The sequence below is a fragment of the Hibiscus syriacus genome, unplaced genomic scaffold (assembly GCF_006381635.1).
Source record: "Hibiscus syriacus cultivar Baekdansim isolate YM2019G1 unplaced genomic scaffold, ASM638163v2 tig00111463_pilon, whole genome shotgun sequence".
In the NCBI taxonomy this organism is placed as follows: Eukaryota; Viridiplantae; Streptophyta; class Magnoliopsida; order Malvales; family Malvaceae; genus Hibiscus; species Hibiscus syriacus.
The window spans coordinates 73794-145882 of NW_024063098.1; positions in this window are offsets into that span (position 1 = coordinate 73794).

A 72089-nucleotide genomic window follows, 5' to 3' on the forward strand; every position below is an offset into this window, starting at 1 on the left:
TTATTTGGGTGCCAAAATGAAGAGGAAAGAGTTTTTGGCAAAATAGGAAACATCCCTTGGTGTTTTGGCACCTATTTTATGTCACATGGAGTGCACATGCTTGAATGATGCACATGGAAGCCTACTTCAACTCACATGGGTCTTCTTGCAAGGTTTTGGTGTGGTTGTAATGATAAGATGATGTCTTGAAGTCCATGGAATAAAGATTGGTAGCAATTAGGGGTGACTTAGCTTCCAACGTGCATCTAGGTGTCATGGTCTTCAATGGGCAGCAACTTGTCATGAAAGATCACATTTGTGGAAGGCAACACTTCATCATTTGAGCTACTTTCCATGTGTTTGAGCTGAAGATGTGCTGGCCATAGATGAATTACATGAAGATGAGTCATAGGAAAACTCTTTGTGAAAAGGCACCTCTTGGAATGGCAACTATTCGCGAAAAGGTACGAATCCACAAAAATTGACATATACCATATTTGAAGTACTCTGTGTGGTGGTGGTGATGGTGCAACTCTCCAACTAAAATGAAACCTCTAGCTAGCTCAAAACTCCAGCTCAAGTCAGCTATGAGCTCGGAGGTCAGTTGGCAACTTTGTCCCAAAATGTTCTTGAGCTGTCCCAGAGTTGTCCTAGTAAAGTTTCCATAGTTCTTAGACTCCAATGCTAGCTTTAAGTCAGCTCCCATCATGTTGCCGAAGACACACCTACAAAAGAAAGCATAATATAAGCTAAGTATATGAATTATTATAAAGTAATAAAATGTGCATATTATAAAGATGTGGACTATAGGTTATAATAACAATCATGCATCATATGATAATGAATGAATTATTATTTACAGCTATAGATTATATGCATGAATATCAATCAATGATGCAAACCATAGGACATAATGAATGAATACACATGTTATGATAATCCAAGCATAGTCTAATATGAAATTGTATGCTTATAATATATATGCATAAACATGTAAATATAAGATAAAGTAAGGTAAACTCCCTTAGAACCAGATTTAAATAACATCCATGGTGTGATCAAGTCATGGAGAAAATTGGAGCTAGACAGGATCACATCATCCTCCCCTTCTTTTAGGCGATTGTCCTCAAATCGAAGTAGTTTCTCATTGAATACCTTCTTGATGTAGGAAGGATTGAATCATTATATTCTCCTTGAGAAGATTCTCCCATGAAATATTCAATTTCATTGTTTAATCTCATTTTTGTTGAATTGGTTCAATATTTCTCTTGTAAAGACATGCGTCTCTTGGAGTCCTCCTTGATGTCCTTTGGAAACATCATATCCTTCATCGATGAAGAATGTCTTTTGATCAATCTTTTTACTTGACACAACACATCCTTTGGAGAAGGTATATAACTCTTCTTCTTCTCTCTTTGAATCATCATGATGGTTGGTGAAGAGTCTTAACCCTTGAAACCCTTCAAGTAGGTAGATCACTTCAACTCCTTGGTACTATTTTGAAACATCATGTTCTTTTGTAAAGACACTAGTTTCTTGAACGTCTCCTTGGTGTTGTTTGTAACCAACATGTCCTTTGGTGCATGGATGTGCCTTCTAAACTTTGCTCATCCCTTCAACTTCTCTTTGGTGATGGTAGGAAACATCATGTGCTTTTGCCTTTGTATCTTTCCAATTGATCACCTTTGATTCAATGGAAACAACCATTAAAGAGCTAGGCATGGTAGGAACAAATTTTAAATCATCTTCTTTGTTTCCTCTCATATTCCGGTGCAACTCTTTCTCAACTTATGTCTTCTTTCATTTGCTATATCTGCAATCAGATTAGTAGAAAATAAAAAAATTCCAAAAGAGTAGAGAAAACAAACCCATTAATGGTTATGAATGGAAGTGAACGCTTGTTGATGATGGACAATTGTATTAGTTCATCCTTTGAAGTATTTTCATTATCCTGCATCAAAGAAAAATCAAGAATAGTATAAAAAGAATCGTTAGATAAAATCAGTTTTATCCTTCTTGTCTCCAAATTCATTCTTTTCAACTCTCTAATTTTCAATTCCAACGTCTTCTTCATCCACTCTTTGATTTTCATCATTTTTCAACATTTTGTTCAATTTCAAATTGCTTTCCTTCACTTGAACTTTCTTCCAAACGTTCTTCTTCAAGTTGCTTCTTCATTGCTTCAATACGCTCCGTCAAGGTGTTTTGATCTTCATTTACTCGGCTAGAGGATAGTGGTGTCAAGATAAATTTTCTTTTATCGTGGATGAATGAATAGCGATTTGTGAATCCATCATAGAAATCCATTTGTCAATTGCCATGGTCGTTCAAACAGCAAATGACTCGTACTCATAGGCACCACGTCGCATAGAATCTCGTCTTTGTACTTTCCAATTGAGAATGGAACCAGTACTTGTTCAGTGACCATCAACTCTTCCTCGTCATTAAACCATTGCAATTCATATGGGCTGGAATGTTTAATCGTTGAAAGCCCCAATTTTTTCACCATGTATGTGCTTGTAATGTTTGTACAACTTCCTTCGTCAATAGCTACAAGACACACATTACCATCTACATGGCAACGAGTGTGAAATGCATTCATTCTTTGCTGTTCATACTCCAATGAAAAGATGAAAAATTGTCAGTGAAATAAAGAATAAAAATGTGAAAAAGGACCTTACCAAGAACACTCTCACAAAACCTCACAGTAACACTCTAAAGAAATTAAAATGTCACTCAACACTCGTTTTGCACTCAAGTTACAACACTTACTATCTTCCTTTACAAGAAACAACAAGGATACCTCCTTCTAGTTTGTTGTTGGGCAGATTGTTTTGTGCTTTTCTTTGAGTGTACTTTGCAACTTTCTTCACTTTCTTTTTCTTTGAATTTTTTCTTATTCTTTTTCTTTCTTTCTTTTGCACTCCAAATTTGTTGTATGAGTCTTTCTTTTCTTTTTTTCCTTCTTGCTTGTTATTTTTATTACAGCACTTGATTGTCAATCCAACAAAGCTCTGATTACCGCTTGATGTAAGGCTAACCAGGCTTCTTCAATAATGGAGAAGTTGGCAACCTTGTTGTTTCCCGATCTAGGAGAGACACCAAACGCTACACTTTGAATTGAAAGTAATCTGCACAATTGAAAAGAAGAAATGATTAAATGAAAATAAGGATTGAAAGAAATGGAAATTGATAAGGAATGAAATGTAAAGAATTGATATCAAAGATGGCTGCGGAAGTGTTGAATAAATATCCTTCAAGTGTTGATGAATTCGGTCTCCAATAGTGAAATTGATGTATGCCTTGTTGATGAATGAAGGATGATTTAATAGTGAATAGATGGTAAGGGAATGGTGATGATATAGGCGTGAAATGGTGATAGAAGATGGTGATGATATAGGAATGCAATGGTGATGGAAGAAGGTGATGATATAGGCGTGAAAATGGTGATGGAAGATGGTGATGAACATATAGTATCTTATAAAACTAAGAAGGAACAAATGCTATAAAGGAGCAAAAACCCGTTTCTTATAAGTTTTACAAGGGATGGTAGTAAGGACTTGACCCTCTATCTATAAAGAGATATGAACCAGAAGTATCAAGGGGAAGGAATGATGCCATAAACTTAATAATTAAGCTTGTTTAATCGATATAGTTCTAAAAGAACTTGAAGAGAGAATAATCTCATAAGGATTTATATTATCAAAGGGTTGTCTTTACAATGGAAATATAATAGCCTATTTATAGTTTTCAAAGGGATTAGACCGAATAGACATATGATGGTTTGGCCAAGGTTGAAACCCCTTTAAAAACACATGATTTTTTTTAATGAAAATACATAATTTTAATGAAGATAAATGCTCTTGGCCGAATGGTTATGTGTTGGTTCGGCCCTAAGGATGTTTCGCATGCATTTGGAAGTTATTGGGCGCCAAAATGAAGAGAATGAGTCTTTGGCCGAATAGGAAGTATCCATTGGTGTTTTGGCGCCTATTTGATGTCACATGGAGTGCACATGCTTGAATGATGCATATGGCAACCTACTTGAATGCACATGGGTCTTCTTGCAAGGCTTTGGTGAGGTTGCAACAATAAGATGATGTCTTGAAGTCCATGGAATAAAGATAGGTAGCAACTAAGCGTGACTTAGCTTCCAATGTGCATCTAGGTGTCATGATCTTTAATGGGCAGCAACTTGTCATGAAAGGTCACATTTGTGGAAGGTAACCTGATACGATCCAAACTAGCTCCAACATTCTCCATGACTTGAACACACCATGGATGTTCTTCAAAGCTGTTTCTAAGGGAGTTCTTCATTACCCTATCTTATATTATCATTTATACATTCTATTCTATCATAAGCATTCATTCACATGTTAGTGTAAATTATCATATTATTATTTTCATCCTATGTTTAGTTAATCATGTCTTTCATATCATTCAAATATGTTATGATTACATATCATTTCTTAGGATATTATTATTACATGTTTCCATTTATCATTTATGAATACCATGTTATATGATATTCATGCATACAACATATTCACATCTTTATAATTGATGCACAATTTATTTCAAGTATGTTAAGTAGTTATATTAGTCTTGCATTCATTTAAGCATGATTCAATTCATTCGTGAAATGGCAGAATGCTTAATCATTCATTTGTTAGCTCACGTACATTCATTTAGCTCCTAGGTCTTATACATTAGCTACATATGTTATATCATTATGTACTTAGCTCATGACATGCATTCATAGCTCATATCACTCAAACACCTCACGGCAGCATGCATTTTACCTTAAATGAGCTCACACATTGCTTTTTATTTGTTTGGTGATTCCTATAGGTGAAACATAAAACAAGGCATATTATGGTAGCTTGGCTAGCTAAAAGGACAAGCACAACAGCTCACACTAGCTCATGAATATTATGGCAGCTCATTTCATCACATAAGGAGCTTAAACTTAGCTGGAGGAGCTAGCATGTAGCTGAACTTAGCTGGAGGAGAGCATTGGACCAAATTACTGAAAAGTGGACTAGAGGTAGCTGGGAGTAGCTGAGGAGTTGAGAAGACCAAAGCTAACTAGCTTGAGTTCATCAAACTATAACTCACCTAGTTAGCTACCAAGACACTCACCTAGCTTACCTTGAAACTAGTTCATCTCTAGGCTGCCCAATGGATGCCATGTCACCTAGATGCATGTTGGAAGCTAATTCACGCCTAGTTGTTGCCTATCTTCATTCCATGGACTTTAAGACATCATCCTATGTTTGCAACCTCACCAAAGCATTGCAAGAAGACCCATGTGCATTCAAGTAGGTTGGCATGTACATCATTCAAGCATGTGCACTCCATGTGACATCAAATTGGCGCCAAAACATCAAGGGATGCTTCCTATTCGGCCAAAGACTCTTTCCTCTTCATTTTGGCGCCCAAATAACTTCCAAATGCATTCAAATCATCCTTAGGGCCGAACCAACACATAACCATTCGGCCAAGAGCATGTATTTTCATTAAAGTCTTGTTTTTTTCATTAAAAATCATGTCATTTTAGGAAGGTACAAGGGTTGGCCGAACCAACATGTACCTATTCGGCCAAGTCCCTTCAAAAACTATAAATAGGCTGATACCGTTCAACCTAGCCTCACTTGGATGGATGGTGAAGTCAAAGGTTGCACCTTTGATTGTTTCGATCTAGGAAAGCAACAAGGATCCTGCACAAACAAGAAAGCTAAAAAAATAGTTAAATGGAAGTAATGAAATGGAAAGATAAATATGACAGCGGAAAATATATATAAGTTGGTGATATGTTTAAAGGAAATGATGAAGTATGGTAATGGAAGTAGAATGAAGGTGATGGAGATGAATATGAAAAGTAGTATCTCAAAGAAGACTCAAAGAAGAACCAATGTTAAAGAACAAAGACCCAGACTTTATATTGCTTCTTTAAGGGATGGTAAACAAGGACTTTGACCCACACTATCTATAAAGAGATAGGAACCAGAAGTATCAGGGTGACATAGATAGGGGTGACGCCACAAGCATAAGCTTGATAAGTCGATAAAGTTCACTTAAGAACTAAAGAGAGAAACTCTCACAAATATTTGATTAAACAAAGAGAATTCGTTCCTTACAAATGAAATGGAAAGCTATTTATAGGCCTAAGAGATGTCTAGGATGCACATACAAGATTTAATGATTGAACATTCATGGATGAGTGTTCATACTTTAAGTAGATACAAAGCATGGCTTAGGTGAATGAATTTTGATGAATGGATGTTCATCTTTTAATGGAATACATCCTTGGCCGAATTCATCCCACCTTGTGTGAACTTGTTGATTTGTCTTCTATGGATGAATGTTCATGAATGTATCTTGGCTGAAATTCTTCCCCTTGTGTGAACATGACTATTTGGCTTCTTGTATGAATATGCATGAATGGATGAATTTAAAAGCCTTTGAATGAATCATTGAACCTCCTCAGAAATGTTCTGATTCATTTTAATATTCTTTTCCATGTCTTCATTAATTCCTCCCATGCATAAGTCCTTTGAAGGAGATGAATGGTTGCAAATCCCGTATTAATTTCCAGCATGCACTGTCTTCAGTAATCTGGACATATCTCAAGCTCCCGATATCGGATTGATGTGATTCAAAATGAATTGGAAAGATACGAGATAGGGGATTAAATGTTAAGAAGACTTCATCACCCAAATAGGCTTGGAACATGTTCAAAATGTAGATCAATCTGACAGACGTGAACTGTCCAACCAACTCTTCAATTGCCTTTAGTCTTCTTAGCATCCAATGAACCTAGACAAAGTATGAAAACAAATAATTAGATAGGAATTGAGCTATGATAATTATAAATGCATTATTCCACCTATGTTAATAATGCAAATGAGCTAACTATGAATGCATATGCATTGAATAAGTTATATAAAGATGTGAATTAATAAGTCATGCATGAATATCATATATTATACATATAAATGACAGCATATAATATTCAAGTAAAAATTAAGAATAAGATAAACATATTCACGTGACATGTAATGCATAAATGAGTAAAAAAATAATAAAATAAGGTAAGACTCCCTTAGAATCAACAACATAGAATGTCCATGAAGTGATCATGTGTTGAAGAAGTTTGGTCCTTGGCATGATCGCATCATTCCCCCCTTCTTTAGAGCGATTTGTCCTCAAATCGAAGGCTTTTGTCATTGATTGATCCATTGGTGTAAGAAAGGATGAATGAAGATCATTATGCCTATTAGGGTATGCATGATTTTCTTTGAATCCTTCAAGTAGGTAAGGCATGCCAACTTTAGTCTTTGTACCCTTCCACATTATGAATCTTGAATAGTTGGATAATGCTCGTTCTTTTCCTTGAATTGATGATCACAAGCAAGAACACTTCCATGTAAATGATTCAATGTGATGCAAAATAAAAATAAGTTAGAACATGAAACATCATTAACAATGTGAATGAACGTACAAGATTCACTAAGGTTCATGAATGGAATTTGGTTCGTTGAAACTTCCCTTTCATAAGGTTCATTGAATATTGAATATGAAGTGAATGTACTTCAAATGTCAAAGAGCACATGCTTTGGAATACCAAATGTTTCAACCTTTGGAACTTCAATGGACAAATGTGATTCACCAATTTGCAATGATATGGCCTTTGGAATAACCTGCAAATCAAATGAAAGAATAGGAAGAAAAGATTGATTAGTAGAAAGTAAAACTTCCTTCTCCTCACATTCTTTTCTCTCATGCTCATGTTTGTTTTGAATTCTCTCTTCAATCTCACTCTCATGTTTTACAACACACTCATCTTTACTCTCAATGCTCTTACTCTCATTTTTGATTACTCCAATGGCCTTCTCACGAAAATCACACTCTCATTTTCAACTCCAAATGTCTTGGTTTTCTCACGATGTTCATCAATGTTTTTCTTCAGTTGAGTTTGGTCTTCATTCACTCGGCTACGCGATAATGGAGTCAAGATGAATTTTCTTTCATTGTGGTAGAATGAATACCGATTTGTCAATCCATCATGGACAGCTCGTTTGTCAAATTGCCAAGGTCGACCGAAAAGAAGATGGCTTGAATTTATGGAAGCAACATAACACAAGACTTCATCTTCATATCTCCCAATTGAAAAGGGCACAAGTACTTGCTCTATAACTTCTAACTCTTCATCTTCATTAAATCCTTGAAAAACATATGGACTGGGATGTTTGAACGTTGTAAGTCCCAACTTCTCTACCATATATGTGCTAGCAAGGTTTGCACAACTTCCACTATCAATGGCTACAAGACATACTTTGCCATCTTTACCGTTTATATGGCAACGAGTATGAAATGCATTCTCTCTTTGCTAAATGTTCTCCATTTCTTGGGAAGAGGAAAGATCAAATAACATTGTTAGTAAAAATTTGAAATGTGAAAATTAGGACCTTACCAAATTTCACACAACAAAACCTCACGGTCACTCCAAAAAAAATTGCGATGTCACTCCACTCAAGCACTCGTGTTTCACTCGGGAATATGTCTTTGGCTTTTGTAATTCCCTTCTGATCTCACACACTCGATTAGCCTTTTTCCACTCGTTCCTCTCTTGTAAAGTTCTTAAAGAACTAACTCGAGACCTTTCAAGTGCTATGGACACTGGCTGAAAAATTTGTTAGTGTAGAGGAAAAAAATAGAAAGGTAGAAAGATTAAATAATGAAGGGTGGTCTTATAAAAGGAAAAAAAATAAAGAAAGGTTCACTTACTATGCAAAGATACTCACCACCTTCCTAGAAGAACAATCAAAGGTCTTGAAGACTTCCTTAGGATCGGTTGAAATAATGATGTTGCTTGTCACCTTTGGCACTTCTTTGTATTTTGATTTCTTTGTTTCTTTTTTTTAGTTTTTCTTCACTTGGAATCCCTTGTTGATGTTGGGATTAACTTACTGATTTTTTTTGGCACTTCTCTTTTTGATTTTCTTTTTATTGAATGGTAGGATGTTGTTTTTGCTTGTTCTTGTTGCAATCCACCTTAGCTCTGATACCATATGATACAGTTCAACCTAGCCTCACTTGGATGGATGGTGAAGTCAAAGGTTGCACCTTTGATTGTTTCGATCTAGGAAAGCAACAAGGATCCTGCACAAACAAGAAAGCTAAAAAAATAGTTAAATGGAAGTAATGAAATGGAAAGATAAATATGGCAGCGGAAAATATATATAGTTGGTGATATGTTTAAAGGAAATGATGAAGTATGGTAATGGAAGTAGAATGAAGGTGATGGAGATGAATATGAAAAGTAGTATCTCAAAGAGACTCAAAGAAGAACCAATGTTAAAGAACAAAGACTCAGACTTTATATTGCTTCTTTAAGGGATGGTAAACAAGGACTTTGACCCACTATCTATAAAGAGATAGGAACTAGAAGTATCAGGGTGACATAGATAGGGGTGACGCCACAAGCAATAGCTTGATAAGTCGATAAAGTTCACTTAAGAACTAAAGAGAGAAACTCTCACAAATATTTGATTAAACAAAGAGAATTGGTTCCTTACAAATGAAATGTAAAGCTATTTATAGGCCTAAGAGATGTCTAGGATGCACATACAAGATTTAATGATTGAACATTCATGGATGAGTGTTCATACTTTAAGTAGATACAAAGCATGGCTTAGGTGAATGAATTTTGATGAATGTATGTTCATCTTTTAATGGAATACATCCTTTGACCGAATTCATCCCACCTTGTGTGAACTTGTTGATTTGTCTTCTATGGATCAATGTCCATGAATGTATCTTGGCTGAAATTCTTCCCCTTGTGTGAACATGACTATTTGGCTTCTTGTATGAATATGCATGAATGGATGAATTTAAAAGCCTTTGAATGAATCATGAACCTCCTCAGAAATGTTCTAATTCATTTTAATATTCTTTCTCGTCCATGCATGTCTTCATTAATTCCTCCCATGCATAAGTCCTTTGAAGGAGATGAATGGTTGCAAATCCCGTATTAATTTCCAGCATGCACTGTCTTCAGTAATCTGGACATATCTCAAGCTCCCGATATCGGATTGATGTGATTCAAAATGAATTGGAAAGCTACGAGATAGGGGATTAAATGTTAAGAAGACTTCATCACCCAAATATGCTTGGAACATGTTCAAAAATGTAGATCAATCTGACAGACGTGAACTGTCCAACCAACTCTTCAATTGCCTTTAGTCTTCTTAGCATCCAATGAACCTAGACAAAGTATGAAAACAAATAATTAGATAGGAATTGAGCTATGATAATTATAAATGCATTATTCCACCTATGTTAATAATGCAAATGAGCTAACTATGAATGCATATGCATTGAATAAGTTATATAAAGATGTGAATTAATAAGTCATGCATGAATATATATTATACATATAAATGACAGCATATAATATTCAAGTAAAAATTAAGAATAAGATAAACATATTCACGTGACATGTAATGCATAAATGAGTAAAAAAATAATAAAATAAGGTAAGACTCACCACCTTCCTAGAAGAACAATCAAAGGTCTTGAAGACTTCCTTAGGATCGGTTGAAATAATGATGTTGCTTGTCACCTTGGCACTTCTTTGTATTTTGATTTCTTGTTTCCTTTTATTAGTTTTTCTTCACTTGGAATCCCTTGTTGATGTTGGGATTAACTTACTGATTTTTTTTGGCACTTCTCTTTTTGATTTTCTTTTTATTGAATGGTAGGATGTTGTTTTTGCTTGTTCTTGTTGCAATCCACCTTAGCTCTGATTACCATATGATACCGTTCAACCTAGCCTCACTTGGATGGATGGTGAAGTCAAAGGTTGCACCTTTGATTGTTTCGATCTAGGAAAGCAACAAGGATCCTGCACAAACAAGAAAGCTAAAAAAATAGTTAAATGGAAGTAATGAAATGGAAAGATAAATATGGCAGCGGAAAATATATATAAGTTGGTGATATGTTAAAGGAAATGATGAAGTATGGTAATGGAAGTAGAATGAAGGTGATGGAGATGAATATGAAAAGTAGTATCTCAAAGAAGACTCAAAGAAGAACCAATGTTAAAGAACAAAGACCCAGACTTTATATTGCTTCTTTAAGGGATGGTAAACAAGGACTTTGACCCACTATCTATAAAGAGATAGGAACCAGAAGTATCAGGGTGACATAGATAGGGGTAACGCCACAAGCATAAGCTTGATAAGTCGATAAAGTTCACTTAAGAACTAAAGAGAGAAACTCTCACAAATATTTGATTAAACAAAGAGAATTCGTTCCTTACAAATGAAATGGAAAGCTATTTATAGGCCTAAGAGATGTCTAGGATGCACATACAAGATTTAATGATTGAACATTCATGGATGAGTGTTCATACTTTAAGTAGATACAAAGCATGGCTTAGATGAATGAATTTTGATGAATGGATGTTCATCTTTTAATGGAATACATCCTTTGGCCGAATTCATCCCACCTTGTGTGAACTTGTTGATTTGTCTTCTATGGATGAATGCTCATGAATGTATCTTGGCTGAAATTCTTCCCCTTGTGTGAACATGACTATTTGGCTTCTTGTATGAATATGCATGAATGGATGAATTTAAAAGCCTTTGAATGAATCATTGAACCTCCTCAGAAATGTTCTAATTCATTTTAATATTCTTTTTCTTATCCATGCATAAAGTCCTTTGAAGGAGATGAATGGTTGCAAATCCCGTATTAATTTCCAGCATGCACTGTCTTCAGTAATCTGGACATATCTCAAGCTCCCGATATCGGATTGATGTGATTCAAAATGCATTGGAAAGATACGAGATAGGGGATTAAATGTTAAGAAGACTTCATCACCCAAATATGCTTGGAACATGTTCAAAAATGTAGATCAATCTGACAGACGTGAACTGTCCAACCAACTCTTCAATTGCCTTTAGTCTTCTTAGCATCCAATGAACCTAGACAAAGTATGAAAACAAATAATTAGATAGGAATTTGAGCTATGATAATTATAAATGCATTATTCCACCTATGTTAATAATGCAAATGAGCTAACTATGAATGCATATGCATTGAATAAGTTATATAAAGATGTGAATTAATAAGTCATGCATGAATATCATATATTATACATATAAATGACAGCATATAATATTCAAGCAAAAATTAAGAATAAGATAAACATATTCACGTGACATGTAATGCATAAATGAGTAAATAAATAATAAAATAAGGTAAGACTCCCTTAGAATCAACAAGGTAGAATGTCCATGAAGTGAATGAGACCTTTTTATTCAATTAAAGTGAGATTATTCTCTTCTTAAGTCCTGGTGACTTTTTATCGACTTATTAAGTATTTTATACTTGTGGCGTCAACCCCTTCCTTTCATCTTGATACTTCTGGTTCCTAGTTCATATAACTAGTGGGTCAAAGTACTTAACACCATCCCTTGAAGAAACAATATAAAGATTGGGTCTCTGCTCTATATAGCATTGGTTCTTCTTTGAGATTTCTTCAAGATACTATCCTCACAACCATCCTTTTATTTCATCACCATAACCATAGCCTTATCAACTATCTTCCGCTTCCATTACTCATTATTTAAATAGCCTACCAATTCACCCATACGTCTACCACCCTTAACCATTCTATTTTGAGCCATTCACTTTGCAGGTTGTTTTGCTTCCTTCCTAGATCCACAATCATTTGAAAAGGTACAAGTACCGTACATCAAGCGGTAATCAGAGCTTTGGTGGAAGAAGCAATGTGCAACAACAACAAAAAGAAAAATACAAAAAGAAGTGCAAAAGTGAAGTGCAAAGTCAAAGAAAAAGAAAAAAAATCAGCAAAGAAAATTGAAGGACTCAAAAGTCAAAGCATTCAAAAAGAAGAAAAAGCAAAGAAAAGAAAGAAAAGTTGGAAGCACTCATCAACAATTCTCATCACCAAGCATTTTCAAGTAAGCCTTTAAAATTGATTGTGGTGATAGAAGGTTGTGAAGTGACTTGTGTAACTCTTTCATTCTCTTCTTTCTAATTTCTAAGCCACCTTTTCAATTATATTTGTTTTCCATTCCTACTAACCATTTGCAGCCGACGCCAAACAAGTGAAATTACTCGATATAGTCTTGAGTAAAAGTTCATTAGAATTTGAGACAAGAGAATTGAGGGAAAAAGGCTGGAGCGTGTGTGAGATCAGAAGAGGACAAGTAAAAGCCATTAAAGTCCTAGAGTGCAAACACGAGCGGATTGAGTGACATCAAGTTTTCTTGGAGTGACTCGTGAGGCTTTGTGAGAGAATATTCTGGTAAGGTCCTACACACATTTCAATTTTTTTCCTTATTTGCTAACATGTCTCTTCCATCAAACATTTTTGTAGTCAAAAGGACTTTGAACATTCAAAGTCAAGATGATGAACAAAGAGAAAACATCTTCCATACCAAATGTCACGTGGGAGATAAAATTTGTGTGGTGATCATTGATGGAGGAAGTTGTACCAATGTAGCAAGTACTCACATGGTGGAAAAGTTGGGTCTCAAGACTTCCAAACATCCTCATCCTTACAAACTCCAATGGCTCAACGATGTGGGAGAAGCCAAGGTAACCAAGCAAGTGATTGTACCTTTCTCAATTGGAAGATACAATGATAAAGTCCTTTGTGACGTGGTGCCCATGAGTGCAAGTCACCTTATACTAGGACGTCCTTGGCAATATGATAAGAAAGCCACCCATGATGGATTTTCTAACAAGTACTCTTTCCAACATCAAGGAAAGAAAATCATATTGGCGCCTATGCTTCCAAATCAAGTACACGAATGTTAGGTTACCCTCAAATCACGTATAGAGGAATGGGAGAAAGCTAAAGCCATGAAGAAAGTGGAAAGAGAATTTTTGCATGAGAAAAGAGAGGAGAGAGTTGAAAATGAACAAAATGAAATGATTGAATATGGGAGAAAAGAGGAAAAGGAAAATGAGGGTGAAGAACATATTTTATCTAATCCTACTCCTATTCTTTCTTTTGACATGCAGGACAATCTAATAGACATGTCACTTCAAGTTGAAGATTCAAGAAACATGTCTTTTGAAGAATCAATAGACGTGACTTTTGGTGATCCACAAGATATGTCCTTTGACATTTCAAAGGATGTACCTCTTGAAATTCAAAATAATGAGCCAATTGAAGTACCAAGAGTTGAGATCATTCAGACTCCAAGTACACTGCACATATTGAAGGGAATTCAGCAACCAATGGAGTTTTTCATCATTAAGCAACCAATGCCCATTAAACATCCACCCTGGTTTGCTATTTCCATTCATCTTGTTAATAATTTTCATTTACTAACTTGATCTATTTTGCAGTAACTTGTTTCATCCTTATGGTGAAGAAATCATACCAACCCTCAAGGTAATCATTTGGAGAGGTACAATGGTGAAAGGACACGATGATTTAAATCAACCCCAAAAAGTCATTCAAAGAACACTTATCTTCACCAAGCGACGTGATGACTCCAACCAAGAGACAAACCTTTTCACCAACAATTATGGTGAATTAAAAGGAGTAAATAAAGATATAGAGGTCCTTTCCAAGCATTGTGATGATTCAAAGAATAAAGAAAAGAGATCAAGTTGGTTCGTGAAGGGCTATGTCTCTCCCGTTCAAATGACATGTGATGATTCCCAAACATTGTGTCCGCCCATCAAAGGATGTGAAGTTACCAGATTTGAAGCCAAGAGGTTGAACATATCGTGCGAATCATCTATTGGAGGAAAACATAAGGATTCAATCCTTCCTACATCAAGAAGGTCTTCAATGAGAAACTACTTCGATTTGAGGACAAATCGCCGAAAAGAAGAGGAGGATGATACGATCCAAACTAGCTCCAACATTCTCCATGACTTGAACACACCATGGATTTCTTCAAAGCTGTTTCTAAGGGAGTTCTCATTACCCTATCTTATATTATATCATTATACATTCTATTCTATCATAAGCATTCATTCACATGTTAGTGTAAATTATCATATTATTATTTTCATCCTATGTTTAGTTAATCATGTATTTCATATCATTCAAATATATGTTATGATTACATATCATTTCTTAGGATATTATTATTACATGTTTCCATTTATCATTTATGAATACCATGTTATATGATATTCATGCATACAACATATTCACATCTTTATAATTGATGCACAATTTTATTTCAAGTATGTTAAGTATGTTATTAGTCTTGCATTCATTTAAGCATGATTCAATTCATTCGTGAAATGGCAGAATGCTTAATCATTCATTTGTTAGCTCATGTACATTCATTTTAGCTCCTAGGTCTTATACATTAGCTTACATATGTTATATCATTATGTACTTAGCTCATGACATGCATTCATAGCTCATATCACTCAAACACCTCACGGCAGCATGCATTTACCTTAAATGAGCTCACACATTGCTTATTTTATTTGTTTGGTGATTCCTATAGGTGAAACATAAAACAAGGCATATTATGGTAGCTTGGCTAGCTAAAAGGACAAGCACAACAGCTCACACTAGCTCATGAATATTATGGCAGCTCATTTCATCACATAAGGAGCTTAAACTTAGCTGGAGGAGCTAGCATGTAGCTGAACTTAGCTGGAGGAGAGCATTGGACCAACTTACTGAAAAGTTGACTAGAGGTAGCTGGGAGTAGCTGAGGAGTTGAGAAGACCAAAGCTAAATAGCTTGAGTTCATCAAACTATAACTCACCTAGTTAGCTACCAAGACACTCACCTAGCTTACCTTGAAACTAGTTCATCTCTAGGCTGCCCAATAGATGCCATGTCACCTAGATGCATGTTGGAAGCTAATTCACGCCTAGTTGTTGCCTATCTTCATTCCATGGACTTTAAGACATCATCCTATGTTTGCAACCTCACCAAAGCATTGCAAGAAGACCCATGTGCATTCAAGTAGGTTGGCATGTACATCATTCAAGCATGTGCACTCCATGTGACATCAAATTGGCGCCAAAACATCAAGGGATGCTTCCTATTCGGCCAAAGACTCTTTCCTCTTCATTTTGGCGCCCAAATAACTTCCAAATGCATTCAAATCATCCTTAGGGCCGAACCAACACATAACCATTCGGCCAAGAGCATGTATTTTCATTAAAGTCTTGTTTTTTCATTAAAAATCATGTCATTTTAGGAAGGTACAAGGGTTGGCCGAACCAACATGTACCTATTCGGCCAAGTCCCTTCAAAAACTATAAATAGGCTTTCCTATTTCATTTGTAATGAGACCTTTTTATTCAATTAAAGTGAGATTATACTTTTCTTAAGTCCTGGTGACTTTTTATCGACTTATCAAGTATTTTATACTTGTGGCGTCAACCCCTTCCTTTCATCTTGATACTTCTGGTTCCTAGTTCATATAACTAGTGGGTCAAAGTACTTAACACCATCCCTTGAAGAAACAATATAAAGATTGGGTCTCTGCTCTATATAGCATTGGTTCTTCTTTGAGATTTCTTCAAGATACTATCCTCACAACCATCCTTTTATTTCATCACCATAACCATAGCCTTATCAACTATCTTCCGCTTCCATTTCTCATTATTTAAATAGCCTACCAATTCACCCATACGTCTACCACCCTTAACCATTCTATTTTGAGCCATTCACTTTGCAGGTTATTTTGCTTCCTTCCTAGATCCACAATCATTTGAAAAGGTACAAGTACCGTACATCATAACCTTTCATCATTTGAGCTACTTTCCATGTGTTTGAGTTGAAGATGAGTTGGCCATAGATGAATTACATGAAGATGAGTCATATGACAGCTCCTTGTGAATAGGCACCTCTTAGAATGTGATAGGGAAGCGGTGGCGGATTGATGAACGTTGCTCTTATTGAAGAATCAAACCTAGAAAGCTCTAGACTCGATTAAGAACAAAGGGAACGAATAGGGGAAGGTGGCGGTAGCAAGTAGGGTTCTTTTATGTGCTGGAATCAAGACAACACGATAAGAATAAAATAAACAAAAGATAAATAAATGAAAGATGAAATAAGATAATAAAGAAATCAAAAGATCTCCCTTATGAAGGTGAACGGTAAAGATGATTGATGGCGTGGATGGATATGTGGATAATAGATGGATAAGTGTCCTATCGAGCCCTCCTAGTCGCAATGAAAAGGCAAACACGATAAATGGCTCTAACCAACCCTCCTAGTCACGATGAAAAGGCAAATTGGAGTGTGAAGATTAATCTCCCTCACAAGAACTTGAAAGAACTCAAGGAGAAGAAGCTTCGAAGGCACAAGGCAATCAGCACTTGCAAAAACGAACTCTCGTTGTATTATTAATCAAAGAAATCTGCTTTACAAAGTTGAATGAAGCCTCCTTTATATAGGGGCTGAATTCTAAATGTCCTAAATAACTAAAGAATAAAATATTAATAAACTAAACATGTTTTAACCCTAATTCCTAATAAAATAATAATAACTAAAAATATTGTTTTAACCCAACCTTAATTCCTAATAAAATAATAAATCTGATCTAAAAGATAATTAATCATCCTATATTAAATTATATTACAAATAATCAATATAAATATTGAAAATTCGTAATATTTACAAAATAACGTATTAATCCCGTATAGGATTTCCTGCATGCACCGTCTTCAGTAAAATGACCATATCTTGAGTTCCCGATATCGGATTGACGCGATTCAAGAACCGTTAGAAATATAAGAGACAGACGGTTGTATCTCCAGAAGACATGCCGACCAAATAATATCAGGATCCCATTCAAAAAGTCGTCTCAAGTGCGCTGCTGTTCTGATCTTCTTTTCCAAAGCTTGGACGAGTGGATCATTTGGAAGAGTTATTACTTCTTCCTTTGATGTGAACCTTGTGATGCATGTATCATCCTCCCTTTCTTCAAAAAGATTCGACCTCGAATCTGAAACATTAAAGGGAGCAACATTAGAATAGTTTAATAATTCATTCACATTATGCTTACCGAATAGATATGCTTTGAATCTTCGAGACTTTGTTCTTCTAATAGGTTCGAGTAGAAACATTAGTCCAAAGAAGCATGTATTATGGACTCTGGTGCATGTATCATTCCCCCACTCCTCAAAGGATTCGTCCTCGAATCTGAAAATCCAAAAGAAAGAGAATTAGATGTGTTGAAATAAAAACTTGTGAAACATTTACCAGGATCAATGTGATGTGTCTTTATGCATTTTAGTCGAGGTTTCTTCTTTGTAGGAACTGATTTCTTGTAGTCTTGAAATCCTCTTTTGCATACAAGTCTTGTAATCTGATGTTTTGGTTGAATTTCAACATGGCGCCGGTCACTGTTGGCTTTCTGTATGATTATTTCAGATAATTTCTCCATGGTTTATTCGTGTGTGGCGAGAATGAGTGTTTAAAAACCATGTCAACTGGTTTGTTAACGTAATCCCTTAAGTCTCCTAAGTGTGGTTCATGAATTAATGATTCCCATGAGGAGATTTGTGGACTGTATAACCTGTTTAGTTGGCAAGGAAACTCATATACAAGATAAAGCTCATTAAAAGCACTTTTAAATGTATGGGTAGAAATATCAGAAATATCCGAGTTATCGTGATATACATCTTTGATATGTTCAATTCTCGGAATAGAAGTATGAGTTTGATAGGTAAGAGTATACCTTCGTGGTAGTGTATCGTCTACTGTGTTTTGCTTACCTCGGTATGTTACGCACTTAAAGGAGTTGTGTTTAGTATGGATGACAACTTCACGAGCCTTACCTTTGGACTCTCGTAAATCGTGACTCTTCATTGGTATGGCATAGTGATTAGGGCTTTCAGGTGGTAACCCGTCAGGAGGGTCACCTAGCACTATTCGACAACTCTTGGTGATGGAAGATGGTGTGGTCCAGTCTCGTGTTGCTTTTACTTTCTCATCATTTACATGGATTCCCTGTGCACGAACTATAAAGCATGTGGAGTTGTTCAAGTCATGTTTCGTCATTAAGATGACGTTACGACTAAGGCTTTCATGGATGTAGCCTTTTTGTAACAAATCTAACTCTTTGGTTTCTTCGAGATTGTATGTTTGACGAGGTATGATGGAACCTTGAATTAGATTGGTTTGGTGTTTTTTTCCTTTTTCCAGTGGTAATCCGTCAGGTGGATCACCTAACACTTCTCGAAAATCCTGTAACAAAGATGAAAACACACTAGGCAAATCCTTGTTAATGTTAGAAATCGAAACAATTGATTCTCTAAAGCGAACAAGGATGAAAGGTTGTTTGTAAAGAAGGTTCTCTCTCAATTCTTTTGTGCTCACACGTAGATTTTGAGTCACTCTTTTCTTCTCACAATTAGGTTCACTCACCTCCCATGGGTCATTATACTTTTGGCTTTTGTAACTAGTGACCTCTTTTTCTTTTGCCTCTTTCTCAACTTTTTCTTTTTTGATTTCCCTACCTCCTCACAAATTTGATCTTTAGGGGCTAGAAGTGTGTCATTCTTTGCTGGTCGTTCTTTCTCATTGTCAGGTTTGTCATCTCTTGGCTTTTTCAGAGAAGATGGAGTAGAAGATGAGGAAGGATTTGAAGGATTACCTTGGTAAGAGGATGAAGTACCTTGGTAATGTTCACTGATTCGAGATCTCCTTTGGATTTGTGCTTCGATTGTCATTGCTTTCTTTAGTGTATCTTCAAGGTTTTCGTACCCTTGTAGATCAAGAAGATCAGTGATGTTTGAGTTTAAGCCGACGAATCTTGATACGGTGACTTCTTCTTTTTCGGTTATGTTAGCCCTATTGAGTAAGGACTGCATCTCCTTGTAGTAATCTTCAACTGAACTTCTACCTTGTCGAAGTCGGTGTAGTCGTTGTTTAACTTCTCGTGTATAATGTGTCGGTAGGAATCGGTTCCTCATGGTTTGTTTGAGGTCGGTCCAAGAAGTGATTGTTGGAATTTGGTAGTTCTGGATCTTTTTCCTTGTTTGCATCCACCAAGTTCGAGCATATCCTTCAAATTGTATGGTGATCAGGTGAACTTGTTTAGCTTGGGGGCAGTCATGGTATGCGAACATGAGATCAATTTTTCCTTCCCATTCGATGTACCTGTCTGGATCGTTGTCTCCTTTGAAAGACGGGATCATGAACTTTGGTTTTGTAAAGAGTTTGGGTGCTTGGAAACGTGGTTGTTCTTTCTCGGGTACCAAAAGTTCAACATTGTTTGGTATTGGATTATGGTTTGGTAGATTCAGTTGTGGTTCTTGTCGTTCTCTCACGATTTCATCAAATCTTTCAACTTGAGTCGTGAGTCGGGCAAGTGTGGCTAAGATAGCCGTAAGTGTCTTGTTGTTAGTGTCGCCCATTCTGAAATCATAACACTCAAAAGAAATTTTAAAGTAAAATAAAAATAAAATAAATTCAACAAAGCAAGAAACCTCACAAGTCACTCCAAGAAAATAACACAACGAGAGGCAAGTAAGCCGATCTTGTACTCTTTAAAACTCACTTTACCAAGTAGTCTTTCACAGTTCGTATCGGAATTTGATTACTAGCAAAGGCGATAAGAAAAACCTAAAAGCTCTAAGAGGCCAAACAAGGTTAGACTCCAAGCGAACGAGAATGCAAAGAAGGAAGAAGTATGCAAACTCTTTAGTCCTACTAACACAATGAAGATAATGTGTTAGATAATGTAAAAGAACAATAACAAGGAAAAACAAAAGAACTTAAAGCACTAAGAGTCAAAGAAAAAAAAGAACCAACCCAGAAACCTGGAAAACGCTGGATCAATTTGAGCAACGTTTTTGAGAGGGTTACCGGTGTCAAAAATTCTGGAAAAATTCTTGAATGTCTTTTGATGCGTCAAGAAACCACCTGTAAAATTTCAGAACCAAATACCTTCAGTAGTATCCAGTAGACTCTGTTGAACGGTGAGTCCTCAAACAATCTGTTTTCTTGATCGCTTTGTTCGAAGGTGTTGTTGATCTCCAAAAATTCTGATTTTTGTTTGAATGATCTTCAATATATGAATTTTCAATCTGGAAATTTTCACCACGAAATTCCTCCTGTAAAATTTTCAAGAAATTCGACAAGATTCTAAACCGAATCTGCCGAAGAACTTGAATGATGTATTTGAAGGCTCCAATGAACTCCAATTGGGTGAAATTTGGACTGGGGATTAATCTTAGAATTAATGATATATGGATAAAATCAGCCCTAAATACCTTCGTTTGCAATTTTTTGAAATTTTGGCTTTTTTTGGCTCTTTTTTTTGTTTTTTTTTTGCCGTTTTTTTTTGCCTTTTTTGTTTTTTTTTGTTTTTTTTTTGAAAAAAAATAGCAAACTAACAAGAAGGATTTAAATCTAAATTAAAATTAAATAAAAAGAACCTGAAACGCTGAATCTTTGTGAACTAGCTCCGTTGGGGTACCTTGACGATTTTGTGTGCAAGAACAAGCAAGATTGCTTGTTTCTTTCCAAGAATCGGCCCAAATCTGATACCAATTGATAGGGAAGCGGTGGCGGATTGATGAACGTTGCTCTTATTGAAGAATCAAACCTAGAAAGCTCTAGACTCGATTAAGAACAAAGGGAACGAATAGGGGAAGGTGGCGGTAGCAAGTAGGGTTCTTTTATGTGCTGGAATCAAGACAACACGATAAGAATAAAATAACAAAAGATAAATAAATGAAGATGAAAAGATAATAAAGAAATCAAAGATCTCCCTTATGAAGGTGAACGGTAAAGATTGATGGCGTGGATGGATATGTGGATAATAGATGGATAAGTGTCCTATCGAGCCCTCCTAGTCGCAATGAAAGGCAAACACGATAAATGGCTCTAACCAACCCTCCTAGTCGCGATGAAAAGGCAAATTGGAGTGAAGATTAATCTCCCTCACAAGAACTTGAAAGAACTCAAGGAGAAGAAGCTTCGAAGGCACAAGGCAATCAGCACTTGCAAAAACGAACTCTCGTTGTATTATAATCAAAGAAATCTGCTTTACAAAGTTGAATGAAGCCTCCTTTATATAGGGCTGAATTCTAAAGGTCCTAAATAACTAAAGAATAATATTAAACTAAACATGTTTTAACCCTAATTCCTAATAATAATAATACTAAAAATATTGTTTTAACCCAACCTTAATCCTAATAAAATAATAATCTGATCCTAAAAGATAATTAATCTCCTATTTAAATTATATACAAATAATCAATATAAATATTGAAAATTCGTAATATTTACAAAATAACGTATTAATCCCGTATAGGATTCCTGCATGCACCGTCTTCAGTAAAATGACCATATCTTGAGTTCCCGATCGGATTGATGCGATTCAAGAACCGTTAGAAATATAAGAGACAGACGGTTGTATCTCCAGAAGACATGCCGACCAAATATATCAGGATCCCATTCAAAAAGTCGTCTCAAGTGCGCTGCTGTTCTGATCTCTTTTCCAAGCTTGGACGAGTGGATCATTTGGAAGAGTTATTACTTCTTCCTTTGATGTGAACCTTGTGCATGTATCATCCTCCCTTTCTTCAAAAAGATTCGACCTCGAATCTGAAACATTAAAGGAGCAACATTAGAATAGTTTAATAATTCATTCACATTATGCTTACCGAATAGTATGCTTGAATCTTCGAGACTTTGTTCTTCTAATAGGTTTGAGTAGAAACATTAGTCCAAAGAAGCATGTATTATGGACTCTGGTGCATGTATCGGAATGGCAACTATTCGTGAAAAAGTACGAATCCAAAAAATTGACATAGACCATATTTGAAGTACTCTGTGTGGTGTGATGATGGTGCAACTCTCCAGCTGAAATGAAACCTCTAGCTAGCTCAAAAGTCCAGCTCAAATCACTATGAGCTCGGAGGTCAGCTGGCAACTTTGTCCCAAAATGTTCTTGAGCTGTCCCGGAGTTGTCCTAGTCAAGTTTCCATGGCTCTTGGACTCCAATGCTAGCTTTAGGTCAGCTAGCTTTAAGTCAGCTCCCATCATGTGGCCGAAGATGCACCTACTAAAGAAAGCATATAACCTAAGTATATGAATTATATAAGTAATAAGAATGTACATATTATAAAGATGTGAACTATAGGTTATAATAACAACTCATGCATCATGATAAGAATGAATATTATTATTACAACTATAGATTATGCATGAATATCAATCAATGATGCAAACCATAGGACCTAATGAATGAATGCACATGTTATGAAATTCAAGCATAGTCTAAGAAATTGTATGCTTATAATAATATATAATGCATAAATAGTAAATATAAGATAAAGTAAGGTTGACTCCCTTAGAACCAGATTTGAATAACATCCATGGTGTGATCAAGTCATGTAGAAAATTGGAGCTAGACAGGATCACATCAACTCATCTTAGTTCTTAGGGTTTTCACGTGATATTTGATGGCATTTAATAAATGCAAACATAGTTAACAAAGCATGGAAGCAAGTAATTTTATTATAAGGTTCAATATCATTGAATTACTTGTTTATTCTTGCACTTGTAGAACATCAAGAACATGCCCCATGATGGACGGTTTAGTGGAGCACTTAGAAGCCCATCCATCTCACAAAACATGGCAACAAGGGTATTATAATATGGCACACGTTTTGCAGCTTGTTGAGCCTTAAGGGAACAAGAACAACTCACCAAACCATTCGGCAATTCAAGACAGAACATGGGCAACTTGTTGGAGAGAATCTGATGTGATCATATCTAGCTACAATTTTCTTCATGACTTGATCACATCATGGATGTTATTCAAATTTGGTTCTAAGGGAGTTCTACCTTACTTTATCTTATATTTACTTATTTATGCACTATATATTATAATGAGCATACATTTGAAGATTAGACTATACTTGAATTATCATAATATGTGCATTCATTCATTATATGGTTTGCATCATTGTTTGATATTCAAGCTTATAATCTATAGTTATAATAATAATATTCATTCATTATCATATGACGCATGAGTTATTATTATAACCTATAGTCCACATGATACAATCCAAACAAGCTCCAACTTTCTCCATGACTTGAACACACCATGGATGTTCTTCAAAGCTGTTTCTAAGGAAGTTCTTCATTACCCTATCTTATACTATATCATTTATACATTCTATTCTATCATAAGCATGCATTCACATGTTTATAAATTATCATATTATTATCCTATGCTTATTTGATCATGTTTTTAATATTATTCAAATATATGTTATGATTACATATCATTTCTTAGGATTTATTATTACATGTTTCCATTTATCATTTATGAGTACCATATTATATGATATTCATGCATTCACATCTTTATAATTGATGCACAATGTTATTTCAAGTGTGTTAAGTATGTTATATTAGTCTTGCATTCATTTAAGCATGATTCAATTCATTCGTGAAATGGCAGAATGCTTAATCATTCATTTGTTAGCTCACGTGCATTCATTCTAGCTCCTAGGTCTTATACATTAGCTTACATATGTTATATCATTATGTACTTAGCTCATGACATGCATTCATAGCTCATATCACTCAAACACCTCACGGCAGCATGCATTTTACCTTAATGAGCTCACACATTGCTTATTTTATTTGTTTGGTGATTCCTATAGGTGAACACAAAACAAGGCATATTATGTAGCTTGGCTAGCTAAAAGGACAAGCACAACAGCTCACACTAGCACATGAACATTATGGCAGCTCATTTCATCACATAAGGAGCTTAAACTTAGCTGGAGGAGCTAGCATGTAGCTGAACTTAGCTGGAGGAGAGCTTTGGACCAAATTATTGAAAAGTGGACTAGAGGTAGCTGGAAGTAGCTGGGAGAGTAGCTGAGGAGTTGAGAAGACCAAAGCTAACTAGCTTGAGTTCATCAAGCTATAACTCACCTAGTTAGCTACCAAGACACTCACCTAGCTTACCTTGAAGCTAGTTCATCTCTAGGCTGCCCAATGCCCATGTCACCTAGATGCATGTTGGAAGCTAATTCACGCCTAATTGTTGCCTATCTTTATTCCATGGACTTCAAGACATCATCCTATGGTTGCAACCTCATCAAAGCATAACAAGAAGACCCATGTGCATTCATGTAGGCCATGTGCATCATTCAAGCATGTGCACACCATGTGACATCAAATTGGCGCCAAAACACCAAGGGATGCTTGCTGTTCGGCCAAAGACTCTTTCCTCTTCATTTGGCGCCCAAATAACTTCCAAATGCTTTCAAATATCCTTAGGGCCGAACCAACACATAACCATTCGGCCAAGAGCATGTATTTGCATTAAGTCATGTATTTTCACACAAAATCATGTCATTTTAGGAAGGCACAAGGGCTGGCCGAACCACATGTATCTATTCGCCAAATCCCTTCAAAACTATAAATAGGCTTTCCTATTTCATTTGTAAGCAGACCTTTTATTCAATTAAAGTGAGATTATTCTCTTCTTAAGTCCTGGTGACTTTTTATCGACTTATCAAGTATTTTATACTTGTGGCGTCAACCCCTTCCTTTCATCTTGATACTTCTGGTTCCTAGTTCATATAACTAGTGGGTCAAAGTACTTAACACCACCCCTTGAAGAAGCAATATAAAGATTGGGTCTCTGCTCTTATAGCATTGGTTCTTCTTTGAGATTTCTTCAAGATACTATCCTCACAACCATCCCTTTTTTCATCTCCATAACCATAGCCTTATCAACTATCTTCCTTTCCATTACTCTTATTTAAATAGCCTACCAATTCACCCATACGTCTACCACCCTTAACCATTCTATTTGAGCCATTCACTTTGCAGGTTGTTTGCTTCCTTCCTAGATCCACAATCATTTGAAAAGGTACAAGTACCTTACATCAAGTGGTATCAGAGCTTTGGTGGAAGAAGCAACGTGCAACAACAACAAAGAAGAAATACAAAAAGAGTGCAAAAGTGAAGTGCAAAGTCGAAGAAAAAAAATTCAGCAAAGGAAAAAAGCACTCAAAAAGATTGAAAGCACTCAAAAAAAGAAGAAAAAGAAAGAAAGAAAAGTTGGAAGCACTCATCAACAAGTCTCATCACCAAGCCATTCAAGTAAGCCTTTAAATTTGATTGTGGTGATAGAAGGTTGTAAAGTAACTTGTGTAAGTAACCCTTTCATTCTCTTCTTTCTAATTTCTAAGCCACATTTTCAATTATATTTGCTTTCCATTCCTACTAACCATTTGCAGCCGACGCCAAACAGTGAATTACTTGATAGTCCTTGAGTAAAAGTTCATTAGAACTTGAGATAAGAGAATCGAGTGGAAAAAGGCTAGAGCATGTGTGAGATCAGAAGAGGACAAGTAAAAGCCATTAAAGTCCTAGAGTGCAAACACGAGCGGATTGAGTGACATCAAGTTTTATTGGAGTGACTCGTGAGGCTTTGTGAGAGTATATCTGGTAAGGTCCTACGCACATTTTAATTTTTTCCTATTTGCTAACATGTCTCTTCCATCCAACATTTTTGTAGTCAAAGGACTTTGAACATTCAAAGTCAGATGATGAACAAAGAGAAAACATCTTCCATACCAAATGTCACGTGGGAGATAAAATTTGTGTGGTGATCATTGATGGAGGAAGTTGTACCAATGTAGCAAGTACTCACATGGTGGAAAAGTTGGGTCTCAAGACTTCCAAGCATCCTCATCCTTACAAACTTCAGTGGCTCAATGATGTGGGGGAAGCCAAGGTAACCAAACAAGTTATTGTTCCTTTTTCAATTGGAAGATATATGATGAAGTCCTTTGTGACGTGGTGCCCATGAGTGCAAGCCACCTTATACTCGGCGTCCTTGGCAATATGATAAGAAGGCTACCCATGACGGATTTTCTAACAAGTACTCTTTCCAACATCAAGGAAAGAAAATCATATTGGCGCCTATGCTTCCAAATCAAGTCCATGAATGTCAGGTTACCCTTAAATCACGTATAGAGGAATGGGAGAAAGCTAAAGCCATGAAGAAAGTTGAAAGAGAATTTTTGCATGAGAAAAGAGTGGAGAGAGTTGAAAATGGACAAAATGAAAGGATTGAATATGGGAGCAAAGAGGAAAAGGAAAAGGAAAATGAGGTGAAGAACATATTTTATCTAATCCTACTCCTATTCTTTCTTTGACGTGCAGGACAATCCAATAGACATGTCACTTCAAGTTGAAGATTCAAGAAATATGTCTTTTGAAGAAGCAATAGATGTGACTTTGGTGATGCACAAGATATCCTTTGACATTTCAAGGATGTACCTCTTGAAATTCAAAAGAATGAGCCAATTGGAATACCAAGAGTTGAGATCATTCAGACTCCAAGAACATTGCACATATTGAAGGGAATTCAACAACCAATGGAGTTTTTCATCATTAAGCAACCAATGCCCATTAAACATCCACCTTGGTTTGCTATTTCCATTCATATTGTTAATAATTTTCATTTACTACTTTGATTTATTTTGTAGCAACTTGTTTCATCCTTATGGTGAAGAAATCATACCAACCCTCAGGCAATCATTTGGAGAGGCACAATGGTGAAAGGACACGATGATTTAAATCAGCCCCAAAAGTCATTCAAAGAACACTTATCTTCACCAAGAGACGTGATGACTCCAACCAAGCGACAAACCTTTTCACCAACAACCATGGTGAATTAAAAGGAGGAATTGAAGATATAGAGGTCCTTTCCAAGCATTGTGATAATTCAAAGAATAAAGAAAAGGGATCAAGTTGGTTCGTGAAGGGCTATGTCTCTCCTGTTCAAAGGACATGTGATGATTCCCAAACATTGTGTCCTCCCATCAAAGGATGTAAAGTTACCAGATTTGAAGCCAAGAGGTTGAACATATCGTGTGAATCATCTATTGGAGGAAAACATAAGGATTCAATCCTTCCTACATCAAGAAGGTATTCAATGAGAACTACTTCGATTTGAGGACAAATCGCCTAAAAGAAGGGGAGGATGATACAATCCAAACAAGCTCCAACTTTCTCCATGACTTGAACACACCATGGATGTTCTTCAAAGCTGTTTCTAAGGAAGTTCTTCATTACCCTATCTTATACTATATCATTTATACATTCTATTCTATCATAAGCATGCATTCACATGTTTGTATAAATTATCATATTATTATCCTATGCTTATTTGATCATGTTTTTAATATTATTCAAATATATGTTATGATTACATATCATTTCTTAGGATATATTATTACATGTTTCCATTTATCATTTATGAGTACCATATTATATGATATTCATGCATTCACATCTTTATAATTGATGCACAATGTTATTTCAAGTGTGTTAAGTATGTTATATTAGTCTTGCATTCATTTAAGCATGATTCAATTCATTCGTGAAATGGCAGAATGCTTAATCATTCATTTGTTAGCTCACGTGCATTCATTCTAGCTCCTAGGTCTTATACATTAGCTTACATATGTTATATCATTATGTACTTAGCTCATGACATGCATTCATAGCTCATATCACTCAAACACCCTCACGGCAGCATGCATTTTACCTTAAATGAGCTCACACATTGCTTATTTTATTTGTTTGGTGATTCCTATAGGTGAAACACAAAACAAGGCATATTATGGTAGCTTGGCTAGCTAAAAGGACAAGCACACAGCTCACACTAGCACATGAACATTATGGCAGCTCATTTCATCACATAAGGAGCTTAAACTTAGCTGGAGGAGCTAGCATGTAGCTGAACTTAGCTGGAGGAGAGCTTTGGACCAAATTATTGAAAAGTGGACTAGAGGTAGCTGGAAGTAGCTGGGAGAGTAGCTGAGGAGTTGAGAAGACCAAAGCTAACTAGCTTGAGTTCATCAAGCTATAACTCACCTAGTTAGCTACCAAGACACTCACCTAGCTTACCTTGAAGCTAGTTCATCTCTAGGCTGCCCAATGGATGCCATGTCACCTAGATGCATGTTGGAAGCTAATTCACCCTAATTGTTGCCTATCTTTATTCCATGGACTTCAAGACATCATCCTATGGTTGCAACCTCATCAAAGCATAACAAGAAGACCCATGTGCATTCATGTAGGCTGCCATGTGCATCATTCAAGCATGTGCACACCATGTGACATCAAATTGGCGCCAAAACACCAAGGGATGCTTGCTGTTCGGCCAAAGACTCTTTCCTCTTCATTTTGGCGCCCAAATAACTTCCAAATGCTTTCAAAATATCCTTAGGGCCGAACCAACACATAACCATTCGGCCAAGAGCATGTATTTGCATTAAGTCATGTATTTTCACACAAAAATCATGTCATTTTAGGAAGGCACAAGGGCTGGCCGAACCAACATGTATCTATTCGGCCAAATCCCTTCAAAAACTATAAATAGGCTTTCCTATTTCATTTGTAAGCAGACCTTTTATTCAATTAAAGTGAGATTATTCTCTCTTAAGTCCTGGTGACTTTTTATCGACTTATCAAGTATTTTATACTTGTGGCGTCAACCCCTTCCTTTCATCTTGATACTTCTGGTTCCTAGTTCATATAACTAGTGGGTCAAAGTACTTAACACCACCCCTTGAAGAAGCAATATAAAGATTGGGTCTCTGCTCTTTATAGCATTGGTTCTTCTTTGAGATTTCTTCAAGATACTATCCTCACAACCATCCCTTTATTTCATCTCCATAACCATAGCCTTATCAACTATCTTCCGCTTCCATTACTCATTATTTAAATAGCCTACCAATTCACCCATACGTCTACCACCCTTAACCATTCTATTTTGAGCCATTCACTTTGCAGGTTGTTTTGCTTCCTTCCTAGATCCACAATCATTTGAAAAGGTACAAGTACCTTACATCAAGTGGTATCAGAGCTTTGGTGGAAGAAGCAACGTGCAACAACAACAAGAAGAAATACAAAAGAAGTGCAAAAGTGAAGTGCAAAGTCGAAGAAAAAAAATTCAGCAAAGGAAAAAGAAGCACTCAAAAAGATTGAAAGCACTCAAAAAAAGAAGAAAAAGAAAGAAAGAAAAGTTGGAAGCACTCATCAACAAGTCTCATCACCAAGCCATTCAAGTAAGCCTTTAAATTTGATTGTGGTGATAGAAGGTTGTAAAGTAACTTGTGTAAGTAACCCTTTCATTCTCTTCTTTCTAATTTCTAAGCCACATTTTCAATTATATTTGCTTTCCATTCCTACTAACCATTTGCAGCCGACGCCAAACAAGTGAAATTACTTGATATAGTCTTGAGTAAAAGTTCATTAGAACTTGAGATAAGAGAATCGAGTGGAAAAAGGCTAGAGCATGTGTGAGATCAGAAGAGGACAAGTAAAAGCCATTAAAGTCCTAGAGTGCAAACACGAGCGGATTGAGTGACATCAAGTTTTATTGGAGTGACTCGTGAGGCTTTGTGAGAGTATATCTGGTAAGGTCCTACGCACATTTTAATTTTTTCCTTATTTGCTAACATGTCTCTTCCATCCAACATTTTTGTAGTCAAAAGGACTTTGAACATTCAAAGTCAAGATGATGAACAAAGAGAAAACATCTTCCATACCAAATGTCACGTGGGAGATAAAATTTGTGTGGTGATCATTGATGGAGGAAGTTGTACCAATGTAGCAAGTACTCACATGGTGGAAAAGTTGGGTCTCAAGACTTCCAAGCATCCTCATCCTTACAAACTTCAGTGGCTCAATGATGTGGGGGAAGCCAAGGTAACCAAACAAGTTATTGTTCCTTTTTCAATTGGAAGATATAATGATGAAGTCCTTTGTGACGTGGTGCCCATGAGTGCAAGCCACCTTATACTCGGGCGTCCTTGGCAATATGATAAGAAGGCTACCCATGACGGATTTTCTAACAAGTACTCTTTCCAACATCAAGGAAAGAAAATCATATTGGCGCCTATGCTTCCAAATCAAGTCCATGAATGTCAGGTTACCCTTAAATCACGTATAGAGGAATGGGAGAAAGCTAAAGCCATGAAGAAAGTTGAAAGAGAATTTTTGCATGAGAAAAGAGTGGAGAGAGTTGAAAATGGACAAAATGAAAGGATTGAATATGGGAGCAAAGAGGAAAAGGAAAAGGAAAATGAGGGTGAAGAACATATTTTATCTAATCCTACTCCTATTCTTTCTTTTGACGTGCAGGACAATCCAATAGACATGTCACTTCAAGTTGAAGATTCAAGAAATATGTCTTTTGAAGAAGCAATAGATGTGACTTTTGGTGATGCACAAGATATGTCCTTTGACATTTCAAAGGATGTACCTCTTGAAATTCAAAAGAATGAGCCAATTGGAATACCAAGAGTTGAGATCATTCAGACTCCAAGAACATTGCACATATTGAAGGGAATTCAACAACCAATGGAGTTTTTCATCATTAAGCAACCAATGCCCATTAAACATCCACCTTGGTTTGCTATTTCCATTCATATTGTTAATAATTTTTCATTTACTAACTTTGATTTATTTTGTAGCAACTTGTTTCATCCTTATGGTGAAGAAATCATACCAACCCTCAAGGCAATCATTTGGAGAGGCACAATGGTGAAAGGACACGATGATTTAAATCAGCCCCAAAAAGTCATTCAAAGAACACTTATCTTCACCAAGAGACGTGATGACTCCAACCAAGCGACAAACCTTTTCACCAACAACCATGGTGAATTAAAAGGAGGAATTGAAGATATAGAGGTCCTTTCCAAGCATTGTGATAATTCAAAGAATAAAGAAAAGGGATCAAGTTGGTTCGTGAAGGGCTATGTCTCTCCTGTTCAAAGGACATGTGATGATTCCCAAACATTGTGTCCTCCCATCAAAGGATGTAAAGTTACCAGATTTGAAGCCAAGAGGTTGAACATATCGTGTGAATCATCTATTGGAGGAAAACATAAGGATTCAATCCTTCCTACATCAAGAAGGTATTCAATGAGAAACTACTTCGATTTGAGGACAAATCGCCTAAAAGAAGGGGAGGATGATACAATCCAAACAAGCTCCAACTTTCTCCATGACTTGAACACACCATGGATGTTCTTCAAAGCTGTTTCTAAGGAAGTTCTTCATTACCCTATCTTATACTATATCATTTATACATTCTATTCTATCATAAGCATGCATTCACATGTTTGTATAAATTATCATATTATTATCCTATGCTTATTTGATCATGTTTTTAATATTATTCAAATATATGTTATGATTACATATCATTTCTTAGGATATTATTATTACATGTTTCCATTTATCATTTATGAGTACCATATTATATGATATTCATGCATTCACATCTTTATAATTGATGCACAATGTTATTTCAAGTGTGTTAAGTATGTTATATTAGTCTTGCATTCATTTAAGCATGATTCAATTCATTCGTGAAATGGCAGAATGCTTAATCATTCATTTGTTAGCTCACGTGCATTCATTCTAGCTCCTAGGTCTTATACATTAGCTTACATATGTTATATCATTATGTACTTAGCTCATGACATGCATTCATAGCTCATATCACTCAAACACCTCACGGCAGCATGCATTTTACCTTAAATGAGCTCACACATTGCTTATTTTATTTGTTTGGTGATTCCTATAGGTGAAACACAAAACAAGGCATATTATGGTAGCTTGGCTAGCTAAAAGGACAAGCACAACAGCTCACACTAGCACATGAACATTATGGCAGCTCATTTCATCACATAAGGAGCTTAAACTTAGCTGGAGGAGCTAGCATGTAGCTGAACTTAGCTGGAGGAGAGCTTTGGACCAAATTATTGAAAAGTGGACTAGAGGTAGCTGGAAGTAGCTGGGAGAGTAGCTGAGGAGTTGAGAAGACCAAAGCTAACTAGCTTGAGTTCATCAAGCTATAACTCACCTAGTTAGCTACCAAGACACTCACCTAGCTTACCTTGAAGCTAGTTCATCTCTAGGCTGCCCAATGGATGCCATGTCACCTAGATGCATGTTGGAAGCTAATTCACGCCTAATTGTTGCCTATCTTTATTCCATGGACTTCAAGACATCATCCTATGGTTGCAACCTCATCAAAGCATAACAAGAAGACCCATGTGCATTCATGTAGGCTGCCATGTGCATCATTCAAGCATGTGCACACCATGTGACATCAAATTGGCGCCAAAACACCAAGGGATGCTTGCTGTTCGGCCAAAGACTCTTTCCTCTTCATTTTGGCGCCCAAATAACTTCCAAATGCTTTCAAAATATCCTTAGGGCCGAACCAACACATAACCATTCGGCCAAGAGCATGTATTTGCATTAAGTCATGTATTTTCACACAAAAATCATGTCATTTTAGGAAGGCACAAGGGCTGGCCGAACCAACATGTATCTATTCGGCCAAATCCCTTCAAAAACTATAAATAGGCTTTCCTATTTCATTTGTAAGCAGACCTTTTATTCAATTAAAGTGAGATTATTCTCTTCTTAAGTCCTGGTGACTTTTTATCGACTTATCAAGTATTTTATACTTGTGGCGTCAACCCCTTCCTTTCATCTTGATACTTCTGGTTCCTAGTTCATATAACTAGTGGGTCAAAGTACTTAACACCACCCCTTGAAGAAGCAATATAAAGATTGGGTCTCTGCTCTTTATAGCATTGGTTCTTCTTTGAGATTTCTTCAAGATACTATCCTCACAACCATCCCTTTATTTCATCTCCATAACCATAGCCTTATCAACTATCTTCCGCTTCCATTACTCATTATTTAAATAGCCTACCAATTCACCCATACGTCTACCACCCTTAACCATTCTATTTTGAGCCATTCACTTTGCAGGTTGTTTTGCTTCCTTCCTAGATCCACAATCATTTGAAAAGGTACAAGTACCTTACATCACCACATCTTTATATTATAAGTTATTTACTATAAATACTTAGCTTATATTATGCTTTCTTTTGTAGGTGCATATTCGGCCACATGATGGGAGCTAAATTTGAGCTTAACTAAGGATAAGGAGCTAGGAAAACTTACATAGGATGACTTGGGAGATCATGAAGAACAAATGGTGAAAAGTTGTTAGCTGACCCCCGAGCTCATAGCTCACTTGAGCTGGATTTTTGAGCTAGCTAGAGACCTTTCATGACAAGTTGCTGCCCATTGAAGACCATGACACCTAGATGCACGTTGGAAGCTAAGTCACGCCTAGTTGTTACTTATCTTCATTCCATGGACTTCAAGACATAATCCAAAGATTGCAACCTCACCAAAACATTACAAGAAGACCCATGTAAGTTCATGTAGTATGCCATGTGCATCATTCAAGCATGTGCACTCCATGTGACATCAAATAGGCGCCAAAACACCAAGAGATTCTTCATATTCTGCCAAATACTCCTTCATCTTCATTTTTGCACCCAAATAACTTTCAAATGCATTCAAAACATCCTTAGGGCCGAACCAACACCTAACCATTCGGCCAAGAGCATATATCTTCATTAAAATCATGTATTTTCATCAAAATCATGTATTTTCAAAGGGGTTTCATCATTAGCTGAACCGTCATGTTTTTATTCAGCCTAAACCCTTTTGAAAACTATAAATAGGCTAGGATATTTACATTGTAAGACAACCATTTGATAATATAAAATCCTTGTGAGATTATTCCCTCTTCAAGTTCTTTTTAGAAATATATCAATTAAGAAAGCTTATTTCTTAAGTTTGTGGCGTCATTTCTTCCCCTTCATACTTCTGGTTCCTAGTTCTTATAACTAGTGGGTCAAAGTACTTACTACCATCCCTTATAAGACTTATAAGAAACGGGTCTTTGCTCCTTTATAGCATTGGTTCCTTCTTAGTTTTATAAGATACTATATGTTCATCACCATCTTCCATCATCACTTTCATGCCAACTCTACCACCATCCCATTACCATATTCATCACCATTAAAGCATATTTCCTTCATCATTGAGGCATACGTCCAGCAACTTCATTGGTGGTTGAATTCTCTTACATTTGAAGGATAATTCAACATCACTTCCGTAACCCATCTTTGATAACATTTCTTTCCATTTCAATTCTTTCCATTTGCATTTCCTTTCTTAATTATCCATTTACTTAACCAATTCTTTTTCTTTTTTGTAGATTACTTTCAATTCAAAGTGTAGTATTTGGCGTCTCTCCTAGATCGAGAATCAACAAGGCTATCAACTTCTCCATTATTTAAGAAGACTGGCCTGGTTAGCCTTACATCAGAATCTCAACTGGAATTGTACAATGAAGACTTAATACCACCAGCCCTTGTATTTGTTAATTGGCATCCCACTTAATCAAGCTTAAAATGAAGACATTACATGCCAATTGATGATGCTGATCCTACACACAAATGCACTCAAGGAACAAGCCATGTGCATGATACTATATTGCACTACAAACAACCCATGTGCTTGCAAAGATGCATATCTCCACTAAGTTATCAATTGAAGAATACACGTGCTAATTCAACCATGGAGACAAGTTCCTACAATTCCATTTAGCTTTGTCTCCACTAGTCATCACTTGAAAGAAAGGATTTGGCAAAGGCACACTCCTCATCCATTTGACCGAATATATGCATGATAATCATGCTCAAAATATGTTTGGATTATTTGACAAAGAGTGCCACATCAACAAAGCACCATTCAGACAATCATGATGGAACCTTCGACCATGCACATTGTAACAAACGGCCATGCATGTTCAAGTCCTATAAAATGGGCTTTCATATTGCATTGTAAACTTAACATTGAATTTGAATTAAACTTGAGAGTTTTCTCTTATTGAGTCCTTTGTGACTTTTATCGATTTATCAAGTAACTCGTTACATGTGGCGTCATTCCTTTTCACCTTGATACTTGTGGTTCCTATCTCTTTATAGATAGAGGGTCAAAGTCCTAATTACCACCCCTTAGAACTATTTGTAAGCTTGGGTCTTTGCTCTTTATAGCATTGGTTCTTCCTTAGTTATTCTAAGATACTATCATATTTTCCATTCCATTATTTCGTTATCCATTTCATAACCACAACGATCATCTTCCGCTACCATCTATATCATAAAATTAATTTACCATTTCACCATCACGTTTACCACCTAAAACCCATCTATTTGTGCCATTATCTTATGCAAGTTGTTTTTCTTCCTTCCCAGATCCACAATCAATCCATATGGTACGAACTCGGTTACATCAAGTGGTAATCAAAGAAATGCCTTATATCATATGGTATCAGAGCTTTGGTGGAAGAACCAACGCGCAACAACAACAAAAACAAAAATACAAAAAGAAGTTACGTGAAGTGCTAGTGAAGAAATCCAGATTCAACAAAGAAATTCCAGCACTCAAAAGAGAAAAGAAAAGGAAGAGAGTTGAAGCACTCGTCAACAAATTTGATCACCAAGCCATTCAAGTAAGCCTTTGATTGATTGTGGTGATAGAAAGGTTGTAAAGTGACTCTGTGTAAGTAACTTTTTTTATCCTCTTTCTATTTTTAAGCCTACCTTTCATTATTGTTTCTTTTCCATTCCTACTAACTATTTATTTTTCAGCCGACGCATTACAAGTAAACTTGGCTTGAAACAGTTTTGAGTAAAGTCATTTAGAACTTGGATAAAGAGAACGAGTGCATGAACAAATTGAGTGACATTCAAGTTTTCTTTGGAGTGTATTGGTGATATTTTTTTTATGTTAGTGGAATTTAATTTGATTTTTATTAATATTTTCCTTTTAATTATGTCTCGAAAGTATACAAGACCAAATGATTATACAAGAGACAACGTATGAGAATTTTCATCAAGTTCTCAATTTCAAGATTTCAGTCAAGAAATGAGGAGATTACTCAAAAAAAATATCGAACCAATCTCACAAAAATTGGAGCAAATGACAGAACGACTTTCTTGTTCACAAACGCATCCAACGAATATCAAAACACAAATAAAAAAGAGAGACGACACTCGATCCTTTTCTAGTTCTACACCTAATTGCAGTAGAAGATCTTACAATGAGGACCTCAATTTTCTAACAAGAAGCAATGTCAAAAGTTCAACGCGAAGTGAGCCAAGGAATTTTGTATCTTTTATTCCTGAAAGATAGCTCGTCTTCAACAGTGTGTTGACAATCTCGTCAAAGAAACACAATTGCAAAGACAACTAGAAAAGGAATTGTTTTCAAAAAAGAAGAAGAAGTGAGAGTTGAAAAAGACATTGAGGGCAATAAAAATGAGAAAATTGATGTGAGAAATGTTGGAGTCTAAAATGAGAATAAAAACATTGAGATTGTAGCTGAGTGTGTTGAAAAACATGAGCATGAAAGAAAAGGATGTGAGGAGAAGGAAGTTTTGCTTGACACTAACCAATATTTTCTTTCTATTCTTTCATTTGATTTGTAGGATATTCCAAAAGCCATAACATTGCAAAATGAATCACATTTATCCATTGAAGCTCCTAAGGTTGTAACATTTAGTAATTCAAAGCATGTGCTCTTTGACATTCTAAGTACATTCACTTCATATTCAAGATCCAATGAACCTTATGAAAGGGAAGTTTCAACGAACCAAATTCCATTCATGAAGTTTAATGAATCTTATACGTTCATTCACATTGTTAGTAATGTTTCATGTTCTAACTTATTTATATTTTGTAGCAAATTGAATCAGTTACATGAAAGTGTTGTTTCTTCTGATCATCGATTCAAGGAAAATAAACGAGCATTATCCAATTATTCAAGATTCATACTATGAAACGGTTCAAAGACTAAGGTTGACATGAGTTATCTACTTGAAGGATTCAAAGAATACCCTAATAGGCATAATGACCTTCATTCATCCTTTCATACACCAATCGATCAATCAATAACAGAAACCTTTGATTTGAGGACAAATCGCCTTAAAGAAGGGGGATGATGTGATCACGCCAAGGGCCAACCTTCTTCATGACTTGATCATACCATGGAAGTTCTTTCAAGATGATTCTAAGGGAGTTCTTCCATATTTTATTATTTATTTACTCATTTATGCACTATATATATGTTTGTATTTACTTATTAGGATATATTTACATATGATATCATTCCTTTAATTAATTTGCATGAGTTTTATTAGTTGCATGACATGCATTGCATTTAAAGTATCTAGTTCATTGAATAAAGTTAGTTTTGCATTTTAAGCATGTCTTTCCACACTTATCAGCTCATGCATGTTATTTCAAGCATGTTAATTAATTTCATATTAGTTTTGCATTTCTAAGCATGATTCAATAATAGCATACTTATCATTACATCATACACCTTGTTATGGACGAGCATTCACTTTCATAACAGCATGTTATCATTTTGTTAACTCAAGTGCATTCACATTCATAACAACCTGTTATCATTTTGTTAACTCACGTACATTCACATTCATGTCAGCATACATAGTATTCGTGTGGTTCATTAGCATTCATCTAATCATATTTTAATAATTAGCATTCACGTGTTATTCATATTTTACATTCACATATCATTTGTGTAGTTCATTTGCAATCATCTTAGTTCTTAGGGTTTTAACGTGATATTTGATGGCATTTAATAAAATGCAAACATAGTTCACAAAGCAGGACAACAAGTAATTTGATTATAAGGGTTCAATATCATTAGATTACTAGTTTATTCTTGCACTTGTAGGAGCATTAAGAACATGCCCCATGATGGATGGTTTAGTGGAGCACTTAGAAGCCCATCCTTCTCACAAAACATGGCAACAAGGGTATTAGAATATGGCACACGTTTGGCAGCTTGTTGAGCCTTAAGGAAACAAGAACAAACTCACCAAACCATTCAGTAATTCAAGGTAGAACATGGGCAACTTGTTGGAGAGAATCTCGGCTTGAATTGCACAAGGAAGACTCAATACCACCAGCCCTTGTATTTTTTAATTGGCATCCCACTTAATCAAGCTTAAAATGAAGACATTACACGCCAATCGATGCTGTTGATCCTACACACAAATGTACTCAAGGAACAAGCCATGTGCGTGATCCTATATTGCACTACAAACAACCCATGTGCTTGCAAAGATGCTTGTCTCCACTAAGTTGTCAATTGAATGATACACGTGCTAATTCAACCATGGAGACAAGTTCCTACAATTCCACTTAGCTTTGTCTCCACTAGTCATCACTTGAAAGAAAGGATTAACCAAGGCACACTCCTCATCCATTTGACTGAATAAATGCATGATAATCATGCTCAAAATATGTTTGGATTATTTGACAAGGAGTGCCACATCAACAAAGTATCATTCGACCAATCATGATAGAACCTTCGGCCATGCACATTGTAACAAACGACCATGCATGTTCAACTCCTATAAAATGGTCTTTCATATTGCATTGTAAACTTAACATTTAATTTGAATTAAACTTGAGAGTTTTCTCTTATTGAGTCCTTTGTGACTTTTATCGACTCATCAAGTAACTCGTTACTTGTGGCATCATTCCTTTTCAACTTGATACTTGTGGTTCCTATCTCTTTATAGATAGCGGGTAAAAGTCCTAATTACCATCCCTTAGAACGATTTGTAAGGCTGGATCTTTACTCTTTATAGCACTGGTTCTTTCTTGGTTATTGTAAGATACTATCATATTTACCATTCCATTATTTCGTTATCCATTTCATAACCACAACAATCATATTCCGCTACCATCTCTTTCATAAAATTAATTTACCATTTCATACCATCTCTTTGGTGGAAGAACCAACGCACAACAACAACAAAAACAAAAATACAAAAAGAAGTTACGTGAAGTGCTAGTGAAGAAATCCATATTCAACAAAGAAATTCCAACACTCAAAAGAGAAAAGAAAAGGAAGAGAGTTGAAGCACTCGTCAACAAATTTGATCACCGAGCCATTCAAGTAAGCCTTTGATTGATTGTGGTGATAGAAAGGTTGTAAAGTGACTTTGTGTAAGTAACTTTTTTTATCCTTTTTCTATTACTAAGCCTACCTTTCATTATTGTTTGTTTTCCATTCCTACTAATGATACATGCACCACATGCCCTAAAGCTAAGGATGATGAATTTACTATACCACTTGGCCCTATCACACGAGGCCGGACCAAACTTCTTAAAGACAAGCTTCAAATCGTAGTTCAAGCATTCATCCGGAAGGGTCTAATAGCATCAGATTTGCAACAACTTTTTGAAGGGGATCCAGTTGTTATCCGGTCGACATGTCTCTGGAGATACAACCTTCTGTCTCTTATCTTTCCAACGGTTCTTGAATCGCATCAATCCGATATCGGGACCTCAATATATGGTCATTTTACTAAAGACGGTGCATGCAGGAAATCCTATACGGGATTAATACGTTATTTTGTAAATATTACGAATTTTCAATATTTATATTGATTATTTGTAATATAATTTAATATAGGATGATTAATTATCTTTTAGGATCAGATTTATTATTTTATTAGGAATTAAGGTTGGGTTAAAACAATATTTTTAGTTATTATTATTTTATTAGGAATTAGAGTTAAAACATGTTTAGTTTATTAATATTTTATTCTTTAGTTATTTAGGACCTTTAGAATTCAGCCCCTATATAAAGGAGGCTTCATTCAACTTTGTAAATCAGATTTCTTTGATCAATAATACAACAAGAGTTTGTTTTTGCAAGTGCTGATTGCCTTGTGCCTTCGAAGCTTCTTCTCCTGGAGTTCTTTCAAGTTCTTGTGAGGGAGATTAATTTTCACACTCCAATTTTCCTTTTCATCGCGACTAGGAGGGTTGGTTAGAGCCATATTATCGTGTTTGCCTTTTCATTGTGACTAGGAGGGCTCGATAGGACATTATCCATCGATTTTCCACATCCATCCACGCCATCAATCATCTTTATCGTTCACTTTCATAAGGGAGATCTTTGATTTCTTGGTTATTTTCTCTATTCTTAATTCCTTTATCTTTTGTTTATCTTATTTTAATCTTGTTTCTTTTCTTGTTTCTAGCACTAAAAGAAACCCTAAAGAACTCTAGCTATTGCCGCCACCTTCCTTATTCATTCCTTATTGTTCTTCATCGAGTCTAGAGTTTTTCTAGGTTTGATTCTTCAACAAGAGCAACATTCATCAATCTGCCACCGCTTCCCTATCAATTGGTATCAGAGCTGGGCCGATTCTTGGAGAGAAACAAGCAATCTTGCTTGTTCTTGCACACAAAACCGTCAAGGTACCCCAACGGAGCTAGTTCACAAACGATTCAACGTTTCAGGTTCTTTTTATTTAATTTTAATTTATATTTAAATCCTTCTTGTTAGTTTGCTATTTGTTTTTCAAAAAAATAAAAAAACACAAAAAAAAGGCAAAAAAAAAGGCAAAAAAAAAGCCAAAATTTCAAAAAATTGCAAACGAAGGTATTTAGGGCTGATTTTATCCATATATTATATTCATTCTAAGATTAATCCCCAGTCCAAATTTCACCCCAATCGGAGTTCAGTGGAGCCTTCAAATACATCATTCAAGTTTCATCGGCAGATTCAGTTTAGAATCTTGTCGAATTTCTTGAAAATTTTACAGGAGGAATTTCGTGGTGAAAAGTTCCAGATTTAAACTTCATATATTGGAGATCATTCAAACAAAATATGAGAATTTTTGGAGATTGATAACAACTTCGAAAAAAGTGATCAAGAAAAACAGATTGTTTGAGGACTCACCGTTCAACAGAGTCTACTGGATACTACTGAAGGTATTTGGTTCTGAAATTTTACAGTTAGTTTCTTGACGCATCGAAAGACATTCAAGAAATTTTTCAGAATTTTTGGACACCGGTAACCCCCTCAAAAACGTTGCTCAAGTTGATCCAGCGTTTTCTAGGTTTTCTGGTTTGGTCCCTTTTTCTTTGACTCTTAGTGCTTTAGGTTCTTTTATTTTTCCTTGTTATTGTTCTTTTGCATTATCTAACACATTATCTTATTTGTGTTAGTAGGACTAAAGAGTTTGCATACTTCTTCCTTCTTTGCATTCTCGTTCTCTTGGAGTCTAACATTTGTTTGGCCTCTTAGAGCTTTTAGGTTTTTCTTATCGCCTTTGCTAGTAATCAAACTCCAATACGAACTGTGAAAGACTACTTGGTAAAGTGAGTTTTAAAGAGTACAAGATCGGCTTACTTACCTCTCGTTGTGTTACTTTCTTGGAGTGACTTGTGAGGTTTCTTGCTTTGTTGAATTTATTTTATTTTATTCTACTTTAAAATCTTCTTTTGAGTGTTATAATTGCAGGATGGGCGACAATAACAATGAGACACTTACGGCTATCTTAGCCGCACTTGAATGACTCACAACTCAATTTGATCAACTTAACAATGCCTTGAGAGAACGGAAAGAACTACAAATGGATCAACCAAACCAGAATCCAAGGCCAAACAATGCTGAACTTTTGGCCCCCAGGCGAGCACAACCACGTTTTCAAACACCCGAACTCTTTGCAAAACTAAAGTTCACGATCCCATCTTTTAAAGGAGACTACGACCCAGACAAGTATATCGATTGGAAAGGAAAAGTTGATCTCTTGTTCGCATACCATGACTGCCCCCAAGCTGAACAAGTTCCCCTCATCACCTTGGAATTCGAAGGATATGCTCACACTTGGTGGATGCAAACAAGGAAAAAGATCGACAACTACCAAATTCAACCAATCACGTCTTGGACCGAACTCAAACATGCCATGAGGAAACGATTTCTACCGACACATTATACGCGAGAAGTTAAACAACGACTACACCGACTTCGACAAGGTAGAAGTTCAGTTGAAGATTACTACAAGGAGATGCAGTCCTTACTCAATAGGGCTAACATAACTGAAGAAGAAGAGGACACCATGTCAAGATTCGTCATTGGCTTAAACTCAAACATCGCTGATCTTCTTGATCTCCATGGGTACGAAAACCTCGAAGATACACTAAAGAAAGCAATGACAATCGAAGCACAAATACAAAGGAGATTTCGATTCAGAGAACATTACCAAGGTACTTCATTCTCTTACCAAGGTAATACTTCAAATCCTTCCTCATCTTCTACTCCATCTTCTCAAAAAAAGTCGAGAGATGACAAACTCGACAAAGAAAAACAACGACCAATGAAGAATGAGACACTTCCAGCCCCTAAAGACGACACCAGAGCAAGAGACATCAAGTGTTTTAAATGCTTAGGAAGAGGCCATATCAGCCGCAATTGTCCAAACACGAGGACCTTAACCATACTAGGTGATGGATCTTACAATTCTGACTCTGATGACGACCTCGCCGACATTCCAGCACATGCCGAAGCCAAAGAAGACAGTGATGACTATGGAAGCGATGAGTACAATGGCACAATCTTGGTGATCCGTCATACATTGAACATCCAAGCATCCGACGAGTCTGACATACAACGTTCCAACATCTTCCACACACGCTGCCTAATCAAGGAACAACCATTCTCCATCATCATTGATAATGGTAGTTGTGTCAACGTCATTAGCTCTAATGTTGTTGAATCACTCAAACTTCCTTGCCAACGATATCCGAAACCTTATTGCTTACAATGGCTTAATGAGAGTGCCGAGATGAAGGTGGTTAAACAATGCCTCGTTAATATCAAGATGGGAAAGTATTGTGACGACGTATGGTGTGATGTAATTCCGATGCAAGCATCCCACATTCTCTTAGGACGACCTTGGCAATACGACAATGACGTCACATATTATGGTCGAAAGAACATTTACACAATTCCAATAAAAGGTAAACCGTTCCGACTTAACCCCCTACCCCCCAAAGAGATTATCATAGATCAACAACGAATTCTCAAGGAAACAGGGAATTTGAAACAAAAGGCAAAAGAGGTCACAACCGATAAAAGCCAAACAAATGACCCACGGGTGGTGAGTGAACCTAAATGTGAAAATAAAAGAGTGTCTCAAAACATTTATGCGAGTGCAAAAGACATGAGAGATACCCTTTTTCAAAATAGGCCGTGCATTCTAGTCCGTTTCAAGGACTCCATTTTATCAACTATCACTAACATCACAGATTTGCCTAGTGTATTTTCTTCTCTATTACAGGAGTTTCAAGATGTCTTAAGCAACCCACCAGATGGTTTACCGCCTACAAGAGGAATCGAACATCAAATCAAATTCATCCCCGGATCAACCATACTAAACTGCCCCGCTTACCAATGCAATCCTGAGGAAATGAAGGAATTGGAACGACAAATAGATTCATTATTACAAAAAGGACACATCCGTGAGAGTCTTAGTCCTTGTGCAGTTCCCGTCATTCTAGTTCCAAAGAAAGATGGCACATTCCGAATGTGTGTAGATTGTCGACCTATCAATCGGATAACAATCAAGTATAGGCATCCTATTCCACGCCTAGATGATATGTTGGATGAACTACATGGTGCAAGTATCTTCACCAAAATTGACTTGAAGAGTGGTTACCATCAAATTCGAATGAAAGAAGGTGACGAATGGAAAACAGCATTCAAGACAAAGTTCGGCTTGTATGAATGGCTTGTTATGCCCTTTGGACTCATAAACGCTCCAAGCACCTTCATGAGATTAATGAATCACGTTCTTAAGGAGTTTATAGGTAAATTTGTTGTCGTTTACTTTGATGACATTCTTATATACTCATCTTCTTTTGATTCTCATGTCATTAACGTTCGAATGGTTCTCGAAGTTCTTCGACGAGAACATTTATATGCTAACATGGATAAGTGTGTGTTTTGCAGTGATAAGCTTATGTTTTTAGGCTTTATAGTTAGTGTATAGGGTATTCATGTAGATAAAGAGAAGGTCAAGGCAATTCAAGAATGGCCCACGCCTACTTCCATCACCGAGGTAAGATCTTTTCATGGTTTGGCAAGTTTCTACCGTCGCTTTGTCAAAGATTTCTCAACCATTGCTGCACCATTAACCGAGATCATCAAAAAGTCAGTTGAATTCAAATGGGGACCACTACAACAAAAAGCTTTTGAACTTCTTAAAGATAAGTTATGTTCTGCCCCTATTCTTCGTCTTCCCAATTTTTCTAACACCTTTGAGCTAGAATGTGATGCTTCAGGCATAGGCATTGGTGCCGTCCTCATGCAAGAAAGACAACCTATCGCTTACTTTAGTGAGAAGTTAAAAGGTGCACAATTGAACTACTCTACCTACGACAAGGAACTTCTTGCACTCGTCCGAGCACTCGAAGTGTGGCAACACTATCTTCTCCCTAAAGAGTTTTTCATTCACACGGACCATGAATCACTCAAATGGTTAAATGGACAAGTTAAACAAATGACATGCTCGATGGGTTGAGTTCATTGAATCTTTTCCTTACATCATCAAATACAAACAAGGGAAAGATAACATCGTAGCTGATGCATTATCCCGACGATACACACTTATCACTCGAATGCATGCTACTGTTATGGGTTTTGCACATATCAAAGAACTTTATCCTAACGATCCAGATTTTTCTGAGATTTATAAACAATGTGTAAAAGGTGCTTTTAACAAGTTTTATCTTGTAGATGGCTTTCTTTTTCGCATGAACAAGTTGTGTATACCACAAAGATCTTTGCGAGAATTCTTGGTTCACGAGTCACATGCCGGAGGACTTATGGGACACTTCGGTATTCACAAAACACTTGATATGGTCATGGAACACTTCTTTTGGCCGCACATGCGTAAAACAGTGGAAAAGATTTGTGCATCATGCATCACGTGCAAACAAGCAAAGTCAAAGGTAAATCCTAATGGTTTGTATACGCCTTTACAAATTTCTTCTTCTCCTTGGATCGATTTATCGATGGATTTTATACTTGGCTTACCCCGCACTAAGAAAGGACGAGATAGTATTTTTGTGGTTGTGGACAGATTCTCAAAGATGGCACACTTCATTCCTTTCCATAAAACGGACGATACCACACATATTGCTAATTTATTCTTTCGAGAAATAGTCCGCCTTCATGGCATTCCTCGCACCATTGTGTCCGATCGTGACACTAAGTTCATAAGCCACTTTTGGAAGGTATTATGGGGTAAGATTGGCATAAAACTTCTCTATTCCACTTCTTGTCATCCTCAAACCGATGGACAAACCGAAGTAATAAATCGGATTCTAGGATATTTGCTAAGAACTGTGGTAGGTAAGAATACCCGTAATTGGGAAAAATCTTTACCTTTTGTTGAGTTTGCTTATAATCGATCCATTCACTCCACAACAGGTTATTCTCCATTCGAAATAGTTTATGGTTTTAACCCACTAACTACTTTGGATCTTATTCCCTTACCTTTAGATCAGGTTGCCAGTTTAGATGGTGAAAAGAAGGCTGCCCTTGTCAAAGACATTCACGCCAAAGCCAAACTCAAGATGGAGAAAACCTACGAGGCAATCGCAAACCGAGTTAACAAGGGCCGACGACATGTCACCATTGAACCAGGAGATTGGGTATGGGTTCACATGAGAAAAGAAAGGTTCCCGACACAAAGGAAATCCAAGCTAGACCCACGAGGCGATGGTCCATTCCAAGTTCTTGAACGAATCAATGACAACGCCTACCGCATTGATCTTCCCGGTGAGTATAACATGAGTGCATCCTTTAATGTTTCTGACTTATCTCCTTTTGATATTTCAGATTTGAGGACGAATCCTTTTAAGGAAGGGGGAGATGATACATGCACCACATGCCCTAAAGCTAAGGATGATGAATTTACTATACCACTTGGCCCTATCACACGAGGCCAGACCAAACTTCTTAAAGACAAGCTTCAAATCGCAGTTCAAGCATTCATCCGGAAGGGTCTAATAGCAGCAGATTTACAACAACTTTTTGAAGGGGATCAAGTTGTTATCCGGTCGATATGTCTTCTGGAGATACAACCTTCTGTCTCTTATCTTTCCAATGGTTCTTGAATCGTATCAATATGATATCAGGAACTCAAGATATGGTCATTTTACTGAAGACGGTGCATGCAGGAAATCCTATACGGGATTAATACGTTATTTTGTAAATATTACGAATTTTCAATATTTATATTGATTATTTGTAATATAATTTAATATAGGATGATTAATTATCTTTTAGGATCAGATTTATTATTTTATTAGGAATTAAGGTTGGGTTAAAACAATATTTTTAGTTATTATTATTTTATTAGGAATTAGAGTTAAAACATGTTTAGTTTATTAATATTTTATTCTTTAGTTATTTAGGACCTTTAGAATTCAGCCCCTATATAAAGGAGGCTTCATTCAACTTTGTAAATCAGATTTCTTTGATCAATAATACAACAAGAGTTTGTTTTTGCAAGTGCTGATTGCCTTGTGCCTTCGAAGCTTATTCTCCTGGTGTTCTTTCAAGTTCTTGTGAGGGAGATTAATCTTCACACTCCAATTTGCCTTTTCATCGCGACTAGGAGGGTTGGTTAGAGCCATATTATCGTGTTTGCCTTTTCATTGCAACTAGGAGGGCTCGATAGGACATTATCCATCCATTTTCCACATCCATCCACGCCATCAATCATCTTTACCGTTCACTTTCATAAGGGAGATCTTTGATTTCTTGGTTATTTTCTCTATTCTTAATTCCTTTATCTTTTGTTTATCTTATTTTAATCTTGTTTCTTTTCTTGTTTCTAGCACTAAAAGAAACCCTAAAGAACCCTAGCTATTACCGCCACCTTCCTCATTCATTCCTTATTGTTCTTCATCGAGTCTAGAGTTTTTCTAGGTTTGATTCTTCAACAAGAGCAACGTTCATCAATCCGCCACCGCTTCCCTATCAACTAACTATATTTTTTAACCGACGAACAACAAGTAAACTTTGCTTGAAATAGTTTTGAGTAAAGTCATTTAGAACTTGGGTAAAGAGACCAAATGATTATACAATAGACAACGTACGAGAATTTTCATCAAGTTCTCAATTTCAAGATTTCAGTCAAGAAATGAGTAGATTACTCAAAAAGCATATCGGACTAATCTCACAAAAATTGGAGCGAATGACAGAACAACTTTTTTGTTCACAAACGCATCCAACGAAGATCAAAACACAACTAAAAAGGAGAGACGACGCTCGATCCTTTTCTAGTTCTACACCTAATTACAGTAGAAGATCTTATAAGGAGGACCTCAATTTTCTAACAAGAAGCAATGTCAAAAGTTCAACGCGAAGTGAGCCAAGAAATTTTGCATCTTTTAATCCATAAAGTCTTGTTCGTCTTCAACAGTGTGTTGATAATCTCGTCAAAGAAACACAATTGCAAAGACAACTAGAAAAAGGAATTGTTTGCAAAAAAGAAGAATAAGTGAGAGTTGAAAAAGACATTAAGGGCAATGAAAATGAGAAAATAGATGTGATAAATGTTGGAGTTGAAAATGAGAATAAAAGCATTGAGATTGAATGTGAGTGTGCTGAAAAACATGAGAATGAAAGAAAAGAATGTGAGGAGAAGGAAGTTTTGCTTGACACTAACCAATATTTTCTTCCTATTCTTTCATTTGATTTGCAGGATATTCCAAAAGCCATACCATTACAAATTGATGAATCACATTTATCCATTGAAGCTACTAAGGTTGTAACATTTAGTAATTCAAGGCATGTGCTCATTGACATTCGAAGTACATTCACTTCATATTCAAGATCCAATGAACCTTATGAAAGGAAAGTTTCAACGAAACAAATTCCATTCATGAACTTTAATGAATCTTGTATGTTCATTCACATTGTTAATAATGTTTCATGTTCTAACTTATTTCTATTTTGTAGCAAATTGAATAAGTTACATGAAAGTGTTGTTTATTGTGATCATCGATTCAAGGAAAAGAAATGAGCATTATCCAACTATTCAAGATTCATAATGTGGAACAGTACAAATACTAAGGTTGACATGACTTATCTACTTGAAGGATTCAAAGAATACCTAATAGGCATAATGATCTTCATTCATCCTTTCATACACCAATCGACCAATCAATAGCAGAAACCTTCGATTTGAGGATAAATCGTCTTAAACAAGGGGGATGATGTTATCACGCCAAGGACCAACTTTCTTCATGACTTGATCACACCATGAAAGTTCTTTCAAGATGATTCTAAGGGAGTTCTTCCTTATTTTATTATTTATTTACTCATTTATGCACTATATATATGTTTATATTTACTTCTTAGGATATGTTTATCATATGATATCATTCCTTTCATGAATTTGCATTACTTTTATTAGTTGCATGACATGCATTGCATTTAAAGTATATAGTTCATTGAATAAAGTTAGTTTTGCATTTTAAGTATGGCTTTCCTCACTTATAAGCTCATGTCATGTTATTTCAAGCATGTTAATTAATTTCATATTAGTTTTAAATTTCTAAGCATGATTCAATAATAGCATACTTATCATTCCATCATACACCTTGTTATGGACGAGCATTCACTTTCATAACATCATGTTATCATTTTGTTAACTCACGTGCATTCACATTCATAACAGCATGTTATCATTTTGTTAACTCACGTACATTAACATTCATGTCAGCATACATAGCATTCGTGTGGTTCATTAGCATTCATCTAAGTATATTTTAATAATAAGCATACATGCATTCGTGTGACTCAATGCAATCATTTTAATACTTATCATTTTCACGTGTTATTCATGTTTTTCATTCACATATCATTTGTGTAGTTCATTTGCATTAATGATGTAAGGCTAACCAGTCTTCTTCAATAATGGAGAAGTTGGTAACCTTGTTGTTTCCCGATCTAGGAGAGACACTAAATGCTACACTTTGAATTGAAAGTAATATGCACAATTGAAAAGAAGAAATGATTAAATGAAAATAAGGATTGAAAGAAATGGAAATTGATAAGGAATGAAATGGAAAGAATTGATATCAAAGTAGGCTGCGGAAGTGTTGAATAAATATCCTTTAAGTGTTGATGAATTCGGTCTCCAATGGTGAAATGGACGTATTCCTTGTTGATGAATGAAGGATGATTTAATGGTGAATAGATGGTAAGGGAATGGTGATGATATAGGCGTGAAATGGTGATAGAAGATGTGATGATATAGGCATACAATGGTGATGGAAAATGGTGATGATATAGGCGTGAAAATGGTGATCAAAGATGGTGATGAACAGATAATATCTTATAAAACTAAGAAGGAACCAATGCTATAAAGGAGCAAAAACCGGTTTCCTATAAGTTTTATAAGGGATGGTATTAAGGACTTTGACCCTCTATCTATAAAGAGATTGGAACCATAAGTATCAAGGGGAAGGAATGACGCCACAAACTTAAGAATTAAGCTTGCTTAATCGATATAGTTCTAAAAAGAACTTGAAGAGAGAATAATCTCACAAGGATTTATATTATCAAAGGGTTGTCTTTACAATGGAAATACAATAGCCTATTTATAGTAATCAAAGGGTTTAGACCGAATAGACACATGATGGTTTGGCCAAGGTTGAAACCCCTTTGAAAACACATGATTTTTAATGAAAATACATAATTTTAATGAAGATAAATGCTTTTGGCCGAATGGTTATGTGTTGGTTTGGCCCTAAGGATATTTTGAATGCATTTGGAAGTTATTTGGGTGCCAAAATGAAGAGGAAAGAGTCTTTGGCAAAATAGGAAATATCCCTTGGTGTTTTGGCACCTATTTTATGTCACATGGAGTGCACATGCTTGAATGATGCACATGGAAGCCTACTTCAACTCACATGGGTCTTCTTGCAAGGTTTTGGTGAGGTTGCAATGATAATATGATGTCTTGAAGTCCATGGAATAAAGATTGGTAGCAACTAGGGGTGACTTAGCTTCCAACGTGCATCTAGGTGTCATGGTCTTCAATGGGCAGCAACTTGTCATGAAAGATCACATTTGTGGAAGGCAACATTTCATCATTTGAGCTACTTTCCATGTGTTTGAGCTGAAGATGTGCTGGCCATAGATGAATTACATGAAGATGAGTCATAGGACAACTATTTGTGAAAAGGCACCTCTTGGAATGGCAACTATTCGCGAAAAGGTACGAATCAACAAAAATTGACATATACCATATTTGAAGTACTCTGTGTGGTGGTGGTGATGGTGCAACTCTCCAACTAAAATGAAACCTCTAGCTAGCTCAAAACTCCAACTCAAGTCAGCTATGAGCTCGGAGGTCAGTTGGCAACTTTGTCCCAAAATGTTCTTGAGCTGTCCTAGAGTTGTCCTAGTAAAGTTTCCATAGTTCTTAGACTCCAATGCTAGCTTTAAGTCAGCTCCCATCATGTTGCCGAAGACACACCTACAAAAGAAAGCATAATATAAGCTAAGTATATGAATTATTATAAAGTAATAAGAATGTGCATATTATAAAAATGTGGACTATAGGCTATAATAACAAATCATGCATCATATGATAATGAATGAATATTATTATTACAGCTATAGATTATATGCATGAATATCAATCAATGATGCAAACCATAGGACATAATGAATGAATACACATGTTATGATAATTCAAGCATAGTCTAATATGAAATTGTATGCTTATAATAATATATAATGCATAAACATGTAAATATAAGATAAAGTAAGGTATAACTCCCTTAGAACCAGATTTAAATAACATCCATGGTGTGATCAAGTCATGGAGAAAATTGGAGCTAGACAGGATCACATCATCCTCCCCTTCTTTTAGGCGATTTGTCCTCAAATCGAAGTAGTTTCTCATTGAATACCTTCTTGATGTAGGAAGGATTGAATCATTATATTCTCCTTGAGAAGATTCTCCCCATGAAATATTCAATTTCATTGTTTAATCTCATTTTTGTTGAATTGGTTCAATATTTCTCTTTGTAAAGACATACGTCTCTTGGAGTCCTCCTTGATGTCCTTTGGAAACATCATATCCTTCATCGATGAAGAATGTCTTTTGATCAATCTTTTTACTTGACACAACACATCCTTTGGAGAAGGTATATAACTCTTCTTCTTCTCTCTTTGAATCATCATGATGGTTGGTGAAGAGTCTTAACCCTTGAAATCCTTCAAGTAGGTAGATCACTTCAACTCCTTGGTACTGTTTTGAAACATCATGTTCTTTTGTAAAGACACTAGTTTCTTGAACGTCTCCTTGGTGTTGTTTGTAACCAACATGTCCTTTGGTGCATGGATGTGCCTTCTAAACTTTGCTCATCCCTTCAACTTCTCTTTGGTGATGGTAGGAAACATCATGTGCTTTTGCCTTTTTATCTTTCCAATTGATCACCTTTGATTCAATGGAAACAACCATTAAAGAGCTAGGCATGGTAGGAACAAATTTTAAATCATCTTCTTTGTTTCCTCTCATATTCCGGTGCAACTCTTTCTCAAACTTATGTCTTCTTTCATTTGCTATATCTGCAATCAGATTAGTAGAAAAGAAAATAAATTCCAAAAGAGTAGAGAAAACAAACCCATTAATGGTTATGAATGGAAGTGAACGCTTGTTGATGATGGACAATTGTATTAGTTCATCCTTTGAAGTATTTTCATTATCTTGCATCAAAGAAAAATCAAGAATAGTAGAAAAAGAATCGTTAGATAAAATCAGTTGTTTATCCTTCTTGTCTCCAAATTCATTCTTTTCAACTCTCTAATTTTCAATTCCAACATCTTCTTCATCCACTCTTTGATTTTCATCATTTTCAACATTTTGTTCAATTTCAAATTGCTTTCCTTCACTTGAACTTTCTTCCAAACGTTCTTCTTCAAGTTGCTTCTTCATTGCTTCAATACGCTCCGTCAAGGTGTTTTGATCTTCATTTACTCGGCTAGAGGATAGTGGTGTCTAGATAAATTTTCTTTTATCGTGGATGAATGAATAGCGATTTGTGAATCCATCATAGAAATCCATTTGTCAAATTGCCATGGTCGTTCAAACAGCAAATGACTCGTACTCATAGGCACCACGTCGCATAGAATCTCGTCTTTGTACTTTCCAATTGAGAATGGAACCAGTACTTGTTCAGTGACCATCAACTCTTCCTCGTCATTAAACCATTGCAATTCATATGGGCTGGAATGTTTAATCGTTGAAAGCCCCAATTTTTTCACCATGTATGTGCTTGTAATGTTTGTACAACTTCCTTCGTCAATAGCTACAAGACACACATTACCATCTACATGGCAACGAGTGTGAAATGCATTCATTCTTTGCTGTTCATACTCCAATGAAAAGATGAAAAATTGTCAGTGAAATAAAGAATAAAAATGTGAAAAAGGACCTTACCAAGAACACTCTCACAAAACCTCACAGTAACACTCTAAAGAAATTAAAATGTCACTCAACACTCGTGTTTGCACTCAAGTTACAACACTTACTATCTTCCTTTACAAGAAACAACAAGGATACCTCCTTCTAGTTTGTTGTTGGGCAGATTGTTTTGTGCTTTTCTTTGAGTGTACTTTGCAACTTTCTTCACTTTTCTTTTTCTTTGAATTTTTTCTTATTCTTTTTCTTTTCTTTCTTTTGCACTCCAAATTTGTTGTATGAGTCTTTTCTTTTCTTTTTTTTCCTTCTTGCTTGTTATTTTTATTACAGCACTTGATTGTCAATCCAACAAAGCTCTGATTACCGCTTGATGTAAGGCTAACCAGGCTTCTTCAATAATGGAGAAGTTGGCAACCTTGTTGTTTCCCGATCTAGGAGAGACACCAAACGCTACACTTTGAATTGAAAGTAATCTGCACAATTGAAAAGAAGAAATGATTAAATGAAAATAAGGATTGAAAGAAATGGAAATTGATAAGGAATGAAATGTAAAGAATTGATATCAAAGATGGCTGCGGAAGTGTTGAATAAATATCCTTCAAGTGTTGATGAATTCGGTCTCCAATAGTGAAATTGATGTATGCCTTGTTGATGAATGAAGGATGATTTAATGGTGAATAGATGGTAAGGGAATGGTGATGATATAGGCGTGAAATGGTGATAGAAGATGGTGATGATATAGGAATGCAATGGTGATGGAAGAAGGTGATGATATAGGCGTGAAAATGGTTATGGAAGATGGTGATGAACATATAGTATCTTATAAAACTAAGAAGGAACAAATGCTATAAAGGAGCAAAAACCCGTTTCTTATAAGTTTTACAAGGGATGGTAGTAAGGACTTTGACCCTCTATCTATAAAGAGATATGAACCAGAAGTATCAAGGGGAAGGAATGATGCCATAAACTTAATAATTAAGCTTGTTTAATCGATATAGTTCTAAAAAGAACTTGAAGAGAGAATAATCTCATAAGGATTTATATTATCAAAGGGTTGTCTTTACAATGGAAATATAATAGCCTATTTATAGTTTTCAAAGGGATTAGACCGAATAGACATATGATGGTTTGGCCAAGGTTGAAACCTCTTTAAAAACACATGATTTTTTTTAATGAAAATACATAATTTTAATGAAGATAAATGCTCTTGGCCGAATGGTTATGTGTTGGTTCGGCCCTAAGGATGTTTCACATGCATTTGGAAGTTATTTGGGCGCCAAAATGAAGAGGAATGAGTCTTTGGCCGAATAGGAAGTATCCATTGGTGTTTTGGCGCCTATTTGATGTCACATGGAGTGCACATGCTTGAATGATGCATATGGCAACCTACTTGAATGCACATGGGTCTTCTTGCAAGGCTTTGGTGAGGTTGCAACAATAAGATGATGTCTTGAAGTCCATGGAATAAAGATAGGTAGCAACTAAGCGTGACTTAGCTTCCAATGTGCATCTAGGTGTCATGATCTTTAATGGGCAGCAACTTGTCATGAAAGGTCACATTTGTGGAAGGTAACCTTTCATCATTTGAGCTACTTTCCATGTGTTTGAGTTGAAGATGAGCTGGCCATAGATGAATTACATGAAGATGAGTCATATGACAGCTCCTTGTGAAAAGGCACCTCTTGGAATGGCAACTATTTGTGAAAAGGTACGAATCCACAAAAATTGACATAGACCATATTTGAAGTACTCTGTGTGGTGATGATGATGGTGCAACTCTCCAGCTGAAATGAAACCTCTAGCTAGCTCAAAAGTCCAGCTCAAATCACTATGAGCTCGGAGGTCAGCTGGCAACTTTGTCCCAAAATGTTCTTGAGCTGTCCCGGAGTTGTCCTAGTCAAGTTTCCATGGCTCTTGGACTCCAATGCTAGCTTTAGGTCAGCTACCTTTAAGTCAGCACCCATCATGTGGCCGAAGATGCGCCTACAAAAGAAAGCATAATATAACCTAAGTATATGAATTATTATAAAGTAATAAGAATGTACATATTATAAAGATGTGAACTATAGGTTATAATAACAACTCATGCATCATATGATAATGAATGAATATTATTATTACAACTATAGATTATATGCATGAATATCAATCAATGATGCAAACCATAGGACCTAATGAATGAATGCACATGTTATGATAATTCAAGCATAGTCTAATATGAAATTGTATGCTTATAATAATATATATAATGCATAAATAAGTAAATATAAGATAAAGTAAGGTTGAACTCCCTTAGAACCAGATTTGAATAACATCCATGGTGTGATCAAGTCATGTAGAAAATTGGAGCTAGACAGGATCACATCAACTCATCTTAGTTCTTAGGGTTTTCACGTGATATTTGATGGCATTTAATAAAATGCAAACATAGTTAACAAAGCATGGAAGCAAGTAATTTTATTATAAGGGTTCAATATCATTGAATTATTTTGTTTATTCTTGCACTTGTAGGAACATCAAGAACATGCCCCATGATGGACGGTTTAGTGGAGCACTTAGAAGCCCATCCATCTCACAAAACATGGCAACAAGGGTATTATAATATGGCACACGTTTTTGCAGCTTGTTGAGCCTTAAGGGAACAAGAACAAACTCACCAAACCATTCGGCAATTCAAGACAGAACATGGGCAACTTGTTGGAGAGAATCTGATGTGATCATATCTAGCTACAATTTTCTTCATGACTTGATCACATCATGGATGTTATTCAAATTTGGTTCTAAGGGAGTTCTACCTTAATTTATCTTATATTTACTTATTTATGCACTATATATTATAATGAGCATACATTTGAAGATTAGACTATACTTGAATTATCATAATATGTGCATTCATTCATTATATGGTTTGCATCATTGTTTGATATTCAAGCATATAATCTATAGTTATAATAATAATATTCATTCATTATCATATGATGCATGAGTTATTATTATAACCTATAGTCCACATCTTTATATTATAAGTTATTTACTTTAAATACTTAGCTTATATTATGCTTTCTTTTGTAGGTGCATATTCAGCCACATGATGGGAGCTAAATTTGAGCTTAACTAAGGATAAGGAGCTAGGAAAACTAACATAGGATGACTTGGGAGATCATGAAGAACAAATGGTGAAAAATTGTTAGCTGACCCCCGAGCTCATAGCTCACTTGAGCTGGACTTTTGAGCTAGCTAGAGACCTTTCATGACAAGTTACTGTCCATTGAAGACCATGACACCTAGATGGACGTTGGAAGCTAAGTCACGCCTAGTTGTTACTTATCTTCATTCCATGGACTTCAAGACATCATCCAATGATTGAAACCTCACCAAAACATTGCAAGAAGACCCATGTAAGTTCATGTAGTATGCCATGTGCATCATTCAAGCATGTGCACTCCATGTGACATCAAATAGGCGCCAAAACACCAAGGGATTCTTCCTATTTTGCCAAATACTCCTTCATCTTCATTTTTGCACCCAAATAAATTTCAAATGCATCCAAAACATCCTTAGGGCCGAACCAACACCTAACCTTTCGGCCAAGAGCATATATCTTCATTAAAATCATGTATTTTCATCAAAAATCATGTATTTTCAAAGGGGTTTCATCATTAGCTGAACCGTCAGGTTTTTATTCAGCCTAAACCCTTTTGAAAACTATAAATAGGCTAGGATATTTACATTGTAAGACAACCATTTGATAATATAAAATCCTTGTGAGATTATTCCCTCTTCAAGTTCTTTTTAGAAATATATCAATTAAGCAAGCTTATTTCTTAAGTTTGTGGCGTCATTTCTTCCCCTTGATACTTCTGGTTCCTAGTTCTTATAACTAGTGGGTCAAAGTACTTACTACCATCCCTTATAAGACTTATAAAAAATGGGTCTTTGCTCCTTTATAGCATTGGTTCCTTCTTAGTTTTATAAGATACTATATGTTCATCACCATCTTCCATCATCACTTTCATGCCAACTCTACCACCATCCCATTACCATATTCATCACCATTAAAGTATCTTTCCTTCATCATTGAGGCATACGTCCAGCAACTTCATTGGTGGTTGAATTCTCTTACATTTGAAGGATAATTCAACATCACTTCCGTAACCCATCTTTGATAACATTTCTTTCCATTTCAATTCTTTCCATTTCCATTTCCTTTCTTAATTACCCATTTAATTAACCAATTCTTTTTCTTTTTTGTAGATTACTTTCAATTCAAAGTGTAGTATTTGGCGTCTCTCCTAGATCGAGAATCAACAAGGCTATCAACTTCTCCATTATTTAAGAAGACTGGCCTGGTTAGCCTTACATCAGAATCTCAACTGGAATTGCACAATGAAGACTCAATACCACCTGCACTTGTATTTGTTAATTGGCATCCCACTTAATCAAGCTTAAAATGAAGACATTACATGCCAATTGATGATGCTGATCCTACACACAAATGCACTAAAGGAACAAGCCATGTGCATGATCCTATATTGCACTACAAACAACCCATGTGCTTGCAAAGATGCATATCTCCACTAAGTTATCAATTGAAGAATACACGTGCTAATTCAACCATGGAGACAAGTTCCTACAATTCCATTTAGCTTTGTCTCCACTAGTCATCACTTGAAAGAAAGGATTTGGCAAAGGCACACTCCTCATCCATTTGACCGAATATATGCATGATAATCATGCTCAAAATATGTTTGGATTATTTGACAAAGAGTGCCACATCAACAAAGCACCATTCAGACAATCATGATGGAACCTTCGACCATGCACATTGTAACAAACGGCCATGCATGTTCAAGTCCTATAAAATGGGCTTTCATATTGCATTGTAAACTTAACATTGAATTTGAATTAAACTTGAGAGTTTTCTCTTATTGAGTCCTTTGTGACTTTTATCGATTTATCAAGTAACTCGTTACATGTGGCGTCATTCTTTTTCACCTTGATACTTGTGGTTCCTATCTCTTTATAGATAGAGGGTCAAAGTCCTAATTACCACCCCTTAGAACGATTTGTAAGCCTGGGTCTTTGCTCTTTATAGCACTGGTTCTTCCTTAGTTATTCTAAGATACTATCATATTTTCTATTCCATTATTTCGTTATCCATTTCATAACCACAACAATCATCTTCCGCTACCATCTCTATCATAAAATTAATTTACCATTTCACCATCACGTTTACCACCTAAAACCCATATATTTGTGCTATTATCTTATGCAAGTTGTTTTTCTTCCTTCCATATCCATAATCAATCTATAAGGTACGAACTCGGTTACAACAAGTGGTAATCAAAGAAATGCCTTATATCATATGGTATCAGAGCTTTGGTAGAAGAACCAACGTGCAAAAACAACAAAAACAAAAATACAAAAAGAAGTTACGTGAAGTGCTAGTGAAGAAATCTAGATTCAACAAAGAAATTCCAGCACTCAAAAGAGAAAAGAAAAGGAAGAGAGTTGAAGCACTCGTCAACAAATTTGATCACCGAGCCATTCAAGTAAGCCTTTGATTGATTGTGGTGATAGAAAGGTTGTAAAGTGACTTTGTGTAAGTAAATTTTTTTATCCTCTTTCTATTTCTAAGCCTACCTTTCATTATTGTTTCTTTTCCATTCTTACTAACTATTTTTTTTTCAGCCGACACATAACAAGTAAACTTGGCTTGAAACAGTTTTGAGTAAAGTCATTTAGAACTTGGATAAAGAGAACGAGTGCATGAACAGATTGAGTGACATTCAAGTTTTCTTTGGAGTGTATTGGTGAGATTTTTTTTATGTTAGTGGAATTTAATTTGATTTTTATTAATATTTTCCTTTTAATTATGTCTCGAATGTATACAAGACCAAATGATTATACAAGAGACAACGTATGAGAATTTTCATCAAGTTCTCAATTTCAAGATTTCAGTCAAGAAATGAGGAGATTACTCAAAATGAATATCGAACCAATCTCACAAATTGGAGCAAATGACAGAACGACTTTCTTGTTCACAAACGCATCCAACGAATATCAAAACACAAATAAAAAAGAGAGACGACACTCGATCCTTTTCTAGTTCTACACCTAATTGCAGTAGAAGATCTTACAAGGAGGACCTCAATTTTCTAACAAGAAGCAATGTCAAAAGTTCAACGCGAAGTGAGCCAAGGAATTTTGAATCTTTTATTCCTGAAAGTCTAGCTCGTCTTCAATAGTGTGTTGACAATCTCGTCAAAGAAACACAATTGCAAAGACAACTAGAAAAAGGAATTGTTTGCAAAAAAGAAGAAGAAGTGAGAGTTGAAAAAGACATTGAGGGAATGAAAATGAGAAAATTGATGTGAGAAATGTTGGAGTCAAAAATGAGAATAAAAACATTGAGATTGTAGTTGAGTGTGTTGAAAAACATGAGCATGAAAGAAAAGGATGTGAGGAGAAGGAAGTTTTGCTTGACACTAACCAATATTTTCTTCCTATTCTTTCATTTGATTTGTAGGATATTCCAAAAGCCATAACATTGCAAAATGAATCACATTTATCCATTGAAGCTCCTAAGGTTGTAACATTTAGTAATTCAAAGCATGTGCTCTTTGACATTCTAAGTACATTCACTTCATATTCAAGATCCAATGAACCTTATGAAAGGGAAGTTTCAACGAACCAAATTTCATTCATGAAGTTTAATGAATCTTATACGTTCATTCACATTGTTAGTAATGTTTCATGTTCTAACTTATTTATATTTTGTAGCAAATTGAATCAGTTACATGAAAGTGTTGTTTCTTCTGATCATCGATTCAAGGAAAATAAATGAGCATTATCCAATTATTCAAGATTCATAATGTGAAACGGTTCAAAGACTAAGGTTGACATGAGTTATCTACTTGAAGGATTCAAAGAATACCCTAATAGGCATAATGACCTTCATTCATCCTTTCATACACCAATCGATCAATCAATAACAGAAACCTTTGATTTGAGGACAAATCGCCTTAAAGAAGGGGGATGATGTGATCACGCCAAGGACCAACCTTCTTCATGACTTGATCACACCATGGAAGTTCTTTAAAGATGATTCTAAGGGAGTTCTTCCATATTTTATTATTTATTTACTCATTTATGCACTATATATATGTTTGTATTTACTTCTTAGGATATATTTACATATGATATCATTCCTTTAATTAATTTGCATGAGTTTTATTAGTTGCATGACATGCATTGAATTTAAGTATCTAGTTCATTGAATAAACTTAGTTTTGCATTTTAAGCATGTCTTTCCTCACTTATCAGCTTATGCATGTTATTTCAAGCATGTTAATTAATTTCATATTAGTTTTGCATTTCTAAGCATGATTCAATAATAGCATACTTATCATTACATCATACACCTTGTTATGAACGAGCATTCACTTTCATAACAGCATGTTATCATTTTGTTAACTCAAGTGCATTCACATTCATAACAACCTGTTGTCATTTTGTTAACTCACGTACATTCACATTCATGTCAGCATACATAGTATTCGTGTGGTTCTTTAGCATTCATCTAAGCATATTTTAATAATTAGCATTCACGTGTTATTCATGTTTTACATTCACATATCATTTGTGTAGTTCATTTGCAATCATCTTAGTTCTTAGGGTTTTCACGTGATATTTGATGGCATTTAATAAAATGCAAACATAGTTCACAAAGCAGGACAACAAGTAATTTGATTATAAAGGTTCAATATCATTAGATTACTAGTTTATTCTTGCACTTGTAGGAGCATCAAGAACATGCCCCATGATGGATGGTTTAGTGGAGCACTTAGAAGCCCATCCTTCTCACAAAACATGGCAACAAGGGTATTATAATATGGCACACGTTTGGCAGCTTGTTGAGCCTTAAGGGAACAAGAACAAACTCACCAAACCATTCAGTAATTCAAGGTAGAATGTGGGCAACTTGTTGGAGAGAATCTCGGCTAGAATTGCACAATGAAGACTCAATACCACCAGCCCTTGTATTTTTTAATTGGCATCCCACTTAATCAAGCTTAAAATGAAGACATTACATGCCAATCGATGCTGTTGATCCTACACAAATGTACTCAAGGAACAAGCCATGTGCGTGATCCTATATTGCACTACAAACAACCCATGTGCTTGCAAAGATGCTTGTCTCCACTAAGTTGTCAATTGAATGATACACGTGCTAATTCAACCATGGAGACAAGTTCTTACAATTCCACTTAGCTTTGTCTCCACTAGTCATCACTTGAAAGAAAGGATTAACCAAGGCACACTCCTCATCCATTTGACTAAATAAATGCATGATAATCATGCTCAAAATATGTTTGGATTATTTGACAAGGAGTGCCACATCAACAAAGTATCATTCGACCAATCATGATAGAACCTTCGGCCATGCACATTGTAACAAACGACCATGCATGTTCAAGTCCTATAAAATGGGCTTTTATATTGCATTGTAAACTTAACATTGAATTTGAATTAAACTTGAGAGTTTTCTCTTATTGAGTCCTTTGTAACTTTTATCGACTTATCAAGTAACTTGTTACTTGTGTCGTTATTCCTTTTCACCATGATACTTGTGGTTCCTATCTCTTTATAGATAGCGGGTCAAAGTCCTAATTACCATCCCTTAGAACGATTTGTAAGGCTGGGTCTTTGCTCTTTATAGCACTAGTTCTTCCTTGGTTATTCTAAGATACTATCATATTTACCATTCCATTATTTCGTTATCCATTTCATAACCACAACAATCATCTTCCGCTACCAACTCTATCATAAAATTAATCTACCATTTCACCATCACGTTTATCACCTAAAACCCATCTATTTGTGCCATTATCTTATGCAGGTTGTTTTGCTTCCTTCCTAGATCCACAATCAATTGATAAGGTATGAACTCAGTTACATCAATTGGTAATCAGAGAAACGCCTTGTATCATTTCCACCTCACAAAACACGGTAACAACGGTATTAGAATATGACACATGTTTGGCAGCTTGTTGAGCAATAAGGGAACAAGAACCACTCACCAATTCAAGGCAGAACGTGGACAGTTAGTTGGAGAGAATCACGGTTGAAATTGTACCATATCCACCAGCCTTTGTCTTTGATTAATTATATTCCCACTTACTTTAGCATAAGATGAAGACAACTAATGTGTGCTTGCTGTTGCAAATCATACAATTGCACTTAAAGAACATCCCATGTGCGTGAGAAAACAATGAACTACAAACAAGCCTTGTGCGTGGAAGATTGCTTGTCTCCACTAGATATCTCTTGAAGGAATTCAGCCAAAGCACACTTCAACTACAATTGACCAAATTTATGCATGAAATTGTGCTCAAAATATGTTTAATTATGTGCCACATCAACAAAGCACCATTCGACCAGATTATGGTGTAACATTCAACCATTTGCATTCAAGATATAAGTAGGCATTTCTATTACATTGTAATCAACATTGAATTTGAATTAAAATTTAGAGTTTTCTCTTATTGAGTCCTTTGTGACTTTTATCGACTTATCAAGTAACTTGATACTTGTGGCATCATTCCTTTCACCTTGATACTTGTGGTTCCTATCCCTTTATAGATAGCGGGTCAAATTACTAATTACCACCCCTTATAACGATTTGTAAGGTTAGGTCTTTGCTCTTTATATCACTGGTTCTTCCTTGGTTATTCTAAGATACTACCATTTTCACCATCCCATTATTTCATTTACCATATCATAACCACAACCAAATGTCTTCTGCTACCATCTCTTAAACCGACCATTAACCATCACATTTACCACTTTAAAATTATCCATTTGTTACCATTATCTTATGCAGTTGTTTTGCTTCCTTCCTAGATCCACAATCAATTGTTAAGGTATAAACGCCTTACATCAAATGGTAATCAGAGATTTGGTGGAAGAAGCAACGCACAACAACAACAAATATAAAAAAAATAAGGACATGTGAGTTCCAAGTGAAAAATTCAAAATTCAGCAAAAGAAAAGTTGAAAAGCACTTATCAACAAGTTTTATCATCAAGCCAATCAAGTAAGCCTTGTTAATTGATTGTGGTGATAGAAAGGTTGTAAAGTGACATTGTGTAAGTTATCTTTTATTTTTTTCTTTCTATTTCTAAGCCATCCTATCATTACATATTTTGTTTTTCCATTCCTACTAACTATTTTTTTTCAACCGACACACAACAAGTAAATATACTTGATACGATTTTGAGTAAAGTAACTTAGAACTTTACAAGAGAGAAACGAGTGGAAAAAGCCTAATCGAGTGTGTAAGATCAGAAGGGAAATTGCAAAAGCCAATTTATATTCCCGAGTGCAAACACGAGCAGATTAAGTGATATTAAAGTTTCCTTGGAGTGAACTCGTGAGGCTTTGTGAGAGCATTATTTGGTAAGCTCCTTTACGCATTTCTTTTTTCTTATCTTACTAACATGTCTCTTCATCCAACAAATTTGTAGTCAAAAGGACTTTGAACATTCAAAGTCAAGAAGATGAATACAGAGATAATATCTTCCATACAAAATGTCACGTGGAAGATAAATTTTGTGTAGTGATCATTGATGGAGGAAGTTGTACAAATGTAGCAAGCACTTATGATGTGATCATGTCTAGCACCAACTTTCTTCATGACACACTCACATCATTGAAGATTCATCAAGCTCAATCTAAGGGACTTATTCCTTACTTTATATTATATTTACTCATTTATGCACTATATATTATTATGAGCATACATTTGCATCTTAAAGTATGCTTGAATAATCATATGTTATTATTCACTTGCATACTATATGATTTTCATGCATAATATATGTTTCCACATCTTTACTTATTTTTATATTATGTTTACATATACTTTAGATTCATTTATTATGTTTCCATATCATTTAGATATCATGGCAGTATGTATTCATTCATTTATTAGCTCATGATATGTTTACATTAGCTCACTAGCTTTAAATCCATGCTTCTTTAGCTCATTTGTATGTATGCATCTCTTTTCTAGCTTATACATGTTTCTTAAGCTCATGAACGTCCTATGCCTTCTATCTAGCTTATATACATGTTATCTTAGCTTCTAGATGATCATTCATAGCTCATATCATTCAAACACCTCACGACAGCATACATTTTACCTTACATGAGCTCACACGTTGCTTATTTGATTTGTTTGTTGATTCGTATAGGTGAAACACAAAGCAAGGCATATTATGGTAGCTTGGTTAGCTAAAAGGACAAGATAGCAGCTCACACTAGCTCATGAATGTTATGGTAGCTCATTTCACCATTTAATGAGCTTAAACTTAGCTAGAGGAGCTAGCATGTAGCTTAACTTAGCTGGAGGAGAGCTTTGGACCAAATTACTAAAAAGTGGACTAAAGGTAGCTAAAAGTAGCTGGGAGAGTAGATGAGGAGCTGAGAAGACCCAAGCTAACTAGCTTGAGTTGATTAAGCTATAACTCACCTAGTTAGCTACCAAGACACTCACATAGCTTACCTTGAAGCTAGTTCATTTCTAGGCTGCCCATGGACTTCAAGACATCATCCTATGGTTGCAACCTCACCAAAGCATTCCAAGAAGACCCATGTGCATTCATATAGGCTGCCATGTGCATCATTCAAGCATGTGCATTCCATGTGACATCAAATAGGCGCCAAAACACCAAGGGATGCTTCCTATTCGGCCAAAGACTCCTTCCTCTCCATTTTGGCACTCAAATGACTTGAAAAAGCATTCAAATCATCCTTAGGACTGAACCAACACATAACCATTCGGCCAAGAACATGTATCTTTATTTAAATCATGTATTTGCATAAAAAATCATGTATTTTAAAAGGGGTTTCAACCTTGGCCGAACCATTATATACCTATTCGGCCTAAACCCTTTTAAAACTATAAATAGGATTTGGCATTTCATTTGCAAATCATCTCATCTCTTATATAAAAATTACTCTTGTGAGTTATTTCTCTTCAAAGTTCTTTGTGAACTTTATCAATTAAACAAGTATAATTCATATACTTGTGGTGTCATTCCTTCCATATTGATTCCAAAATTCCTAGATTAATATCTAGTGGGTTGAAGACACTATCACCACCCCTCAAGCAAGTTTGTGAAGACCGTAATTGTGCTCCTTAGCATTATTTCATCTTTGGCGTGTTTGAGATACAATATCACCACCATTGCCATTCCATCATCAACATCATCCATAAAAAAGCATCAATTTCCGCAGCTATCTCTATCTCATCCTTATTTCATTTCATTTCATTTCATTTCATTTCATTTCATTATCTTTATCATTTAATTTCATCTTCTTTTATTAATCATTTTCCTTTCTTATCTATGTTGCAGCCAAGCTTAAAATTCAAGGACATCAGTACTTGTCAATCCTAGATCGAGATACAATAAGGCTATCTACTCTCTTATCCCAAAGCGTGTAGATCACCTTACATCAACTTACATGGTGGAAAAATTGGGTATAAAAATGTCTAAACATCCTCATCCCTACAAACTTCAGTGGCTCAATGATGTGGGAGAAGCCAAGGTAACCAAACAAGTTGCTTTTCCTTTTTCGATTGGAAGATACAATGATGAAGTTCTTTGTGATGTGGTACCCATGAGTGCAAGCCACATTATATTAGGATGTCCTTGGCAGTTTTACAAGAAGGCTACCTATGATGGATTTTCCAACAAGTATTCATTCCAACACCAAGGGAGGAAGATCACATTGGCGCCTATGCTTCCAAGTCAAGTCCATGAATGCCAAGTGACCCTTAAGTCACGAATAGAATAAAGGGATAAAATGAAGGCAATGAAAAGAACCCTTGAAAAAGAACGTTTTGAGGAGGCAAAAACAATTGTAAATGAAACTGTTAGTGTTAAAAGAGAAGTCTTGCAAGAACAAGTATAACAAGTGAAAAATCATATTGTTACGGGAAACATTGGAAAAGAAAGGGGGAATGGAGAACATGATTCACTTAACAAATCTTTGTTTCCAATTAATTCTTTTTTTTACAGGACAATCCAAGAGACATATCTCTTCAAGTTAAAGATTCAAGAAACATGTCTTTTGAAGAACCAACAGTTATGTCCCTTGACGTTCCAAAGGAAATATCACTTGAAGCGCCAAGAAATGGGATCATTGATATTCCAAGTGCATTGCCAATTATTAAAAGAATTCAACGACCAACTCCAATTAAACATCCACCCTGGTTTGCTATTTCCATTAATCTTGTTTATAGTTTTTCATTTACTAACTTTGCTTCATTTTACAACAATTGGATTTATGTAAATGGTGTTATTCCAACAATCTATGATGGCAAGATCATTTGTCATTTTAAGTTTGATTGGTACATAAAAATCGTCCAACATAATGGAGATCAAAAGTCAAAATTCTTCACCAACCATCATGATGATTCAAAGAGACGAGAAGTTACCAAAATTGAAGCCAAAAGGCTAGACATTTTATGTGAATCATGTATTGGAGAAAAGCATGAGGATTCAATCCTTCTTACACCAAGACAGTCCGCAATGAGAAACTACTTTGATTTGAGGAAAAATCACTTTAAAGAATGGGAGGATGATACGATCTAAACTAGCTCCAACTTTCTTCATGACTTGATTATTCCATGGACATTTTTCATTACCGTTTCTAAGGGAGTTCTTACTTATCCTATCTTATGTTATATCATGTATGCATTTTATTCTATCATAAGCATGCATTTACATGTTAGTTATCATAACATTATTCTATGCTTAGTTGATCATGTTATTCATATCATTCAAATATATGTTATGAGTACATATCATTTCTTAGGATATTATTACTACATGTTTCCATTTATCATTTTTTTAATATTCATGCATACAACATATTCACATCTTTATAATTGGTGCACATTGTTATTTATTTATGTTAAGCATGTTTTCATTCATTCTTCAATTCATGTCATGCATATTATTATTTATATTAGTTTTGCATTTCATCTTAGCATTTAAGATGTTCACGTGTTATGCATTCAAGCATATTCCAATAAGAAACATATCATTCATATTTAATTATTTCTTAGCTCATTAGCATCTATCATATTAGCATACATGCATTCTTGTAAGCAAATGAATTCATTTTTACACTTATAAGTTTTCACGTGTTTTTTGCATTCACATGACAATATATCATTTGTGAAATTCATTCCATTCATCTTTGCCATCCTAGTATATTCACGTGTGGTTAATGTTGTTTAATAATAAAGATGCAACAAAAGGCTCACAATCAGTGGCATGGTAGTAAAGTGTTTGTTTATAAAAGACCATATCATTTAAATAACTTGTTATTTTGCACATATAGGAGCATAAAGGAATATGCCCATGATAGACTAGCACTTCACTTCACTTCTTTTTGTATTTTTATTTTTGTTGTTGTTGCACGTTGCTTCTTTCACGAAAGCTCTGATACCATATGATACGATCCAACCAAGCATTCCTTGGAAGAAGAGGTTGTACACTTGATTTGTTTCGATATAGGAAAGCAACAAGGATCCTGCACAAACAAGAAGCTTAAAATAGAATGATTAAATGGAAGTAATGGAATTGATAGATAATATGGCAGCATAATATATATATATATATAATGGTAATAGTTTTAATGGAAATGATGAAGTATGGTGATGGAATAGAAAGAATGTGATGGAAATGGATATGAAAGATAGTATCTTAAGAAGACTTAAAGAAGAACCAATGTTAAAGAACAAAGACCCATACTTTATATTACTTCTTTAAGGGGTGGTAAAAGCACTTTGACCCGCTATCTATAATGAGATAGAAACCAAAAGTATCAAGGTGAGATAGATGGGGTTGACGCCACAAGCATAATTTTGATAAGTCAGTAAAATTCAATTAAGAACTAAAGAGATAAACTCTCACAATTTTCATTTAGACAAAGTATGCCTTACAAATGAAATATGAAACCTATTTATAGGGTTTGAGGGAATATGGTTGAATGGTACAATGTATTTTGGCTAGCCCTTGCCCCTTTCAAATGACATAATATAATGCATAACAAACATGAATTAATGGGGTTTTTGTTCAGCTGCAAAATAGGAACAGGTTTTGATGTAAGGCTAACCAGGCTTCTTCAATAATGGAGAAGTTGGCAACCTTGTTGTTTCCCGATCTAGGAGAGACACCAAATGCTACACTTGAATTAATAAGAAATCTACACAATATAAAGAAAGAAATTATGTATTGGAAATAAGAAATGAAATAAAGAAATGAAAGGATAAGAAATAAAATGGATAGAGATGTTATCAAAGGTATGCTGCGAAGTGTTATAGAAATCTCCTTCAAATGCAATGTCTCGGCCTCCAATGGTGAGAATGGATGTTGACTTTGATAATAGATGAATGATGATTTAATGGTGAAGGAATAGTAATGAAATGGTGATGGTTTAAGTAGTATCTTAAGTAAGCCAAAGAGGAAGCAAAACTATAAGAAGTTTAACCCCATTTTTTATAAACTTAAATAAGGGACTGTATGAAAGGACTTGAGCCCACTAGTTATGGAAACTAGGAATTCAAAGTATCAATGGAAGCGATTGACGCCACAAACTTTAGAAAAGCTTGCTTAATCGATATAGTTCTAAAAAGAACATGAAGAGAGAATTATCTCACAAAGAGTTTATATTATGAAAGGGTTGAGTTTACAATGGAAATAAAATAGCCTATTTATAGTTTTCAAAGGGTTTAGGCCGAATAAACACATAATGGTTAAGCTAAGGTTGAAATCCCTTTGAAAATACATGATTTTTTTATTAAAAAAATCATTATTTTAATGAAGATATATGCTCTTGGCCGATGGTTAGGTGTTCGTTCGGCCCTAAGGATGTTTGGAATGCATTTGAAAGTTATTTGGGGGCCAAAATGAAGAGGAACGAGTCTTTGGCTGAATAGGAAGCATCCATTGGTGTTTTGGCACCTATTTGATGTCACATGGGTCTTCTTGCAAGGTTTTGGTAAGGTTGCAACCATATGATGATGTCTTGAACTCCATGGAATAAAGATAGGTAGCAACTAGGCGTGACTTAGCTTCAAACATGCATCTAGGTGTCATGGTCTTCAATAGGCAACAACTTGTCATAAAAGGTCACATTTGTGGAAGGTAGCCATTCATCATTTGAGCTACTTTCCATGCATTTGAGCTGAAGATGAGCTGGCCATAGATGAATTACATGAAGATGAGTCATAGGAAAGCTCCTTGTGAAAAGGAACCTCTTGGAATGATAACTATTCGTGAAAAGGTACGAATCCACAAAAATTGAAATAGACCATATTTGAAGAACTCTATGTGGTGGTGATTATGGTGCAACTCTCTAGCTGAAATGAAACCTCTAGCTAGCTGAAAAGTCCAACTCAAGTCAGCTATGAGCTCGAGGGTCAGCTGGCAACCTTGTCCCAAAATGTTCTTGAGCTGTCCCGGAGCTGTCCTAGTTAAGTTTCCATAGCTCTTGGACTCCAATGCTAGCTTTAAGTCAGCTCCCTTTATGTGGCCGAATATGCACCTACAAAAGAAAGCATAATATAAGCTAAGTATTTAAATTAAATAATTTATAATATAAAGATGTGATCTATAGGTTATAATAACTCATGCATCATATGTTAATGAATGAGTATTATTAATATAACTATAGATTATATGCTTGAATATCAATCAATGATGCAAACCATATAATGAATGAATACACATGTTATGATAATTCAAGAATAGTCTAATCTGTAAATGTATGCTCATAATAATATATAATGCATAAAAAGTAAATATAAGATAAAGTAAGGTAGAACTCCCTTAGAACCAGATTTGAATAACATCCATGGTGTGATAAAGTCATGGAGAAAATTAGAGCTATACATGATCACATCATCCTCCCCTTCTTTTGGGCGATTTGTCCTCAAATCGAATGGTGACTTCTCCTTAGTGTCCTCCCATCCGATAGATGCAACAGGGATCTTTATGAAAAGATTCTTTTCATAAGTCATGTCCTTTGAATAACTGCTTTGAATGTACATGACCTGAAAAGAAAGATAACTCTCATAAGTAAAAACACGATTGAATACAAATAAAGGAAAATTGTACTTCCTGTTGGTGTTTGATGGTTGGTTAAAAATCATGTCTGTTGAAGACATGTTGCTTGGAATGATCATGTCCCTTGGCATCCCAAAATTCATGTCCATTGGATCATGAAAATTCATAATTTTATGCTCTTGAAGGGTCACGTCCGTTAAGCCTTTATGATTCATGTCTCTTGGCTCTTTCCCTTGACAAATTGTGTCTTTTGAATCATCCTTGTCATCACAAATTGATAAGATAATGCCGCATACATGAATTGAATTACTGCAAAATGAATCAAAATAAGTAAATGAAAAACTATTGACAAGATGATTGGACATAAATGGGAGTTGGTTGTTGAATTCTTTTCATAATTGTCAATGTACGTGGAATGTCAACGAACACAACTCTTGGCACTTCAAGTGACGTTTCTCTTGGAACTTCAAACGACATTATCTTTGAAACATCAAGAGATATGTTTCGTCGATCACCAAAAGTAACAACTATTTGTTCTTCAAAAGTCACATATTTTAGTCCTCTAAAAGCCATGATTCTTGAATCATCACCTTGAAAAGATATGTCTCTGAAATTGCCCTACAAGATAGAAGGAAGGATAGGAGAAGAAAGGTTAGATAAAATTTGTTCTTTATTCTCCTCTTTTTCTCCAAATTCATCTTTCTCATTTTCAACTCCAACGTTTTCTTTATCTACTCTTTGATTCTCATTATTTTCAACATTTTTGAATGATTCCATTCTTTTCTTCAAATGGTGCTAGTCTTCATTCACTTTACTAGGAGAAAGTGGAGTCAAAGTGAATTTCTTGCCATAATGGGTTATAGAAAATCTGTTTGTAAACCCATCATGGATTACTCGTCTGTCGAATTGCCACGGTCTTCCCAAAAGTATATGTCCAGCATCTATTGGTACAACATCACGAAGAACTTCATCTTGATATTTGCCAATTGAAAATGGGATGACAACTTGCTTTGTGACTTCTAACTCTTTATCTTTATTTAATCCTTGCAAAACATATGGGCTGGAATGTTTGAATATTGTAAGTCCCAACTTCGTGACCATGTATGTGTGATGCAAGCACGTTTTCACCTACAAAGGGAGTACTATTGAACATCTTTATACTGAATCTACTTTATATTAGTTATATACTACATGCATTTACAATACATTTCATGATAAGAATACTTGTTATGTAGTTAAAGAATAAACTTAGTATAAACACATCATGCACATTGTTATTTAATATATTAAGCATGTTAGAATAGTCTTATAATCATATTAAGCATGATTATCACATATACATCAAGGTAGCATACTTATAATTCATTTCATTAATTCATATGCATTCATATTAGCTCTTAGGCTCTATGCATTAGCTCACACATATTAAGAGATGATATAATTAGCTCTTTACCTTCAAACATAGCTCACATTACCCTAATCATACATGGCAATAAGGTATTTAGCTCATATCAGCTCAATGTCATGGACTTACCTTGTTTCCTTACACATGTAGATACATTGGAGTGTGACATAAGTTGAGGTAGCATGGTGGATTATTTGGACATCATATGCAGCTCACAAAGTACATGGCAGCTCATGGAACACTAAGGAAAGCTCAATTCAGCTGGAGAAGCTC